Genomic DNA, 72,089 nt, shown 5'->3' on the forward strand with positions numbered 1-72,089 from the left:
TTGAGAGAAGATGAAAGCTCTTATTTGGACACATTTAATTTGAAATCAATTAAACACTTGAGTAGAAAAGCCTTGAGTTAAAGAAAGAGGTTTGAGTCAAAGGTAAAATCTGGAGTCATCAGCATAGGATTTAAACCTGCAGAATGGATGCCCTAGGGAATGAAACCCAGGAAACAAGATCAAGGGTGTTCCCCCACCAGACAGTCTAAATCAGGAGGCTGAGATGAATAGCAATCAATAGACAGGACTGAAAAGAATACCCAGCAAGTCATGAACAAATTAGGATAGTTTGGGGCACAAAGGGAGACACAGTTTAAAGAAGGAAAAAAATCAAATGTGCCATGCTTGTGCTGAAACAAAGAAGGGTCTTATTTTAAATCAACTAACATTAACCGAGGACCTAATGTGTGCTAACACATCCAAAATAGACACATGTCCTTGCTTTCATGGAATTTACACCTTAGTCAATGATGATATGGCCCCAGGAACCAGTATGAGGAGGCCACCTGTCATTGAGGGAGTCCCTTCTGTGCTTGTAGGGAAGCCTACAAGGAACGGGTCTAGACGTTAATAGAAGGGGACAATTAGGGACAATGAACAAAGGCACATCTGAGAAGTTCTGCTGGGATGGTTACTTTTATGTGTCAATTTGGTCAGATCACAGGTGTTTGGACAGACATTATTTTGGATACTTCCACAAGGGTGTTTTTGGATGACACAGTAGACTGAGCAAACAGACTTCCCTCCCTAAGTTCAAGGTCCAAACAGAACTAAAAAGCCAACCCTCTCCTGCATCAGAGAGAATTCTTTATGTCTGACTGCCTGCAGACAGATGCACAGGCTTTTCCCTGGCTTTGACATAAACTTAAACATGGGTTCTCCTAGTTCCCCAGCTTGCCAAACCAGCCTCTCCATCTGGGGACTCATCTCCTCCATAATCACACAAGCCAATCAATCCCTTATAATAAACACCTTCCTGTTCATCTATCTGCACCTGGATCTATACTTATATCCATATCTATCAGTTTGTCTATTTACCCAGTTAGCTACCTGTCTATATCATATTAGTCCTTTTCTCTCAAGGATGTTAACTAATACAGAGGAAAAAAGAGTATTGTATATTTGCTTTGTTTTAACATATGAAAATGACCACATCATGTGTTGCTGCATGTTTTCAGAGAAAGAAGTGAACTGGTGGTGCAGGAGGAAATGGGGGTGGTTGGAGTAAGGTCCTTGGAAAGGTGGGAAGAGATTGATTCTGATGCGCAAATACAGATACCGGCTGCATTGGGCTAAATTGTACTCCCCACTCTCCCCACTCAAAAAAAGGCATTTGTGTCCTAACTTTCAATACCTGTGAGTGAACTCACTTGATAGGTCCTATGCAGATGTCATTAAGAGGTGGTCCTATGGGGTCAAGGTGGACCAACTCCAATGGCTGATGTCCTTACAAAACTTCATTGTGATCACCCAAAGTGAGACACAAGGAAGATATACCATGTTGAGAAAAAGAGATGTGGAGACTAGAACAATATGTTCTCCAGCCAAGGAACACTGTAGATCCTCAGCAACTAAAAGAAGCTAGCTGTGGCAAGGAAGGACTCCTCTCTAGAGACTTCAGCGGGGTGTGGTTCTGTCATTAGCCTGATCTCAACCTTCTAGTGCACAGAGCTGTGAGAGAATGAATTGACACCCAGTTTAAGGTACTCTGTTTAGCAGCCTTGGAAACTAATACACTGGCCTGAGAAGCATTTAGAGCCCCTTCAGGAAAAGCAGCAGCAAAATTACGGGAATGCAACATCCATCAGGTGATTTAAAAACTGGCAAACTATTTTATGGACTGGATGTCAAAATGCGTCGATGAATATTTTCCAGGGGAGGTCCAGGCATTGGGGTACGAAGCCTTTGTCTTTCCTTCTTTTCAATTTACTGGCCTATAAAGCCCATGTGCATGGAAGTTAGCCAAAAGGGAAATAAGCATCCATTCTATAAATTTTTGCAAGTCCTCTGAGACTTCCAGTCCAGAGGTCTCTGGTGAACACTGCCATGAAGGCCAAAGTGAGTTTTTCTTGCCCTGGTAACCCAGAGTTTTGAGACCTGGACTTGGCTGCTCAGTTGTGCCTGTTGGGTCCACAGGGCTGTTGGGATGGGGAACCTGCTCAGCAGTCTGGACCTGTTTCTGTAAGGTCCTGGCTCTATTCAAGTGCACAACTCCTCGGAAGTGGTGTGAGGAAGAAAGTAAAAAGACAAAGCTCAGGAATGAACTCTCATGCCCATTTCCCTGGGGGATAATAATGGACACTGCTTTCTCTTTGAAAGCCTGGAGAAAAGAGTTAAGAGTTCTTGTCTAATAATGATGGCCCTTAAGTATCAGTCTAAGAGACTATATTTCAACTCACCAGCAAAGATGACTTCTAGCCAGAGAGATTTGAATTTCCATAATGCTGTGCAGCATTTAATAGTACCCAGTGGGCAGCAATAGTTATGGTGCTTCCTAGTCTAATTACAAAGGAGTCTAAGCCAAAAAGTTCTGTGTGAAAAAGTGTTTGACTTCTAGCCAACACAACATTTAATATAGCAAAATCCTTACAAAGCAAAGAATATAGACTTCTCATTCCCCCTTTTAAAAAGTTCTTTTATTCTTAAAAAAAAATAGTCCTGCTTTGGCTTTGGAATATCAGCCCTTAAATTCTGACTCTTGATGATCTTGAGCAAGACAGATCACCTTCTTAATTCAGTTTTGTCATTGACAGGGAGGTTTGATACTTGATCTAAATAGAGCACATGTTTAGCCTAATCATTTGTCAGGACAATCCGTGTATTTGTTGCTTCTGCTTAGACATTATGCCCTTTTATTCCCCAAAATGCACTGATATGTTCAATATAATTATATGATCATCAACTTCACATGTGACCATAGAAAAGTATCCTTGGACTACATCTACAAAAATACCCCAAACAATATGGATCATCAACCATAGAAATTCATTTCTCATGGTTCTGGAGCCCAGGAAGTCCAAAGTCAAGCCCCCAGCAGACATGATGTCTTGGAAGGGCTGTTCATTGGTCCTTGCTGTGTTCTTATGTGATAGCAGGAGCTGGCTAACTCTCTGACGCCTCTTTGATAACGGCACTAATCTCATTCATAAGGGCCCCACCCTGATGACCTAATGATCTCCCATGGGTCCCACCTCTTAATAGTAATACCTTGGGGTCAGGATCGTAAACGTAGATTTGGGGAGTATACAGATATTCAGACCAGAGTGGCAAGAAACTTGAGAGTTTAAAGTTGTATGTGAATGTAAGTGGCACTCGAGAGTAATAGCTAGCTCCGTGATAAAGGACACTATCTTTTTGTTGGCTTCTACAAAGCAGTCAGCCTAGGATCACGCAGCACAATTCTGTTAAGGCCTGAGTGTGAGTGTAGATGAACTTGTGTGTTGGAGGCTGGGGAAGCATTCTACAAAGCAAGTGAATCTTTTCATTTCCTTATCATGCCACAGATGGATGGTTTTCTGTAGAAAGAGTTAGGGGTCACCACAGGAGCAAGGGTGGCTAGAACCCCATGGATATGCCAGGCACCAGTACTTGAGAGCTGGATCACAGTACATAGACATTTAAATTTAAATGCAATTAAATTCCTACAACAATCTCGTGAAGTAGGCATCGGTGGAAATTTGGCAATCATGGAAATTGCCTCTGGGTTGGTAAAATAACTTATATAATCTTGCACTGGAACCAAGTTCTGGATCCAGATACAGTTCTTCTCACATCCTCCCTCTTTCTTCATGTCCATTCATCCTTGATATGGTTTATCATTTCATAGTCAGTAATATTTTTTTAGAAATTAGAATGGGAAATGTGTTGATAGTCAAGCCCCAGTCTCTTGCTCCAATCAAAGCCTTCTGGAACTTATGTCATTACCAGTGGGTGAACACAGAGCTTCTGAAGATGTCACAGGAGCAGCTTGATAAATGGGTGACCTAGGCACAGCACACTCGAAATCCAGTGAAGATACATACTCTCTAAAGTACCAAGAGCAATTTTCTCAGGGCTGGGCATTTCTCACGGAAGACAGTTTCTCAGAGCTGACAATGACTCCAACTGGGGCATGTGGCACTTGGGTTCCAGGGTGCTGAAGAAACAGCATGCATGTTTGTCTCTACTTTAACCCCAAGTCCAAGGACAAGAAACAGATTTTTGCTTATATCAAGTAATGATTTCCAGCATTTTCTTTGTGATTTCATCAGGATGGTAGCTGCCACAACCCTCCCATGCCCACCCCTATTGAGCTGGGTGTTGGCCCTGCCAACAAGGTTACAGAGAGAGAGAGGCACTGCACTTCAATATTTAACCTCTGTCTCCCCTACCAGACACCGCCTGAAGTCAATTTCTACAGAAAGAGCAAGTGGAGGGAGCAAACCCAAGCCAGAGGCCTCTCACAACACCTTTTTCTGTGAATGCACTGGGCATGCTCTGCTTACCGGCCTGCTTGTCAGTGTTCTGGTGGAAGCCCCCTGTCCTTGCTAGTTGACGAGCTGTGGAAGTCACCCTGGAAAGGTGGTGATTATCAAAGGGTCTGCTGTTCTTCTTAGAGGGATGAGGAGAGAGGAATTGCTATGCACGTGCTCATCCCAGTGTCCTTGAATATGGCTGCTGGCTTTCCTTTCCTGTGTTTGCTTACTTGTTTTCTGCTTAGTTTAATTTTATTTGTATGTAATTAAAGTATTAGTGTTATCAGTAAAATGCACAGATCTTAAAGAGGATGATCTGATGCACTTTGACACACATATCCATTCTGTGACCACAGTCTCAAAGTTTTCACTGCCCCAGAAACTTCAGTCATTAGTGTCTAGGAGGTGAATGGATGATAAATTTGGTGTGTATTTAACATTATAAAAGGTTCCCATACAGTTTTCCAAAGTGTGCCATCTTACACTCCCACCGGCGGGATAGCAGAGTTGATGTTGCCTTACAGTGTCTTCAAAATTTTACACTATCAATCTTTTATATTTTAAAAAGACAAGTATCTTTTCCGTGATTATTGAACATGTCTTTCACACATTCTCCTTCATGATGTATCTGCTCCAGTCTTTTGCTTATTATTTTCAAGAATATTTTTTCGTTTTTTATTGAGTTGTAAGTTCATAACATATTAAGAATACAAATTCATTGCTAAATATAGGATTGTAAATTATTCTTTTCAATTTGTGGCTTGTCTTTACACTTTTAAAATTGACTTTTGTTGAGCTGAAGTTTTCATTTTTTTTATTAAGTTCAGTTTTCCTACTGATGTTTCTTCTTTATGGCTGAATTCTAAGAAAAGTTTGTTCATACCAAAGGCACAAAGGTGTTTTTCTGTACATTCTAAAAATTTCAGAATTTTAGCCTTTGTTTTTAAAACTGTAATCTATCTTGAGCTATGTGTATGGTGTGAGGTATGGTTTGAGAATCTCTGCTATTTTCATGAATGTATGTATGTTTTCTAACATCATAACTTAAAACACTTTTCATCTCCCATCCAATTGCTTTAGCACCTTAATTAAAAATCTCTTGACAGTATATTTCAGGACTCTCTGTTATGTCCTATTGATTTATTCATCTATGTTTGTGTTGATAACACACTGTCTTAATTATTGTAACTTCATAGTATGTCTTTAAATCATTAAGTTCTCTTCAATTGCTCTTTTTAAAAATAAGTTTGTCAAATTGTCAATTTCTACAGAAGCTTCACTGGAATTTTTACTAAAATGCACAAACTGTATAGATGAATTGTGAGAAGATAGACATCGGCATTGAGTCTTCTAGCACAAGAACATAATGTTATACTCATTCATTTTGGTCTTCCCCCCAAAACAAGTTCCTGAATTTTTTCAGGTCAAAATACTAGCTTACCTGGTCTTAATTTTTTTGAAATTTCTTTTTAAAATATCTTTTAGTTATAGATGGATATAATGTCTTCATTTAATTTTATTTATTTTTATGTGGTGCTGAGGATCAAACCCAGTGTCTCACACACGCTAGGCAAGTGCTCTACCATTGAGCGACCCCAACTGCTGAAATTTCTTTTTCCTAAGTGTTTATTGCATAAATATATACATGCACTTGAGATTTACATATCATCTTGGTATTCTGAGAACTTCTTTAATTCACTGATAAGTAGGTATCAGAGTTTTTGTATTTTCCTTTGGATCTTGTAAGTACACAATCAGGTCATCAAAAGACAGTTTTGTTTCTTTGATGCCAATCCTTATGTCTTTCATCTTTATTTTTTTCTTGTCCTATTGTGCTGGTCAGTACTTCTATTACAAATGTCCTTTGACATTTCTTGTAGTGGAAGTTTCCTGTTGACAAATTCTCTTTTTTATTTATTCAAAAAAATTTAAAATTAAAAAATAACATTAAATATAATTAATTTTTAAAAATAATTAAATTTAAATTTAATTTTTAAAAAATTAAAAATAATTTTAAAAATTTAATTAATTTAAAGTTTAAAAAATTTAATTAATTTAAAGTTTAAAAAATTTAATTTTTTATTTATTCAAAAAATATCTATTTTCTGCTTTTTAAAGTAAATTTTTTCTTGATATGGAATTGTAATACTAAAGGGTTCTCAGTTTCTCCAGTAGTCACTTTAAGAATGCCATTTCACTGCTTTCTGCCTCACTTTGTTTCTGATGATTAATTCTCCTGTTTTTTGATGTGTCTTTATTTCCTTCTGGCTGATTTTAGGAATCCCTCTTTATCTTGATTTTTAGTTAGTTGACAATGACATGTCATGGTATTTCTTATTTGTATTGATTTTCTTGGGACTCACTGAGATGCTAGAATGTCTAGAAAGAATTTGTAGATTTCTGATCCTTACCACTTCAGACAAAGGCTGAAAATTAGGACAAGAAGAGACAGAAATAAGTGGTGATGGGATGGATGATATACCAAGTCAAGTTAACTACTGAGCAACTGAGTAAGAATCCAAGCACCCTGCTGCTGGTGTCTCTAAACCAAGCCCCTGGTCTGGAGAGCCATAGGTTGACACTAGACTCCAAGAATCCTATCTTACCAATGCATCTGTTCATAAATTTCTTCAAGAATGCTCTCTTTGAGCTATTTTGAGTAGTCTTAAAGCATGAAAAACAAAGAATTTTCAAGGAAGTAGGAGTTCAGTGAACCTTTATATACAACATCTGTTGCTAGAGGTACATAGCCTGATGTAAGCTGGCTCTTGATTCTCTACTACTAACTTGAACATTCCAATCCCTGTTTTACTCTAGGATCACACTAGTTTTCCAAAAGCACTGTCTTCCCCTTAGCCATGTTTACCTATCCTACCTGACATCCCCATGCATTCCAGATAGGCAGAAACATTTATTTTCCCATTCTATTATTTATGCCTCTAAAAGATACTGGTTTACGCCATTTGGTCCCCAGGCCAAGGGAAGCAGAGCTGTCATGTGCTGCCCATGTTCTCCTGGTCCTTAGCATTCCAAGCAATTTCTTGCCATTTCCAAGCATCAGCACTTGTGTTCTATGGCCAGAAGCTCTCCCTGGCTTCCAAAGCCAACTCTGTCTCTGCATACAGTGGTCTCAAAGGGCCATATTTATGCACCACCCTTTTATGGGAGAAAATCTTAACAAATGATGGATGAGAATGTGTGTGTAAACATGGAGCACCTTTCCTCAGGCCTTGAATGGTGTTAGGCAAGGTTTCTATTTCTGGTTCCCAGAGTTTTCCAGAGGGATTAAGCTCCAGTTGCCCTGTGTTCACTGGGTTGTTATCACTTCTTTGATATCAACTGTCTTTCTTCCCTTCTCCATCTCACCTTCCTACTCCTCTACCTAGGATCCACACCCAAAGCAATTAACACTTTAATCTCTGTCTTCGGGTCTGCTTCTGGGAGAACTCAAGTATCACCTTCACATGACAAGAGAGGACTTCAGGGTTTCAGTCCTACAGAGGGTCTTGCAGATGCCTCAGTTCTTTCCTGTATATTAGAACCCATGCGTGTGTTTATGTCCAAGAAGAAGAGTTCATATTTTCCTGGGCCATCATCTTGGGTCCAAGTGAGGGTAACATAATTCCCTGGAAGTGACTCCCCAGCTACTGTGGAGCTCAAAGCTCAATGTAAATGGATCCTAATGCTTCTCACCATCTGGGTGCAAGACCTTAAGAAAACACTCCTTGTGCCTTGGTCCTATGGTCATGCCCGCCTTTAATGCACAGCTGCACTGAAGTAAAGGGATCTGCTCCTCTGTTACCAACTGGCGTGGCCCCTCCACCATGCCACCTGGCCAGAGCCCTCTGGAGAAAAGCTGCCTCAATAATGGGAAGAGAAGTGAGACCCTGGAAGAGCTTCTCCCATCTCCTAGGCTAAATGTCCTGATTCTTTCCTTCCTCAAAGTCCTAAAACAAATTCTTTTCTAGGAGTGAACTGAAAAAGTCCTCCCAGAAGGACATACAATCAATCAACACGTACATGAAAAAATGCTCACCATCGCTAGCAGTCAGAGAAATGCAAATCAAAACTACCCTAAGATACCATCTCACTCCAGTAAGACTGGCAGCCATTAGGAAGTCAAACAACAATAAGTGCTGGAGAGGATGTGGGGAAAAGGGCACTCTTGTTCATTGCTGGTGGGACTGCAAATTGGTGCAGCCAATTTGGAAAGCAGTATGGAGATTTCTCGGAAAGCTGGGAATGGAACCACCATTTGACCCAGCTATTCCCCTTCTCGGTCTATTCCCTAAAGCCCTAACAAGAGCATGCTACAGGGACACTGCTACATCGATGTTCATAGCAGCTCAATTCACGATAGCAAGACTGTGGAACCAGCCTAGATGCCCTTCAATAGATGAATGGATAAAAAAAATGTGGCATTTATATACTATGGAGTATTATTCTGCATTAAAAAATGACAAAATCATAGAATTTGGAGGGAAATGGATGGCATTAGAGCAGATTATGCTAAGTGAAGCTAGTCAATCTTTAAAAAACAAATACCAAATGACTCCTTTGATATAAGGGGAGTAAACAAGGACAGGGTAGGGACGAAGAGCTTGAGAAGAATATTTACATTAAACAGGGATGAGAGGTGGGAGGGAAAGGGAGTGAGAAGGGAAATTGCATGGAAATGGAAGGCGATCCTCAGGGATATACAAAATGTCATACAAGAGGAAAGGAGGGGTAAGACAAGATAATACAAATGGAAGAAATGATTTACAGTAGAAGGGGTAGAGAGAGAAAAGGGGAGGGGAGGGGAGGGGAGGGGAGTGGAGGGGGGATAGTAGAGAATAGGACAGACATCAGAATACATCAGACACTAGAAAGGCAATATGTCAATCAATGGAAGGGAAACTGATGTGATACAGCAATTTGTATACGGGGTAAAAGGGGGAGTTCATAATCCACGTGAATCAAACCGTGTAATATGATGTATTAAGAACTATGTAATGTTATGAACGACCAATAAAAAAAAAAAAAAAAAAAAAAACAAATGCAAAAAAAAAAAAAAAAAAAGTCCTCCCAGAACAGAACATAAGCTGCTCCGCTGCAGAAAGTGCTTGGTGTGTCTTTGTGCTACCATTTAGTGCTCAAGTCCTAGAGGGAGAATTTTTCCCCTTCCTCTCTCTCTATGGAACCTATCCTCAAAGCCCTGCTGCCTCTGAGCGTTTTCTCTTTTTTTCCTCCCAGGGCCCTCTCCCTCTTGTAGATGAATTAGATCAATCAGTTTAAGTCTTGGGTCCCTTTTTGTTGATTTTGTTCTACAAAAATCAAAGAATTGTGGACATGTAGAGCAGTAGGAGGTTATAGAAGTCAACATCTTTGTTCTGTGTATACAGAGATCAACAGAATGCTGTCAGGTGGTTTGTCTGGAGTCAAGAAGGAAGTTAGCAACTACATGGGCATCAGAACCCAGGGTTCCTTGATACTTTGCAATGCTCTACATTCACAAAACATCAAATATAGGGCATAAGACTGGTTTTTAACCTATAAACTAGTAAAAACCCTGTTAGAGACTACGAGGAGAAGTTAGACATTCACTCACTAAATATTTTGACTGCTTATTATTTACTAGGCACGGTTCTAGGAACAACAGGGAACAAACCAAAAACATGTTTTCCACTTCACCAGGCTTCCATTTTAGTGGGGGAGGCAGATAGTAAATAAATCCAGAAATTAAAAAAAAGAACTTAGAGTATGAGATGTGCTCAATGCCGCAGTGTAAAAATATGCAGAGAAAGGAGTAGGGAATCAGGAGGAGGGAATGTAATGTGAATCCTGTTTTAGTTAAGAGCATTGTTCAGGGAAAGCCTCACTTACATGTAACATCTGCCCCACCCATGTGGAAGTGTCCCTGCTCAGTCCCCTGCAATTGTCACTCCTTATCAGAGCCTCTCAGAGGAAACATTTGGGACCTATTATAATCTGAATGAAGCCAATCATAAACTGTATTTTTTTTTTTTTTTTTTTTTATTGTTGGTCATTCAAAACATTACATAGTTCCTCATACATCATATTTCACAGTTTGATTCAAATGAGTTATGAACTCCCAATTTTATCCCGTATACAGATTGCTGTATCACATCAGTTACCCTTCCATTGATTGACATATTGCCTTTCTAGTGTCTGATGTATTCTGCTGTCTGTATTATTCTCTACTATCCCCCCTCCCCTCCCCTCCCCTCCCCTTTTCTCTCTCTACCCCTTCTACTGTAAATCACTTCTTCCATTTGAATTATCTTGTCTTACCCCTCCTTTCCTCTTATATGTCATTTTGTATAACCCTGAGGATCGCCTTCCATTTCCATGCGATTCCCCTTCGAAACAAGGACAGGGTAGGGACGAAGAGCATAAACTGTATTTTGATCACCTATACCCACCACAATTAGGAATTTTCTTCTATTTATTTGTTACTGTTTCTGTCTCTCTCACTAATTGTTATCAGGTTAAAGATTAGTTACTGTCTTTTCAGCATTGTTTCATTAGCACCGAGAATAGTGATGGGCCCATAGTAGCCTTTAAGTTCTTACTTAATGAACGGATGGGTAGATGGATGCATGGGTGTACAGAAGGATGGACAGATGAGTGGATGTGTGGATGGATGGATGGGTGGATGGGGTCATGTATGCATGGGTGGATGAGTAGGGGTGCAGAAACTGGAGGAATGATACAACAAATAGTTGTAGTTTATATTCCCCAAAATCAGTGCCACCAATTCCTTCCCTCTCTGTACATGTGTGCTGAAACTGTTGTGAAAGTGGAGTCTAAATCTCCTCTCCTCCACTGTGGGTGGGGCTTCACGATTCATTGAATTATCAGAGTATGGCACAGGTGATATTTGAGGTGTCAGAGGCTCTGGCCTAAGAAGTCCTAAAGCATCTTACTGCATCTCTTGGAACCCTTGACCTGGGAGAAGACTGCTTTCGTACTTCAACTAGGCATGGAGAGAGGCCACAAAGAGAGAGAGAAACCCGGCTAGCCCAGGGGTCTCAGTTCACATGTCAGACTCCAGTCCCGGCTGCCATCTGTTTGTAAAAACACGAAAGAATTCAGAAAAGAGCAGTTCAGCTGGACCCAGCCATCCACAGAACTGCAGATTGTTGTTTTAAACCACTGCATGGAGACAGGAATCCACTGGCACTTGAAACATAATTGCCATTAAAAATGGAGCAGGTAGGTGTGAAGAGACCATTGAACAGATGCAAACTGATGAAGATTCTAAGAGTTCATGGACAGCCAGTGAGTAGTAAAGCAGGATTAGAATCTGGGGCTAGACAACAGGCTAGCCAAGACACAGGAAGGGGCTGAGGAAAAAACTAAAGTATTCCAGATTTCAATGGGTATCATCTTTTGTCTACTTTTTTTTTTCCTTAATTTACTTAAATTGACTTCAACAGAAGCCAAGAATGTATGATCCAAGTGGACTTCACTGAGCTAAAGGATTTTTCCTCCTCTACCTACCTCCCAGGCTTATATATGGACTATAATTAAATATAAAATAAAACAAGCTCCTCTGTGCCTGGGATGGAAATAGCCTCCGTCTTCCCACTCCCCATAGCACCTGGGAAATATGTCCTGAAACTCCCGGGTCCTTCTTGCTGCCTTTGGACTTGATCCAGTCGTTTAGAAACTACCAAGAAGCCCAACAGAGCAAAGAGTTCAAAGCCACTTCCTGTTAATTAGCCCAGGCAGTTCCGAGGGTCCCAGCTGTGCAATTCATTTCATGTGCAGTCTCCCCAATTAGGCCAACTCTGTCTGAGACTTCTGGAGCCACAGCTCGGTGATCAGTGGAGGGATTCATCAAGCCAACAGAAGGTCAAGATAGATTTTCTTTAGTGGCTCCCCTAAGAGAGCACTTCAAAATCATTTACCAGAGAAAAAAATTATATTTTATATGCTTTATGAAAATAAACATACAGTCCTTGAAGGAGATAGATATATCAAAGATTAAATACCTGGCCATTTCTCTTTCTGCTGCAACCTAAAGGAAGAATTGCTAAGTTCTTTTCCCTGACTCTTTGGATGTCTCTTCCCTATCTATCTATTTATCTATTTTTTCAGTGCGGGGGATTGAACTCCTGGACTCACACATGCTAGGCATAGGCAAGTGCTCTACCACTGAACCACATCTCTAACCTTCCTTTCATATTTTGGAATAAGTTGCCCACCAGGGACTCCCTCTTTGTCAAAAGACCCACATTGGTTTGCTGACCAAGGAATCCATTCAATTCAGTCTGCCATGTTAGTGATTTTTTTTTTTAATAAGGAAAGTGGACTTGTTTCCTTATTAAAAAGTACATATATCACCCATAAAGTACATATATCACCCATTAGCCACCGTTCCTGCTGTGCCAACAGCCCTTTTGATGGGAAGTTTCTCATCCACAAGACCTAAAGAAGTGGACATGGCCGAGGGGCATGGAGGATTGACCAGGACAGCCAGTCCGAGGCCCAGCCTGTGCGCTGCCATCATGCATTCAAGTGGAAAATGGAGCTGAGCCCATCAAACCCTCTTTGTCTCAAGAATTCAAATAAAACATTGAGCCAAGGCAGCATTAGCCCTGGAAGCAGCTGCTCAAAGGCAGAGCAGAGGGAGAGGTTGGACAGAACATGCTGGCTCCTGAGTGAGCCAACGCCATGAGTTGCCTATGAAACACAGATATGAATAAAGAGCAAAGAAAAAGAAACAGCCAGATGGTGGCAGGAGGAAGTTGAAGAGGCCGTGAACTATGCAGTGAGTCACCCGAGAAGGTGAACGACACCACGCAGGCAGGACAAGACAGAGAGTAACTGCTCCTGGGTAACCTGGCTCCTCAAGGCTCCTCGGCCTTCCAGATGCCAGCCTGTGCTGGTCTCAGTGCATGCTCACAGCTCCATTTCATGTAAGGTGGCTGGAGAGGGCCTCATTTCTTTAGGCGCACGATGGCAATGTGCTCTGAGCCAAAGTCCCCACTGGGCCCTGCCTCAAGGTCAGGGGGAGGCAGCTGCACAATTTGGAGGGTGCCTCCCAAGGGCTGAGCATACAGAACCATGTCCCTCTGAGAGGCTCTGAAAGATTCTCCTCGTGGGGCCGTGTTGCTGGAGAGGTCAGAATCTGGCCCAACCCAATGTTCATGTTTGAAGTGTGTAAAAAATTAGTGGACAAAATTTAATTTGGACTATTGTCCCATGAAATGCTAAGACATCTTTTGGATCTCTATGAAACCTGATGCAGATTGCAGACAGAAGAACTCTCCTGATGGGGTGGCCTCTGTGTGGTTTCTGCCATATTCTTTCATCCCACTCCTGACTGTCTCTGTCTGACTGCTAATGAAGATCCTTGGAACTTATTGTTCCTCTTCTGTACTCCTCTACAGACCACAGGATGGGAACTTTTTTACTGCTTTTTAAAAAATTATCTGTCAGTTTCTTTTTTTATTTTAATTTTTTATTTATACATGACAGCGGAATGCATTACACTACTTATTACACATATAGAGCACAATGTTTTCATATCTCGGGTTGTATACATAGTATATTCACACCAATTTGTGTCTTCATACCTGTACTTTGGAATGATCATCACATTCCACCATCATTTCAAACCCCATGCCCCTACTCCCCTCCCACCCCTCTGCCCTATCTAGAGTTCCTCTATTCCTCCCATGCTCCCTCTCCCTATCCCACTATGAGTCAGCCTCCTTATATCAGAGAAAACATTTGGCATTTGGTTTTTTGAGATTGGCCAACTTCACTTAGCATCATCTTCTCTAACTCCATCCATTTACCTGAAAATGCCATGATTTTATTCTCTTTTATTGCTGAGTAATAATCCATTATGTATATATGCCACCATTTTTTTTTATCCATTCATCTAGTGAAGGGCATCTAGATTGGTTCCACAGTTTAGCTATTGTGAATTGTGATGCTATAAACATTGATGTGGCTACATTACTATAGTATACTGCTTTTAAGTCCTTTGGGTATAGATGGAGGAGAGGGATAGCTGGGTCAAATGGTGGTTCCATTCCAAGATTTCCCAGAAATCTCCATACTGCTTTCCATATTGGCTGGACCAATTTGCAGCCCCACCAGCAATGTATGAGTGTGTCTTTTCCCACATCCTCACTAACACTTATTGTTGTTTGTCTTCATAAGAGCTGCCATTCTCCTGGAGTGAGATGAAATCTTAGAGTAGTTTTGATTTGCATTTCTCTAATTGCTAGCGATGATGAACATTCTTTCCATATACCTGTTGATTGATTGTATATCATCTTTGGAGAAGTGTCTCTACCAGTTTCTAGGACCAATTTAAGTTTCTTAATCTTGTGTCCCAAATTAGTAGCACTCTTGGTTCTACTTTACCATAAAAGCAACATATGTCTTTTGTAGATGATCTAAAAATACAGAAGAATCAATATTTCTATCCCAGAAACAACCAATATTAACCTTTTAATGTACTTTTTCTGTTTTATTTTTCTATAGCTATATTATAATTATATAATCTGATACGTTTAAATTCAATATACTCTGATGTTTTCATTTAACATTATTTTGCAAATATTTGAAATTAATATCAAGAAATATCTTCAAAAACATTATTTGAAGTTGTTCTTGAATATTCTATAAGGTCAAAAAACAATGATTTACTCAACCATTTCTCTATTGTTGGACATTTAGCTTGATGTATCTAAAATCATTATTCCTCCAGAGCAGCTTGTATTGCAACCTGAGTCTCATTAGAGTAGGATCAGAAGTGCATGACATGGAGGGCCAGGAGTCAAGATTGACCTCTGTTACCATCCTACCTGCATTTAATCCTGAATGAACCACTCACTTGTGTATGGACTCCAGGAAGTTGTTTGACCTCCTGATCTTCAGGTCTTCATCTCTGAAATGAAAATAACAAAAGTTCTTATAGGTCATAGGAGACATAAATTAGTTACCTGCAAACTGCTTACGAAAGGCACAGTATAGTGCTGTGCTATGAGGAATCCTCATTCCTGATGTTGGCTTTCTAGCAGATGAACCTCTTTGGTCAACCTCTGGCTCCTTCATATCCACCCTTACACCTACTAATAAAGGAAAGAAGATTTACCCCCCCATAGGTATGTCCAGTGTGGTAGGTTGAATAGTGGCCACAAAAGAGATATATCCAAGGCCTAATACTTAGAAGTTATAAATGTGACCTATTTAGCAAAAGAGTTTTATGGATGCATTGAAGAATCTCAAGATAAGAACAGCCTGGATTTAAGGTGGATCCTATATTGAATGTCATGTATCCTTATAAGAGAAAAAGGAGAAAGAATTTTTAATGAGACAGAAGGATTTTTAATGAGAAGACCCTGTGAAGACCCATAGAAGGAGAGACAGGCAGAGCCCCTGGCCACGCAGCCACAAGCCTAGGGTCACCAGAAGCTGGGCAAGGTGGCAAATGACTCTCCCCAGAGCTCTGGAAGGACTTGATTTCTGACTTCTGACTCTGCAAGTGTAAGAGAATGCATTTCTGTTGTTCTGCAGTTTGTGGTCATTTGTTACAGCCACCCTGGGAAACTAATCCATGACACCTAGTTTCCTCAGTGGGGTGGCAGAAGTGCCCCAGGGGCAGGTGTCCTACCCTGCTTCTCTAGGAGGGCTCCAACCTGGGCAGGCCCCAGGATTTGGCATTGCCTGTGCAGGGGTGCATGAATCTGTCAAATGCTGAAGATCGATATCAGGAAGCCCACTCAGTGATAGATAGCTGACTCTTCTTTCATTTCAGCTTTACCAGTGTTAAAGAAACCTTTGGATCTCTGTGTTAGTCCTCCTTGTCTTACTGTTAGTTGTATAGAACTCAGGAGAGAAATCTCAGAGGCTACAATAAGCTTCATTGTTACTTTCATCCTTAAACTCATCTCTCACATCTCTCCTTAGGTTAGGTGGAATTCTCAGTGCAAAGGCCTGGGTGTATCCAGCTGCCTCCCACACACCCTCATTTTGTCCCTCTGTATGTTCCTCTGACTTGGGTTTGGGTGATTTCTGAAGGCTCCTGCACTGACCCAGGCTGCTCAGAGCCTGTGTTTGCCCTTGTCTCCACTTCATTTCTCCACGCAGCCCAGCCCTGGGTTGGATTTGCTCCTTCCCCTCTGGGCTAGATCTAATACCCTCGTCCTTCTCCCTCCCCATCTCCATCAGACCACTCTCAGAGCTCAGGGCTGGGTACTAGTGATAGTGCAGACGTGGCCTCTCATCCCAGGTGCTAACAAAGCCAGAATTTATTAGAATCTTATGCACCATAATTTTATGACATTTTCCCAATCCACTCACAACTATTCCATATGCGAAATTTCGTCTTTCCTGAGTGATCCATGCCTACAACTCCTCACAACTGGGAAAGCTATTGACCTTGTGTAACTCCTTAATCCAATAGGATGCCTTGTGAAGCCTCATAATGATTCCATATTCCTAATTTGTCTTTGTTCAGCTAGATTATAACAGCCTGGTGCTTAAAGCATATGTGTGCACACACAAACACACACGCATGCACACACACACACGTGGATGCACACATGTGCGCACACACACACCGCAGGTTAAAGGAACCAGGGATGCCTTTTTCCCTGTGGTGTGGTGCTTTATGCTGACACGAACACGGCCCTGCACCACAGACCTTCTCTCTTGTGATTCACAGTACTCACTACAGGGAACTACTCCCCAGATTTCTGGCCCTGTGCCCTTGAAGAAGAGATGCCCACATCTAAGTGTTAAGTCCCCTGACACCTCTGAACTTGGATGCCACGTGAGAGCCCAGGGAGGACTTGAGTGAGGAAGCACTGAGGTGTTTGGTTTGTCCCATCTTTCTTTTCAGGCAGCAAGAACGCCATGCATTATTGCAAAATGAGGAAGGGTTTTTTTAGTGATGATGCGTCCATGCTGTTCTAATTCATGGTGTTGAAGATGTGCAAGTAACATGTGGAAGTCCTGACAGGTTTAAATTGGCCATTCATTTATTGACAACATTTAGACGCTAAGCCACGGGGTATGTGAGCCTGTATTTGTTATCCTGCCCAAGGTCCCACGGAGGATAGGGACAGACTGCCTGGAAGGCAGTAAGCATCTGATGTTCCTGAACCACCGTCAAGGGTAGGCTCACGACATCCCTGCATTTGGGAACGTACGTGTTTGTGCATTTGTTAGATGAATAAAGTTAAGTGTCAGATGCCAAATGAATCTCCTTGTAGGATGACAGAGTGAGTTATTTGCAGATTCCCATCTAGTGAAAAATGATCAGGTTGACAAGGGGAGTCTCCTGGCAGAACCCACTTAGCTGATCTCCTGGGTGATCTTAGAGGAGCACCTCCACAGGCAGAGACAGGAAAGGGCAGCAGGAAAAGGGCTGTGAGAATAGAAGCCTGGAAAGTAGGGCTGACCTCAAAAGGTGTCCTTTTTATCTTCTGCATCCATGAATGCAAGGAAAATTTCTTGCATAGAAGAAGAAAGCAGGTCTGTGGGAGTTCATCAAAGGAGGAGGAGAGAGAAGGGGGACGAGGAACCACCTGCAAACGCCGCACGTGGATTTTCATAACCCACCGCAGAGACACCACTGGACAAAGACTACAAAGAAAGGCTGGAGTTTGAACTCATGCAGCTCTGCAGTCAGAGAATTCAACCTGTCTGCTAAGATGCTAAAGTAGCCTGTGTTCCTGAGGTTGGCACTCACACAGCATATCATCGAGGACCCAGGGAGCAGCAATTGGTGGTTGTACAGTTTTGTCAGATGGTAATTACAGTAGAAATGTATGAACAGCTCAACTCATCAGGAGTTGCATTAACACCAGGAGTTGCATTCCTGCATTAACACCTTATCTTTATGAAATCCCAACCTGAACTTTCTCAGCCTTACCCATGAAAGAGGCCATGCCATCAAGAAATTTAGTAAAAATTCTGGTGCCAGCTAGGGCAATATAGAAAAATATGCTTATTACTGAATGATAGAAAGGGGGGAAAATGAGAATAAAGCCAGTGCATAATGCAAATAATGTGCCCTATGATCACTTAAAAGATGGTGTCACACAGTCACAACAGTACCAGGAGACAGCCAGTGTGAGTGCCAAACTACAAATGAATAATTTAAGGTGCATAGAATGTAATGAATATGCCCACAGTCACAGGGCTAGTACATAACTCTGCCAAGATTCAAATTTGGGACATTTCATTTTAAAACCCCAATTCTTGGCACTTAGCACTGGAGTTCTGGCCTGAGAGCCAACACGTCCAGCTGACTTGGGACTGTGTGCAGATGAAATCATTAGTTGAACACATTAGTTCCCTGTTGCTGCTGTTGCAAATTACTATGGACTATGTGGATTCAACCAACACACTCCTACTGTCTCTCAGTCCCGGAGGTGAGAAGTCCAAAATGAGCCAGCAGGGCTGGGCTGCTTCTGGACCCGCCCAGGGGACTTCCCTTTCCGTGCCTCTCACAGTCCTCTAAGCCATTCGCATTCCTGGCACATGGGCCCTTTTTACCTCCATCTTCAAAGCCCATCACTCCCACCTTTGCTTCTGTTTTTAGAGCTTTCTTTTTCCTGACTTGGTTCTCCTTCCTCCCTCTTGTAAGACCCTTAGTTTCACTGCAAGCCCACCTGGATAATCTGGGATCATTTCCCAGCTCGAGATCCCAAATCACATTTGCAAATCTCCTTTCACCATGTAAAATAACATGTTCACAGGCTCCAGGGACTGGGACGTGGACACCTTTGGGAGGCTGTAATTCAGCCTACAATAGCTCCTTATTGATTAATGGTGCAGATACATTGTAGATGTTTGCTTTTATCTAATGCTGGCAGAGTTCAGAGACTCCCATAAACAATGAGGGGTCACAGTGTCTACCTGGCTCACTGCCCACTGGTATCAGAAACTGTACTCCAACGAGGGCAAAACAGAATGCTCTGGAGATAATGGGGAAGTCACTATAAATGACATCAGCAGAAAATGATCTTGATTGATCCTCTGCTACTTCCAAATGGTCAGAGGCTCTGTCCCCAAGGCCCTGGCTTGGCAGAATCTATACAGTGATCACAGGGCTTGCTGGAACAGGATGAGCCTGGAGAAAGGGCTTTATCAAAGAGGTAGAGACCCTACCCTAGGAGAGGGGGAAATTGCTCATTTTTAAAATTTGCATGCAGAACCTCCTAGATTGTAAAAATAAAAGGACCAAGGGAGTCACCCTGACTCCAAATGCCCTCTTCCTTTCTAACCCTCAGATACACATCCCTTCTCAGCAGTCAAAAGTTGTCTGGACCTCGGTTTCTTCATCTTAAAAGTGGAAATAACAAAACCTAGTGAAGATTGCCAGCAACATTGAATAGCATTCAATTTTCAAGAGGGCCCTTCCAGTACCCAGCACACAGTTGCAAACAAGGGTCTCTTCACTGTGGTTCAATGTCACATCCAGGGTGCTTCAGAGACTCGCAACTTCTGATTGTGCTCCAGGAGGTCCCCTTTCCCTCCCTGAAGGATGGAATAGAAATGTTTTCCTAATAGGATCACTAAACTGTGATAATTTATCAGAAGTCACAACTCAAGGGCTGGGCCCTACCACCTGAGGTTTAGGTGACCTCTAACAGACACTGTCCAAATCCCATGCACTGCTGTGCTAACATGAATCATTGCAGCAATGCATTCATCAGTGCAAGATTGACTGTGCCAGCAATGGTCCTCTGCTCTCAGGAAGTCTGGCTCTCTGATGCCTTCTCGTTTGTCCCCATGGGCTCTAGACACACTTCACATCTCTCCTCCCCATGAGCTACACCCAATGGCTTCTCTCCTACCGTCTCCTGTCTTCTGCCTTCCAGCCTGCGGGGGCCTTAGCTTCAATCTCAGTGCACAAGTGCTTGTTTCCCTGCAACGGAGTCACCTTCACTGGGACCTGCAGAGCTGAAGACACTGCTCGGCCTGTGCTCCCACCACAGCTCCCTCCGACGAGCTCTCACTCCACCCTGGGCTCCAGGACTCAGACGCTGGTCTTCCTGCAGTTGGTTTGGTTTTACCCAGTTGCAGTCTTGGTGGGAAGAATATGATGCAGGTAGAAAACACAAGCATCAAGCGGAGAAGTGGACGTGGAAATGACAGCAGGAAACAGAGGGCTTTCATCGCTGTGGCTCCTGGGGAATTCTAGAACAGAACAGAGCATGTGCTCATGCAGGTCCACCCGAGGGCCGAATGCACTGGGCATTTCTACACCAGCTGCTTAGTCTTCTTTAAGACTGTGGGCAAGGGGCAGAGGCATCAGGGAAGTGTGAACTGGAGCCTTGAGAGAAAAAACTGGGCCTGGCAGCTGAATATCTGCCAGAGCAGGAGGACCTGGGAGGAGCCTGACAGTCAGTGACCCAAAGGTTCAAAGCAAAAAACTGGAACCAATTAAATCTGGACTCCAAGCCCTGGTTTGACCATAGATTGTATGAAGTCAATTTACTCCCATTTTCTAAACCTGATTCCCCTCTGAAGAAAAGAGATTAAAATAATACCTAATAATACCTTTCAGAATTGCTGTAAAGAGTAAACAAAATAATAGAATTACTATAGTGCCTAGTCCATTTAAAATAATAGCCATCATTATTATTATTGCTGCTGTTGTTATTAAACCATTATTAAAAGAACACAATGGTCTACACACACAAGTAACTAATGAATGTTTACTGAATCTAAGTTCATATATAATAATATTCTACATAAAAACTCTGAAACAGCATTAACTTGAATTTTCCCTATTTGTATTTTTTTCACCTTACTACCCAGATTGACAGAAAGTTACCAGTATTATTGGAAGTAATATTTCAAACATCAGGGACACATTTTTATATATGTTAACAGAGTGCCTTTGCTTTCTAGCACCCCACAGAAAATAAACTAATTAGGAGGAAGGAAAGAACATGAAAAGAAATGCACTCTTCAAACAGGACATGAAAAGAGAGCTGTTCTTCAAATATTTATAGGGTTTTGGCCCCAGAGTTTCCCATGTTTTCATCTCAATTCGATCGCCTGGGGAAGGTGGGAGGGCACAGGCTGCCATGCAGCGAGACGTGGCACCCCTGCAGAGGGACAAGGAGCGGCAGTGGCATCTGGCTGGGAAGGACTGCTGGGTCACCTCTGCCTCCTCTCTCCCAGGATGAGAAGGTGAGTGAGGGGGTTGGAATGGGGGATTCTGGATTTGAAGACTTGAAGGTACAAAGAGTGGAGAAGGGGCCCTGGGTGTCGCACTCGCTCACCTGTGAGGGGAGGTACTGGAAGGTTGCAGAGAATGAGCTTAGATTCAAGGCTCATCAAGGGCTCTCTTGTCCCTGTCACGGGCATGCAGGTCTTCAGTCCAAGCAGGCTGGTGTCTTTCATGAGACTCGGCTCCAGTGTCTTTGTGATCTCATGTGACATTCCCAGGAGACAGGATGTGTGATCTAGATGGGAGCCACTGGCTCTGCTCTGGCAGTAGTGAGGGGCAGATGAGACCATGGGGCGAGGGCCAGCCAAGGCCATGGGACTCAGTGCTGGTGTGTGGCCTTCTGCACCGAGCTCTTCTCCTGCAGGAGGGCTGGGCTGGTGTGGTTTCATCCGAGAAGTGTCTTTGACTCGAGAGAGTTAAAAAGTGCAGGATGGAGCCTAAGAGAAGCAGCAGAGACTGGTGCCTATCAGGAAGTCTAGCACAGAATGAGGCATCAAATGCGTTCTCTAAGCTGTCCAGATGAACACCTAGATAGCGAAGCTGAGACTCATGCAGAAGTGGAAGAAAGGAGAGGTAAAATAAATAATTCAAATACATCAGAAGCACAGGAGACAACTCTCACCTGTGCTGTGTTCTTGAGCCCTAATTGTGAGTGCCCTGAAGAGAAGGGGTCGATAGTTCCATTCTAATCAGACTAGTTCTAAGCCAATTCTGACTGTCCTTGAGGCACTGGCCACTTGCTGTGCCCTTTGGTTGAAGTGGCCTTAGGGATGGCTTATACCATTCTCTTAATCTTTCCTATTTTAATTCTTTTAATCGATTTATAATTTACTTACAGTGTTAGCCAGTTTTCTGTTACTATAACAAATACCTGACGTGATAAACTTATAAGAAGGAAAGGTTAATTTAGACTCCACCTCTTAAAGTTTTTGCCACCTCCCGATAATGTAAACAAGGAACTAAGCTTTTAACATATAGGCCTTTGGGTTTCATTTGAGATTTAAAGTATAGCACATATGATTTCATGCACAGATCTTAATGGCAAAGTTCCATAAGTTTTGGCAAATATATTTCTCCAGAACATCAGTACTTCCCACTATGTTTAAGATTGTTCACCTCACTCCATGTGCCTTCCCATGCTCCTTCAGTGGCCCACCAGTAAACACTGTTCTGATTCCCATGCATTTCATAGTAACATATGCAAGCATTGTTTGCTCTTTGGAGCTGGCTTCATTTGCTTGATATAACACTTTTTAGATTCATCTATGTTGTTACATAAAACAACCATTTATTTTTTATGCATGAGTAGTAATTCATTGCATATTTTTAACTTTTACTAAATTTATTCATCTAATACATTATTGACATTTGTGTTTTTTCCAGTTTGGGTCCAATGAGAATAAAGGAACTGAATATTTGAATATTGAACATTTTGCAGACATACATTGTCATTACTCTAGGGTAAATATCTGCAAGTGGGATTTCTGGATCATAGGCTATATGTGTATTTAGCTTTATAAAAAAATGCTAACCTTTTTAATCTTAAAGCAGCTATAGTCCACATTCTCATCAGCGAAGCAATAGAGTTCCCTTTACAATCTCACCAATATTTGCCTTTACAAATTTTAGCTGCTTTAGTGAATGTGAAATCATTTATTGCTTCAGTTTTAAGTTGCATATTTTTATGACAAATAATATTGAGGCCATTTATATGACTTTTTACCATATTTATTAAAACTGGACTGCTATGTCCATTATTGGATTGTGTGAATTCTTTATATATCCCAGAAGGGAGTGTTTCAAGCATTGATTTGGCTTTTGACTTGCTTTTTTCACTTTCTTGAGTGGTATCTTTCCACCAGATCATTAAAACCCTGATTAAGCCCAATTATTTTTATTTTTTATTATGGTTAATGATTTTTGTATCATAAAAATTTCTCATTCCCCAAAAGTGATGACCATATTTTCTCATGATTTCTTCCCAAAGCTATGATTTTAGTTTTCCATGATGTGCTGTGATCTTTGTATCCACTGTCACTATTAGAATGAAATATGTGTTAGCGAGGTTCATTTTTGTTGTATACAGTTAGTTAGTTTTTCTAGCATTATTTCTTCAAAAATCATATTGTGGTCATTAATTTATATTGGTGCTTTTGTTGGAAATTAGTTTAATATCTAATAGAAACATTTCATGAGTGTCTACATTGTACCAAAAACATTTGGAATCAATACTTTTACCTAAGAAGTAATGTTGTCCGAAACTCTTCTAGGGAAATAAAAATATATATACACATATATTTAAGCATAACCCCCACACACACACACATTTAAAGGATTAATATCAGAAAGACATTAGACTTATAATCAGCAATGCTGACAACTAGAAGCCAATATAGAAATACCTTTGGAATGAAAGAGAAAATATTTTGGCCCTAAACTTCTATACCCAGCCCTAATGTCAAATTAATGTGTAGGTAGACTAAAGAAATTCTAAGACAAGCAAGATCTAAAGAACATTACTTCAGCTTAGTGGTAGAGTACTTGCTTACTCTGTGCAAAGCTCTGGGTTGGATCCCCAGCACTGAAAAATAAATGCACTAAAGAATGTGACCTCCCATCTCTCTCACAGGAAGCTACTGGAGGATGTGCTCACTAAAATGATGAACTAAAATAAAATGCAAAAAGACATTATGAAGCAATGCCTTTAGATATAAAAACACAGAGCTTGCAAATAAAAGGCAGTGAGGGAAAATCCTAGGGAAAGTGCTAAAAAGAATCCTAAGATTGATCGTGTAACAGAATCCCGAATAGTCAGTGCAGATGGGAGTGGGTCAGGCGTTTCTAGGTTGTGCAGTAACTCATGAATTTAAGTGTCTTGAAAATTGTCATTGTTTTGGGAGAATTGCAAGGAAAATGTAGTGGCATCTGTAAGTGCATAGATAATTGCAAACAAAAACCCAGAAAATGTTTCACAGGGAAAAAAAAAACTATCATAGTTTATTAAACAACCCAACCACAAATATATTTATTTGGTCTTGATAATTCTAATGTTAAATAATGAGCTAAAACAGTACTTTTTTTTTTTTTTGTAATAGGTAGGAAACCAGAAACTGATCTGGTGGTAGGTTTCAGGAAAATGGGCATAGAGGAAAGCCATATGCTCATTTTTCATACTGAAGACAGGTTACAGAATGCTTAAAACTGTGAAAACAACAATAAAATTGAATTTTGTTTTAGAGATATGGAGATAAACAAAGTTAGAAGTGGTTGTTCTTGGGAAGAATAAATGGATCTGAAGGTGCTCAGGGACCAGTCTTTTCTCTTATAGCAGTTTTTGTAGAATAATTTTACGTTATAGATAAATGCATGCATAGCTGATAAAAATTTTTGAAAGAAAATCTCTTATTTGGAAAGTAAATTTAAGAATCTAGATGACCTTGATTTTAAAGGAAGATATCTCCATGAACTAGCAGTGTAACTCAGGGCTCTATAGACCTCATTTCCTTTGTTTGTAAAATAAGGATCATTATACCCATTTGGATGAACTCTGAAGATCTCATCAGGAAGCTTCAAAAGCAAGAGCTGTGATAAAGCATTTCTCAGTGGTCATCTAAATGGAAGCAAGGTGTCTCTTCTCAAGATGGAGAAGATTTAAAGATAGTCTTTAAATCCTACTCTGGCCTTTATACTCAAGGATTTGCACACCCAATGAGGCTCAGGTGACTATGATGTCCGCCAGTTTGCTGGGCATAGGCTGGGACCTCAGACACATTTGATTTCAATCACTGTCTTTGGGGAGAAATTTCCCCCAAATCACTTGGCCTCTGTTTTCAAACTTTTTGAATAGAGGATGATGATGTCTCCTGCATACAAAACCTTCAGCTCCAGACCTCCATTTGGCAGGCATTCAATAAATGTGAGTTCCCTCTTCCTCCATGAATCAGCTTCATCTCTGATATAAAATTGTCTTGGCACATTACTGAATCAGACAGTTAAAATAAAAAAACTCCAGACACTGCATTGGATCCTGCTTCAATTGTACAAACTACCAACAGCTGGTTATTGAGCAACTGGTATGTGCCCAGCATTGCATTAGATGCTGTGAGGAAAATTAGCATTTTAGGAACAGAAGTTTATGCCCTAAGAGGTCATCTTGACAGACGGCACCCAGGCAGAGACATTTCAACATCAGAGACTGTTAAAGATGGAAGACGCCTTAAAGTTTTCTGTTTAAAGATACCCATTACATAGAGTAAGAAACTGGGGCCTGGGAGGATAAGATTTTCCCAAAAGTGTATAGACAATGAAGAACAGAGAGAAGCAGACTCACATGGAACAGTTCATAACACAGTTTCCTTCTGAATGGAACAATGATTTAGTGGATTTTTATCAGTTAAATCGTTTATATTAATCAAATATGATAGAGAAGGTCAATATATGAAATATGTATGAGCAAAGTTCTTCTGCTTGCAGCAGAATTCAAAGGTCCAAGTTCCAGCCACTCAGACAACTCCATAGAACCTGTGGAAAGCCAGCACTCCAAAAACCTGTCAATAAGACAAAGGTGAGTTCACTGCTTCCTGCGATCAGGAGAAAGGCGTCTCTGGGAGGGTTTGCAGTGTCTCAGGGTGGGGACTGTCAAGTCAGAGTTGGATTGGATGTGGAAGTTTGGTTTCAGGGGGATTTCAGTGTGAGACTTGATGAAGATTAGGTAAAAATCACAATAAGACATGAATGGCAAGCACAGCCAAGAAAGGGTTTCAGGGTGAAGGATTCAGGGATTCAGGATGGAACCTGCTGCTGCTTTTCCTTAAGATCCATGACTGCTTAAGGAAGTTCCTCTGATGAACAACCCAAGCAACTGCCCAGAGAAGTGAAGGGATCTAACTAAGTCAGCAGAATAGCAGGGTCAGGATGAAGCAGAGAACCAAGTGTGCCTTCTGTCCTCAGTGGTGGGGCTGAGTGTAGGGCGAGACAACTGTGGTTCTCAAACTCTTGGGGCTTCTGGAGCAGAGCCAGAAAACCACCCTCTCCCTGATTCCTGCCTCTCTTGTCAGTCCTCTGTGTGGCCAAGGCCCCAGGCCAGGGATTCAAGTTTTTTTTCTTTACAAAAATAGCCAGAACTTTTTGTTACCTGCCTGGGTATTTTACTTCCACGTCTTCTCCATACTTGGTCACCCCTCCACCCATGGCCAGTGACTGTTGAAAGCTCACTAGCCTGTTCCACTCTAAGGCCTCTTCTCTTGGATTGTGGGCAACAGTTCTCTGGATGTATGCTCACATGGTCTCTCCAGTGCATGCAGAGGGGCGGGGAGAGGGGGAAGGGAGCAAGGAAGGAAGGGGGAGGGGGAGAGAACAAGGAGGGAGAGGAGAGCAGGCAGGCAAGTCTCTGGCATCATAAGGGTACGGATCCCCTTGTAGCAGTTCTACCTCATGACTATGTCTAACCCTAATTATCTTCTGAAGGCCCCATCTCCAAACACCATTGCAGAGCAGCATATGAACTTGAAGAGGGACATAGACATTCAGTCCGTAACACAGTTCCAAAATATCAGTTCCCAGTTGAAGAATAATATCTTCTCTTCCACATCCTTTTTATTATTTTTCAACTTGCTGCCAGACATGGGAACCTGATGAGGTTGCCCTACCAAATGAATCACTGTATCTTGGGAATAAATTGAGATTAAATTTGTCACAAACATTCAATGACAATATGCAAAGTGAATTGTTCTGTTTGACTATGTCAAGCTTACATGAGAAAACTGGCTCTACCACTTGCTAACTTTAAAATCTTAATAAATTATTTAATCTCATTCATCCTCAGTGTCTTTGTTATTCTTATTTTTTCAGATGAGGGTGGAAATGCTTATCTGATGAAGTCATTGTCAGGATTAGAGTTACCATATGATGTACTAGATATTTGGCATGTGGTCCCTTTATTGTCTCACTATTTTCATTATTTTTTCCATCTGTCTTCTGAGTCTTCATATAAATACTTCCAAAGATAATTATCAAGGTAGTTGCAATATAAACAGAGAGAGGGAGAAAAGTGGAAGGGGGAGGGGTAGAAAGAGGAATAAGCGGAGGAAGCAGAAGGAACTCAAGTTCCCTGAGGTTTCACTGTGGTTCACCATAGCTCTTCTTACACCTTTAGCTCCCATGACATAGTTACTGTTATGGTTTTGATACGAGGTGTATCAAATGTTCAGAGAGGAAGGTTCAGAGATGAAATGATTTGATTATGAGAACCGTCAACTAATCAGAGAATCAATCCATTTGATGGATTAATGACTTGAAAGGACTGCTGTACTGGGTGACAGATGAGGAATAGCTAGAGGAAGTAGATCCCTGGGGATGGATGACAGCTTGTAACCCGGGCTCCTCCCTCTCTCTGCTTCCTGGCCACCTTAGTGGCAGGCAGCCTTCTATCTTGCTGCTCCACATCTTGGGCTCAGAGCAATGGAGTCAGCCGACCATGGACAGAACCTCTGAAACAGTGAGCTCAAAGTGAACTTTTCCTCTCTACATTGTTCTGGGCAGGTGCTTTGATCACAGTAATAAAATCTGACCAGCATAATTTATCATCCCTGTTTTATCGATAAGAAAGGTGAGGTCCAGAGACAAGGTCATCAGTTCCCTAATATCCCATAAGGTGTCCTGGATGCCTACATATGACATCTGTTAATTCTCACAGCTCTCCAGAGATGGGGCTTGTTGCCCCATCCTTGTGCTGAGCAAACAATGGGCAGATATTGGCACATTTAGCTCAAACTGTCAGATCCAGCCTGTGAATCCTGGGTGCAAGTCTAGGTCCATTCTGCTTCTAAATTTCACACTGGAAAAATGTCCATGTCCACTTGTAGGACTTTGTTTTCAGATTCACATTTTGTTGCTCTGCTTCATTGCATGAAACAAAAGCAAAATCTGTTGAAAAACAGGAAAATTAAATTTTGAGAAAAGTCTTGTTGACTTCATTTTATTTTAATAGTTCTTATTCCCAAGGGACAGAAAATTGTCACATTACAGAATGTCTTCTTTGAAGACTTGATCTGCCAAAATGTATTTCAACTCCTCTATGTGCTAAGAATGATATTAGGTTTGGGATGAGAGCTTTTGGATAACAATGGTGTTTTCTAAACCCAGTTAGGTGATGCTTGTGTTGAAAGGAGAGAAGGCAAGATGGCTGGGAACCATCTTAGTAATAATGCTACCATCTCATTTCAGGTGTCCTCTGACTCAGCACTGAATCATGTTCTCCACAAGGTTTGTCTCATTTTCATCACAAGTATCATGTGAGCACTGCTGCTATTATAATGGTGTCCCTCTTGGAGATAATAAAACTATTGTAGAGAATGGAGAAGCAATTTATCTAATATCTTACAGCTTGTAAGTGAAAGAGAAGTTGTTCAAAACCAACGATCTTCACCATGAACTTCCCCTATGACAACACATGGGATGACACTGCCAGGCAAACACTGACCATGGGCAAGTCTCATGTAAACTAGAGAGAGTTTGTAGATGAGCCGGTCACTCCTGCCCATTCTGTAAAGAAGCAAAGATGTCAACAAATGAGGAAGAAAATGGCCCTCTTGGTGGCAACCAAGACCCATCTATACAATAAAGCTTATACTTAAAATAAGGACTCATTCATTCACTAATTCATTTTCAATAAATGTATATGAGCATATGCTTTGGGTCAAGTTTGCCTAAACGTCTAAGACAGTGGGTGTGGAATAAAATGTAAGGATCATAAGATGCTTGTCCTCAGAAAGTAATGTCCCCCTTGGTATGAGGGAGACCCAAAATAAAATAAAAATGAACAAGTGTTTCTGATGCTGTCAAGGACTATGAAAGAAATAAGAATAAGCGCATGGTAAGTACTGACTGGAGAAGATACATGCTTTCCATAAGTGCTCAGACCAGGACTCTTGGGGAAGTTCACCCTGTGGCTTCTTGAGCTCAAGGGAACTTTCACAATTCAAAACACGGACTTGAAAACCGTTCACTTATTGGTGTTATTTAAAACCATGGTTCTAAATGAGATCATCTAGGGAAGAGTGTAAATAAATAGGAATGAAGTCAGAGACATGGCCCAGGCACTCAACAGCTGAGAACCACAAAGAGAAGGAGTCTCCCAACAGGTAAATCTTTGTTGAAGTTGAGAGAAAATGTTATCTTGAAAGGCAGTTCTGCTCCCACCCAGGAAAATGCTGACAGCTAAACTAAAGGAGAGAATAGAAAGTAAAAGAAAGGAAATATCCAGGGAAACTGTATCGAGTCCAGAGGAGATTCAGCCACTTTGGGGAAGTACCTCATTGTTGTTAACTCCCAGAATTTCTTTTAAAATATTATTTTAATTTTAAATCATTAGAAGACAGAAGGAGAAAGAAGAAAATCTCTCTCTATTCTTTTCTCCCCATCTCTTTCCAAATACCACCCCTCCAACACACACACACACACACACACACACACACACAGCCCAAAAGTCAATACCAGGGAGCAAGAGCTTTTGGATCTATCAAAGACCTTGCAGAAGCTTTAAGGTAGCTAGTAAAAAAGAATCAGAAGATCAAAGTGAAAACCAGTTATGACCAACAGGGACAATATCAGAGAGAGTGAGTTTGACTCCAGGGGCCAAACTTTTCTGTATTTTTGCTCATGATTAGTAAAGTGTGAGTTGAGAGCCAGAAATAGATAAACAATGCACCAAACAGCTTGAAAAAAGACCCGACCAGTGTGGACGAAGAATCAGTAGGTTCTGAGAATAAAGAACTAAGTTAAATCCAGCGCACCCCAAGGAATACATAGGCTCCTGAGGACAGATGAATTCAACATGGTGCTGTGAGTGCCAGGTGGAAGTGGTTGCAGTCCCAAGAGGCACTGCAGGCTATAAACTTCACCAGGCCGTAAACTTAAACTTAGTGCATAACAGCTCTCTGACATAGGAAAAATAGGTATTGATATTCACATGTAATATTAATATAAAATTCTTCACCTATATTTTTATTCCTTCATTAATTTTTCCTATTTAATCTATATATCTTCATAATTTTTGAAACATACACATTCTAAAATATGCTAGCTTTATCAGTGAGATCTGTATGTTATGACCAGAAAAATCTTGTCTCTGAGCTTGTTATGAGAAACAATATTTTAAAATCTTATACATATGGACATACACATGCACAAATTTAATGGAAAGACCAGAGCTCACCTTCAGCTCCAACCTCAGCTCACGATATTCTGCTCAACAAATGAGATTGTTGCAATGAGAAGAGTCAAGTGATCTGAGGGAAGTTTTTCAACACAACTTTGACATTAAGAACTGGAGGACATCCAGCCCACACACCATGGAGAAAACATGAATGCACCCTTATAGGTCTTCTCCAAAGCTGCAGTTGTTTCTTTCTCTAGATCTGCATGTTTGTGTCAAAATCTATCCTGTTTACTCTTCCCTCAGAGAATGAGATGCAAACTCCCTGGTTCTGTGCATTTAGGTAAGTTACATAAAGTACAAATCACATTTGTTCCACCATTTAACCAAGGGAGGTAATGAAGAGGAGAAGAGGAGGAGACAGAAGAGGGGAGGAGGAAGAAGAACAACAGCAATACCAGTGACAGTGACAACTTCTTGGAGTTATGGTGAGGATTGGAATAGTTGATATGTGCAAAATACTAAAAACAAGTGATTCCTCACAAGATGCTATTTTTATTATTCATTTGTGCATTTAATTATTGAGAACCCACTTCCTGCAAGCCAATCTCTTTAGGAGCTCCAGTGACGAGTAGAGTTGCTCCATCTAGAAGGGATTCAGACTAACCAGCCGTGCAAATCCCTATGTCCCATGAGTTCAAGCTCTGCTACTCCTTCACCTTCTTGTCATCCAACATCTGGGTCCCTTTCTCATATTTACTGATGTTTGCACACCCTATGGCCATCCAGGGCTGAGAACACCACTCACTCAAACCCTTAAACCCAGGATTTCTTACTTCATCAAGTTCAGTAATGTTTTCTCCACCAGCCACACACTACCACTGACAACCGCTTTCCCTGTAAAACAGTAAGCCCACCATTCTACTCTTCTATCCCAACTTCTCATTTTTCCACCTAATCATGTCATTTTTCTGCTTTATGACACCTGGATAAAACCTCATTCAGAGAATATGTGGATTTATTTGGTATTTGTGGACAGTCCCTATATTCTAATGAAACACTTTTCCACATCCATGTGTATATGAATCATCTAGTGATCTTAATATGATACAGATTCTGCTTTGGCAGGTCTAGAGTGATCCTGGAATTCTACAATCCTAATAAGCTCCCATGTGCTGCTGCTGCTGGCTTTAGGACTCACCTTGAAAGTTGAAGTCTAGGAGTCCTCACACGTTATCATTCTTCATTGCCATATTTAGGGAAGACCCCTGAGCCCTGGTGACCCAAAATGATGATTTACATCCACGTCAAAAATTTTAAAATCTCCTCTCTGAAGATGACTTACATTGACAAAATTCACACATGCAACGCATGCAGGCAGAAAAGCAAGAGAACAGTCTACAATGAGAAGGAAGGATCACAAGGACCAAGTTCTAAAAACTCATGTGGCCAGAGGCCAGCCATCATCATCCCTGGGCTGAGCTGGAGGCAAAGTCAAACCGTAATCAGGATGGATATTGGAGGCATGGAATCAGACAAGGATGAACTGAATAGCATATATTTCACAGTGACTTATATGTCAACCCCCCCAATTCAAATTTGTGGAAAGGCATTACCTCTGTGAATCACTGTTCCCTATGATTTATGGTTCACAAACCTCTAAGCCAAGAGAATATGCTTCATGTGTGTTAGAACAGTAGAGATTCCCCATCTAGAGCATCTGCCCCGAGACAGACACGTGACTGCCATTTAGGGAGGCTGGATATTTACACTGCAAACCACAAACACAAGGGGGGTTGACATGAAGGAGTGCTTGCTGTAGCTGTGACCAGTTGTTAAACTTCACACTTCTCATATTACTACCAGGTGAGCACTAGTATGTCCCATTCTGTGCATGAGAAAAGGATGGCAGGGAAAGATTTCGCAACTTCCAATGTCAAGATTCTCATGTAGTCAGCCCGGCTTTGGAGATGGAGCTGTTAACCAAGAGTTGAGAAGAAATTCATGGCCATGCTGTACAACAAATGAAAGCATAGTATGCAAATAAACTCCCTTAAAAGTATCTATTTATGTAAGATAAATAAACCATGGGATTTCATACAGTTGAAGTGTATGAACTGTAACTACATCAATATAGATGGATTATGAAAAAGATAATGAGTCTATATATAGCTTGAGAGTGTGTACGTTATGACTCTCCATCTTTAAAGTTAAGATGAAAATATCTAAAACTTGGAAATAAGATGAGCATATTACTAGTAGGAGAGATAGAAGCGCCTTCAACACCATCCTAGAGTCTTTCTGGTCAAGCCTCTAAAGAGTCATCTATTGCAATTTATTTTAACTTATTTACCATGGACCAGTGGCCTGAATCTCTAAAGCAGATGCTAATTTTTGAAGGTTGATAAGTTGCAGTTTATGTCTATACAATAGGAAACTATTTATATCCAATATGAAAAATAACTGCAAAGTTCACAGGTTCATTATCCTCTAGACCTATGAGATTTTATGTAACTTGTCAATCACGTTCCATTATATCTTCACTCATTAACTGAAGATAATTCATTCACTCATTCCAGGCTCCCCTACCCTCCTTTGCCTCAGTTCTAACATCTTGCTACTTTTCTCATTCTTCTACATTAAATACATTGTGAACATTTGTTCTCTAGGGAAAACTTTTTTTAACTTTCTGAAATTTAAACTTTAAGAAAACTCAGACACAGAAAAAACTAAGTGATATACTTTTTTGGTGTGTGTGTGTGCAGGGATTGAACTCAGAGGCACTTAACCACTGAGCCACATCCCCAGCACTATTTTGTATTTTATTTAGAGACAAGGACTAACTGAGTTGCTCAGCACCTCACTTTTGCTGAGGCTGGCTTTGAACTCATGATCCTCCTGTCTCAGCCTCTTGAGCTGATGAGATTACAGGTGTGTGCCACTGTGCTCAGCCTAAGTTATATACTTTGAAAGAATGTTTGCATTTTTAGAAAAATGGTAAATAAAACAAAGAAAGATAAAGTCTAAAAAGTGGCTACTTGTTACAAAAATACAGGAAAATGTGATCTAGGAGGGCAAAAGAATACTTAAACCTGCTCTGTTACTTAATCTTAGCTTTGGGTACATGCTTTTTCCTATTTATTGTATGATTAGTAAAATGTATGTACACATGATGGTTCCTTTCATAGGCATGACATTTTATATTAATATGTTTAATGTTTTAAACATTTTATTATGATAATATTCTATTAAAAAGATTTTAAAATATTAGGCATATATAATGTTGTGATTTTTAGTGTATCTGAGGTTTTTATTCTGAGCATATAACTGTAAACTTAAAATAATTATTATCAATGAAAATAGAGAAACAACCTTTGACAACCTATGGGCTCTGTCACCCTCAGGCCTTTGCTGTTGTAATCTGTCCACCCACCCACTGACCCATCCACCCATCAATCCATTCACTGACCCATCCATCATCCATCTATCCATCTTTCCATCCATCTCCATCCATCATTTCATCCATCCATGCATCTATCCATTCACTCTTTGAGCACTTACAGAGTATTCTTTTAAAATGTTTTTACAAGGAAGATTAGGTATTGGCCAGTAACTAAAAATGTGATTTGTGTTAAGAAGCAGAAATTAGGGCTGAGATTGTAGTTCAGTTGGTAGAGTATTTGCCTTACATGTGTGAGGCACTCAGTTTGATCCTTAGCACCACATAAAAACAAATAAATAAAATAAAGGTATTGTGTCTGTCTACGAAGGAGGAGGAGGAGAAGGAGGAGGGGGAGGAGGAGGAGGAGGGGGGGGAGGAGGAGGAGGAGGAGGAGGAGGAGGAGGAGGAGGAGGAGAAATGGAGCAGAAACCCATAGAATATACAATAGGAGTCATGATGTGATTTGAAGAGTCTGAGAAGGCAGGTTAACATCTAATTCTTAAGTCCATGGCTTAATATTTTGTTAGAATAATATCACTTTCTTTTAAAAAAAAAGTCCCCCTTTATTTTTACCTCCCACATCTAATAAGCTGCAACTTCCCTAAAGTTATGCAACTCAGAATGGAGCAGACTGTTGCTCAAGGTGAGTCTGAAACCCACCTGGACACTTTGGAAGACTGAGAGGCCTCTGTATGGCTAGAAATGTTCAGCTAGGTCTTATTGAAATCATTAAATAATAGTTCAAAGAGAAGGAGAAAGACAGAGACAGAAAGAGATATCTCAATATGATCAGAGTTCAATCCAGAACTATTCGCTGTGATCCCACTGTGTATAGGCTTCAGTGCTACAGTGTATGGTGCTTAAAATGTTTTAAAAGATGAAGTCGGTGCTGAAGGGTTCCTGTGTTTAAGCCACTGTGAATGAGTTTTCCGTATCTTGGGAAATCCCCTGCACCTGTGCCTGGACAATTTCCACAGAGTGAAGCTGAAGTCCAGACGCAGCAGGTCAGACCTTTATAGGACATCAGCAGACTCTGCAGATGTGCAGGAGTCTTCACCCTCCGAAGCTCAGGCAGGGCAGACAGGTATAAAGAAGTATTTGTCAACATTTTAAAATCATACTTAAGACATGGTGTTTTGACACAGATTGCCTCTTCTCTGTGCAAATAATGGAAAACCAAACTTGGTGTGTCTCGCACCTGATTACTGCTGGAATGCATTTGTGTGGGCACCCTGGAAAGACTCCCTCTCCCCAACTCCTCTGAAGGGATGTAATTATTGAGGAGGAAGTTAAGAGAGGGGAAAAGAAAAAAAACTCTGCAAAGGAACTAAATAAGTAAGAAAGACTTTTTAAAAAGAAACTCTTTCCTTGCATAAAAGGTGACAGACTCTACTAGAAGAGTCATTTACAAAATAAAACACCAGCAGAATTGAAGAAGCCTAAGCCTAAATTGTGTGTGTGTGGGGGGGGCGGCTTACAGGGAGTGGAGGTGTTCACACATTTGACCGAGCTCCAGGTGGGAGCCTGGCTCTGGAGAGCTGGACTCAGCTTGAGAGTGGACTTCAGAGCAAACCCCATCTGCAACAAGCTCTCTAACGATGGTCTTGATTCTCAGGTCTGTCCTGGTATAGTGGACTTACTACTAGATGTTCCTGGCTGTGTCTTTGGTAAAATGGGGACATCAATGCCCATCTCTGAGACCTTCTGAAAATAACATATAACAGTAAACTCAAAGGGGCTGGCGCCTAGCAGGACCTGAAGTGAAACTCCCTGCCCCCTGCCACAAATCAAAAATTAAATAGTGGCTTTCATATTGGAACATTCAGAGTGGACTCCTCAAGATTATGAATTCTATTAATATTTGTCTCTCAAATAAAAGAACAATTGGGGGTAAATTGCATGCAGCCAAATCTATTTTAAATGGATGAGAGTAGAGCAGTAAATAATGAAGAAGAATGAAGACAGATTCAAAAGGAGACTTGGACCATTTTGCTACTAATAGGTGCCACAGACAGTTCATTACTGATAAATGTAGAATAATGATGTCCTTAATGAGTCTTTTCACGCACAGATTCATCATAAAACAAGAGGATGAGGTAAAACAAAAAAGTCTTTGAATAGCATTCATGCAGTGGGGAAAAGTGAGGATAATTTCACATCCCCAAAAAGAGCTCCAGATTTAAAATAAAGCCTTCCGAGGGTTCCTTCATTGTACCCAACTTAATAGCTTTTCTTCTCATAGCTCAAAGGTGAATTTTAAGCTGCCACATAGTTGGAGACAGCAGAAGGAATTCAGAAGAGGGGGCTTTGTGTTCCTGCTTGGAAATCTCTGTGGCCTCTTCTTAGTAATTCGACCTTGAGTCATTATCTGCATCCTAACTCTCAGCAAGGATAGGAGGAGAGTAATGCCTATTGTAAGCCTCACACTGGTGTTGTGCCCTTGATTGTGTCCCCCCAAAATCCATCTTGAAGTCTTAATCCCCAGGGCTTCAAAAGGTGAAGAGACCAGGCCCATAAAGAGGTGGTTGTGTCAAAAGGAGGCTCATAAGGTGGGACCTCATCCCACCTGATCACTGTCTTTCTGGAAAAAGGAGATAGAGACCATGTGAGGACACAGGGAGAAGGTGCCACCTGCAAGGCCAGGAGACAGGCCTCAGAAAGCGGCAACCACTCCCAGCTCTGTGACAGTCCATGGGGTGAATTGCTTTATAAGCCCTGCAGTTATACAGCTGGGTGCTGGAAAATCAGGTGATGTTTCTATGTGCTGCCTCCTTATCTGGCACTTGGCTGAGCTTTGTGTCAGTGACCAACCAGGATGTCAGACACAGATGTGGGGAGGCCATGTGCCTTGAATTAACAGGTGCAAACCCAGTGACAGTTTAGACTATGGACACTTTCTCTTGCCTTCCATGTACATTGCGCAAAAGGCCTTTCCAGGCAGTGTTCCAAGTTGTGGACGCTGTGAAAGGGATGAGACCTAATCAAAGTGGCCTAATTCAGATAGATACAGCTTAATGCCTATGGAAGGCAAAATTCCAAGAAAGCCCTCCAGATTCCTGGATTGGCCTGCCTGATCCCCTCCACTGAGAGTGGGACATGCAGATATAATAAATGGGTGCCTTTCCAAACTGCTAAGTTAGTAGTGATTCCTTATGGCAGAAACAGGTCCAAGGGGCTGACCTCCCTCTTTATATACACAGGCACAGACACACTCACACACATGCATGTGAGCACACTATTTTTAGGAAATTGGACCTTAATTGATAGCCTGGCTTATCTCAACACAGGTTTTTTTCTTCTTTTTCAGAGCAACAGAAGAGCTAAAGAAAGAAAATTCTCTCTGCATTTCTCCGACCACAAAAGAAAGAGAATTTCCATGCCAGTATTCCAAGTCTGAGGATAGCTTCAATAACCAGACATGCTGAATTAGAGAATGTCCTCCAAAAAATGGACATTTATTGCTGTTTGTATCTCTTATCAAAGATCTAGTGTCCAATGGGCAGGCTGTTGGAAACTTGTTTTTCTAAGTAGAACTAAGAATTACATCCAAATTTTGTCACCTATAAAATGGGGACAATAATGCCTACCTATCTCATGAGACAGCTTCTATTTTTATTGAGATATAATCATAGACCTTAGGATTCACATTATAAAGCATAAAAGTCTGTGGATTTTGCTACAGTTACCAAATTGTGCTACAGTTACCATCTAATTCTGAAACATTTTCATCACCCCAGAAAGAATTCCATACACTTTATCAGTCACTCTCTAGCTCCTGTGCCCCATCTTTGGAAATCAATATATTTTTAATCTCTATAGATTTGCCTACTTTTGACATATTATATAAATAAAATCATACAATATGTGGCATTTTGTGTCTGGTTTGTTTAACTTAGAATGTTTCCAAGGTTCATCCATGTCATAACCTCATGGTATTTTTATGACAAAAAAAAAGCTTCAATTCAGAACTGTGGAGATCATTTCAACCCAACATTCCACACAGTGTAGACATCCATCTCCTGGTATTCTTGGTTGAGTATCCTTCAGTCTCAGTGCAATTCTCTAGGCTCTGAGAACTCATTATCAAAAAGGGCACACCTTCCCCAGGGCTGCAAGATTCTGGCTGTTGCAACCTGATCCTTGGGCTCAAACAAAATCTATCTCCCATCAACTCCCCAGGTTAATCCCTGTTATGAGTTGAATTCTGTACCCCCACTCAGAAAAATGTATTCCCAACCTCCAATACCTCATTGGGGAATAATCTGCATAAATGGAGTCAAGATGAAGTCATTAGGGCAGGCTCTGATCCAATATAGCTAGTTTTCTGTTACAAGGGGGACAAGGTGTTGAAACAGTTACATATAGAGAGAACACCAGGGAATCATGAAGAACTCGATGAAAATTCTATAAGTCCAGGAAGCCAAGGATGGTTAGCAAACCTCCAGAAGTCAGGGGGGGGGGCCTAGAGCATGCTCTCCCCCACCGGCTCAGATGGAGCCAACTCCGCCAACACCTTGACCTCAGGCTTTTCATCTCAACAACTGTGAGGCAATAAAAGTCCCTGTGGTTTAAAGCCACCTAATCAGTACTACTTTTAATAGTAGGCCAGGCATGCAATAGTGCTCCAGTGCCTCACAGATCCCTCCTGTATTCAGGTGTTGGATGTCAGTCCAGCTGTTCCATCCCGAGCGTGGCACAGTCACGCCCTCCAGCTGGCCTCATGGTCTGCCCTCTGGATCCCTTGCTCTTCTCGAGACACACCCAGACTTATGAATACAGACAAGTTTGCAGAGTGCTCATGCAGCCTTCAAAAGTAAATGTTCTTAAGTTACCAAATACTCCCCCTTGCCCTTTTGTTTGACTCCTTCGGACCTCCACTCGGCATAGAGAGGACTTACAGCTGAAATCCAACCAAATCAATATATAAGCCTGGTGCAGGCACAGTGGGGCTTCTTCCAAGATGCATCCCAAGCCCTTCTCCCCATCCTTACCACCCTCATCTGTCAGATTGTCATCACTCTGTGCATAGCCTCTGCAACAGCCTCCTCCTTCCGCTCTTCCTGGGTACACTCTTGCCCACCTTCCAGTCCTCCCTTCTCCACAGCCCCAGGGAGCTTCTGCAAAACAAAAGTGAAGTTATGAATGAAGATCTTTGAAGGCCCGTCCACTTCCATTAGACTAAAACCCTCACCTAGTTCTATGCAGTCTTGCATGATAGCACCCCACGGGCCTTCAGTCTCGTCCCCTGTCACTCTTCCCATTCCCTGACATGCCTCCTCTGTTCCTGAATGCACAGTCACTCTCAGCCCTGAGTCCTTATCAATCATTTTTCCTCTTCATGGACCATTCCTCCCCCTCCCTTTCTCTGTGTCTTTGCATGGCTGGCTTTCTCATTACTGAGGCTTCCACTCAATTGTCCCCTCCCCAGAGAGACCTCACTTGTCCTTCTAACCCAAGTGGAGAGCTCTCTCCCAAGTTCCTTTCTATCCTGAGCTCCTGAAAAGTATAAGCATGTGCACATCCACGTGCCTGTGTGTGCACACACACGTGCATGCCTGCCCACTCCCAACTTCCCATTTTCTAAGATGATCTGATGTACTTACGTGTTTATTATCTATATCACTCACTGTTCTGAATCCCTTTAGAACAGGGCCTGGCATACAAATGGTGCTCCATAATGACTGGGAACAGAAGAACACATGGAGAAGGCTGCACTTGGAAATGGGGCTCAATGAGGAGGACCTGCTGCCCATGTATATGATGTCCTGCTCTCTGTGCTCTCAAGGTATCGTGTAATGTCCAGAAGAAAAGATCCTGGTATAGGACAAGAAGTACAGAGGTCCAAATTCAGAAACTAAGAATTGGTGGGAGAGTTGTCCATTAGCTCTGCTCCTCCTTCCAGAATCCAGGTAGGGTCTTAAATATGTAACATCAAGCAGATTAGAAATCCCAGACTATTGTTTTCTAGAACTTCTCTGTCTACAGACTTTTCAGGAGTTCTTAAAGATTTGACAACTAACCACTGACAAAAATATTTGAGCTTCTTTGCAAGAAATCTGCTAGAGGAGGAGAGTTGGTTAAAATGGTCCCCAAACAGAGAGCCAGGCCTGACCCAGGGCAGTGCCTCCCCACACAAATCAGCAGTCAATGAGACCTGGCTGGGGGGAAATGACTCACGGCATGAACGCTTGTGCTCCGTACCATCTGGCTCTGCGCACACCCTTCCTTGCTGGAGTTTTGACTCTGAAGCAGACGCACAGCCACAATTACACTTCCCCTCATTTTATGCATTCTGCCCAGGGAAGGCGGAAGTTCCTGGTAATTAGACGTCTGCTTTGTGAACAGTGAGGCAGTTTCTGCACTTAACCCATTGCTTCATTTGCTGGCAATGCTGCAGGGATCCCAAGATGTTAGCGCCTGGGTAGATTCTTGGTCATCAGGGCACTGACCCGCAACCCAGGAACCAAATCCACAATGAAAGAAAAGGTGTGTCCAGGTGCGGTGAAGGCCCCGCCAAGCCTTGCGCATGCTGTGGGTCTGCAGTTCCCACTTGTGCCCCGTGAGCCACAGTTCTCCAGGCAGGGGTCAGTTGTAATGTGCTTCAGGGATGTTTCCCAAGTTCCACTCTTTGTGTCTTTAAGCACATGGATCTTCTGGCTCCAGGAAGATGAGTTCTACTGGGTACACATAATCTTAAAAAAAATTAAAACAGATATTTGAAAAATCAAAGGATTCCATGTATGAACCTTTTTCATTTCTAATTTCATTTGAAAAAGTGCTGGGCACTTTTTTACAGAGCAGCAATTGCCTTTACGGAGGATTCCAGACCAGTCATTCCTACACATGTCAAGTGTCCCTCAGTCTTCAGGAGCAACTTGTGTAATTGTTGATTTATATTCAAGTTATATTTATACTTATATGAGTAATAAATTGTTGACTAAATGGGAGGAGAGCCCCAGACTCCATATTTCTAACAATGCGGTGGACAGAGGCGGCAGCGGAGCCCACTCGGAGCAAAGGGGGTGGACTGCAGGTAGCCCCTTTCCTCCTGCCTGATGTCTGCCAACCCTGACACTAAACAGGTGCCATTCATCACACCACTCACTCTGCTGTCTACCTTTCTGTCTTCTACTGGAGAGAAATTGTTCTTTGCCTGTCCACTTGACCCATTTGTCACCTGCCAACCTAAGCATACACTTAAATATTTAACCCGGCTTCTCAGGGCATTTGGAAACCGTCTCCTGGTTCAATCAGTCACAACTCCACCAGGAAAGAATGGATCACCAGCTAGGTTTGGAGGACAGAATCTGGGGAGCCCAGGTCCTGGAGAAACCAAAGGTGAAGGAACCCAGAGATTAGAAAAAGCAGGCAGCCATCCAGTCCTCGTGTGAAGTGTGTCCAGTGGAGGAGGCAGTGTCACCAGACTCCAGGTTCTCCTGGCCGACACTGGGGCCCTGAGCAGCCTCTCAGGCAGCAGTTGGAGCCACAGAGAAAATCAGCTGCCATCGGGGAGGCTGCTCGAGGCAGACGGGAAGGCGAGGAGGGCCCTGGCTCCTCTCTTTCAATTAGTCTCCTCCACTAGGGCCTGCTATGGGATAAGCCCTGCTGGAGGTAGCCTGTAGGGGTCAGAGTCCCCTCCCCTAGGAAGCAGGAGAGGAGGGGTGAAACTGGATCTGGGGACAGAAAGACAGGAGTGGTGCCCTGTCTTTGGATAGGTCCTCACTGCTGTCAAGTGGAAGGAAGGACGTGAACTACGGGCCAAAATATTTGTCCACAATTTCTTAAAAATTAAGGGGAAATATCATACCACCCTTCAACATCTACAAAATAAATGTATTTCCCCCGCACAATGTTCTTGAAGGATTTGAAACAACTTCTGCTTAGACATGAAAAAAAAAATATGCTCTGACCCAAAACTATCATAGGATTTTACATGACCTTATAAATTGGCCTTGGTGGTTTGACTTCTAAACCCTGATATGTTAAATTGCATTAATGACTGATTATCTGCCTACTTCACAGTCAAACATTATGTATCCTATTTCTTATTTTCATGAGCAATCAATGAACCCCAATCATTATGATTTTTACTGGTCATGGGGGTTTCTACATCAAGATTCCTCAGAAACCCCATCATCTATGAGGTATTATGTTGAAGGTCCAATATGTACCTCCAGGGCCTCTGTGCTCCCCCATTATTATTAGGTTGGCCAGATCCTAATAAGTTCACAGAAACACACCAGTAATTGAACAAGAACAGTTTAGAATCCTGGATTAGCAACTGGAAGCAGGGGATCGAGTCAGTGTCCCCTGTGTTAACAGCTTTATGGCATTGATTCTTTGTCTCTTCATCAGACTGGTGGTGGGCGGGAGATTCAGAGCAGAAAGTAGATCTCTAAGTCATCCTTTCAACCTCAGAACCCCCGGACTTTCTAGACACAAGCACAATCTTCAACACTCAGTGGCAGCTAAATGACGTTACATGAATGAAGCATAAAGTCTCAGGGACCTAGGGGTTCAAAGCCTTATGATGTTTAGTTGGATGCTTTAGTGCAGTTGTGTATGAAGGCCAACCAGGAAAACTGGAGCTGTGGGGACTGCAGTTTCACAAAGGAGAGCATCTACCAGTACAAGAGGAACAACAGAGCAAGGCACCTTCTGGAAACGGCTGGGCATCACCTTTGCTAAAGCTTGAGTTTTGAGGGAGAGTCACAGACGCTGAAGTCCAAGAGGAAGGAGTTTGTATCTTATCTTGTAGAAAGGAATCACTGAAGAGTTTGGGCAGGGTACATGATAGGACCAGAGTCAGAGATGTATGGGTGATGGGACACCTTTCCCTCTGCCAGGGCTGCTTTGTTGGGCTGGAGAGTGCAGTCCATTTGAGGAGTAAAATTTTTGCATTTCATATGTGTGAATGCAAATCAGTCAATGAAAGAAAATCAATTTAAAAATAGAAAGGGAAAAGGAACTCTAGGTGCTTGCTATTGGTAAGCCTGCCTGGTTATTCCAAATGAGACACACAGACCTGAAAATATTTCAATATATTTTTAAAAAGCTTTGCAGACAAAATATATGGTGTTCGTGAATCAAACACTACAAATAGCACCTTTGAACCCATTCAAAGGAGCTACCATTAAGCAATGCCTGGCATTGAAATTGCACAAAAGATACTACATTTCAAGTACTTTCTGTCGGTGACATCTTTATTCACAGCCTTCAAATAATTTCACTGTATGCAAATTCCAACATGTCACATAAAAGGAAACTTTCTCCCAGCCTTTTATCCTTTCCCCACAAATGCACACTGAATACATTGAATGTAACAAAACCAACTATTATTTTAGCTAAAAGAATGTTCAGCCTTCAAATTTAGTAAATTGGCAATGTCTCTAACCCCATGGACCTTAGTTTTCTCATCTATAAAGAGGTAATGATTGCTATTTTAATAATTATATCATATCATTTTTAAGAAATGATAGGATTCTATTGAAAACTGTTTCTAAACAAGGATGTATTCTTACCTCATGTATATTTTAACTCACTCTCAGCAAATCATAATTTTAATGAAATCCTAGGGTATCAGCCTCAGTTACAGAGTAAAAAAGTGAATCAATAAATATAAGTTATTTATGTATAAAGATTTTCTCAAATACCAGTTAGCATACTTAAATTGTACGTGTGTGTGTGTATATATATATAGCATATGGAGATTGCCCATGTAGAGAAAAGCATGTCCTAGAAAAAAAATGAATTTGTTGTATATAACATACTTCAAAGAAGAAACCTTCTATTGAGGGAAACTAGTCACTTATTTAGCTCTACCTAATTAAAACCAAATTTCTAAGACAAGAATGCCTCATACATCTTACCATGTAATAAATATAGAGAATTATTTATTGTTTAAATTAGTTATAATTTGACATTTACATTCATATCAATCATCCTTTGAAGTATATCAGTGGTCCCCTGGATGTCCAACTGTCCTCTAAGTAGCATTTGTCCTATCAGTGACATAAGAAGAAAGTGGAGACGTCCAAGTCACAGCTGAGGGGAGCACCAACAGGCTGTGATTGCACATGCTCACAGGAGTCTTGCATGAGGCATTTGAGAAATGGCAGTAGCTGCTAATGTTATTTTTATTTTAATTATGGCTATTTCTATTACTTCTCCTAAAAAAGATATTAGACCATTGCCTAGCACACATAAGCAATTGATCAATAATTTTAACTTACCTCATCTTACTCCAAATGATGCATGAAAAATGAATTACGGATTGAGTGTGGGTAAAAGGCTATTAAGACTTATCAATCTACAATACGTACTGTGATATGCCCTTGCTTCATAAAAGTGGTTAAATTAATCTCCGTTAACCACCCTCTTAAAAAAAAAAATGAGTCACATGGATTACCAAATGATGCATGCTAAAGGAGAAGTTCAAAACACACCGGAGATTTCAAGTAGTCCTTCTCCTTCTCATGTAATTGTGTGGTTTTGTTGTTTTGGTTTGGTTTTTGTTCTTTTTTTGTTTCCTGATTTTTGTAAGACAGGCTTCCATTTAAAGGTAAAGACTACCAGTAGAAAGTCTGCTGTTGGTTAAAAATAAAAGACTGAAAGCTACATGGAGTTGAGGTACATGATGTTCAGTTAAGGAAGGACCTCAAATGTGGCTGTAGCCCTGTGGTGGAGCCCTTGCCTAACACAGGAGAGACCCTGGGTTCCACCCCCAGTACCTCAGAAAAAGCAAGAAAGCAAGCAAGCAAGAAAGAAAGAACCGACATCAGGATAACTCTTCAGGCCTGTGAATGAATAAAAGAAGGCATTATTCTCAATGAGAAATATTACAAATAGAACTTTTTTTATTTCCTGAAAAAGTGTCTTCTTAATAGCTTGTAGGTTACTAGAGAAGATTTAGAAATTATTCTTCTAGAGTTTGGAAGGCTCTTGATAGTAAGAGCAAAGAGAATATTTGCTCTACAGGGGTATTTCCAAATGATTTGTTGAATAAGCTGTTGAATAAACTAATGAATGAATCCCCACATCCCCACCTTCTCTCTCTCTCTCTCTCTCTCTCTCTCTCTCTCTCTCTCTCTCTCTCTCTCTCTCTCTCTCTTTCTCTCTCTCCACCAGGGATTAAACCCAAGGGCACTTGGGTTCAATAGAAAGGGAAAAGGAACCCTAGGTGCTTGCTATTGGTAAGCCACATTCCAACCCTTTTTTCTATTTTAAGACAGGTCTCACTGAATTGCTAAGTGTCTCACTAGGTTGCTGAAGTTGGCTTTGAACTCATGATCCCTCCTGAGTTGCTGGGATTACAGGTGTGAACCACTGCGCCTGGCTCCTACCTTTCTCTTTTTTAAGCTTCAACATTACTACTAATGGACATAGTTGCAAGGTTGGGGAAATAGTTACTGCAACATGTGGTTGGCAAAAGTGAACCTTGGTATAATGTTTCTGGAAAGCTAGTCTGAAGTATAGAGCAAAGGTTTAAGTGCCTTTACGCATTATGGTCAGGGTAGACTAGTTTTTGCAGATACCATTCCCTGTGAAACGCTGGAAAGATAGTTTTTAAAAGAAAATCATCTGAAAATATCAAAAAGTTATCAAGTAGCAAGCATCTGAAGTCCCAGAGTCCGTGGAAGTTACCATGATATTTGGCATAGCATCATGGGATTTCCCACTGTTCAAGACTAGCTGAGAGGTAACAAGAAGAGGAACTCTTCACCACTCTGCTGGGCTACAATGGGAGGGTCTTAGGATACCAAACCCAACCTCCTCATGGCTAAGAAACATGACAAGCAGATGCACTATGGTATCCCGGATGGGATACTGACACAGAATAGACAACAGGTAACAGCTAAGGAAATCTGAGTAAATTACCAATTTTGGTTTACAAAAATGTATTGGTATTTGTTTCAAAATCATAACAAATCATCCTACCAACATAAAATGTTAATATCATGGGAAACTGGATGTGAGGTGTATAATAGGAACACTATCAGATCAATTTTTCTGTTAATCAACATAGCTTTAAAAAATAAAATTTAAAAACATACAACATTATGCGTATGTTCATGAAATACTCTAGAAATAGAAACTGTCATTCTGCATTAAAAATAAGAACAAACAAAAACTTGTGCAGTTTAAAAGATATATACTTTAAATATAAGGATTTGGAGAACTGAGAACTTAAAATAGGCAAAGGGATATAACATGGAAAATTAAAGTAAATAAAGTAAGCAAAATCAGGCTGATAAATATCAGAATATCACACTAATATATGTTTTTCTCATTTTTAAGTATAAGAAAGCTTTAAATATTATTTTAAAATATCATAATTATGACATTTAAGAGGGAAGAGAGATGGAAGGGTACTTCATTATTTAATAATTCAGTATGGTAGGATTGTGCATTAGTTTTTCCTTTAACAAATTGACTCAAAAGGTAGAGAACAAGTACTGACAAATTTAAAAAAAAAAAAAAAAGAAAAAAAATGTTTAATCATCCAGAGATCCTGTCATGAACTTCTTAGTCACTGAGGGTATGAGACACGGATAAAAGCAAAGGAATATCTAAGGATGTTGAAGGTTAAAAGGTTTTTTTGTCTGTATGTTTTTTTATAGGTTGGTTTTAGACAGAAATTTTAAAAGCAAACCTACCTGACATTTGTAAAACACTATACTTCACAACTAACAGAACACTTTCAAAATGCACCCGGAACTGAAATTGTATGAAATATATTCCAATCTTATAAATTCCAGTTTGAAATTTATAACAAAATAATAACTATATTTTTTTTGTTTTAAAAATAGACAAAAATATTTCTGAATTAACAATGGGCCAATGAGAAATTTACAAGATATTTTTTGAAATTTTTTTTTAAATGTAATATAAAACAAAATGTCATGGAATGAGACTGTCCTGTGGTTAGATGATTTCTAGGTCTAAATATCTGATTTAAAAAAATAATAATTTTAAATACATGGTATAAGTATACTTTTTAACCTACTAGAGAATAACATCAAGCCAATCCAAAAAAAAGAAGAAAGAAAATAAGCAAAAATAAGTAAAAGACAAATGTTCAAAGCTAGAAGTCAATTTGTGAAAACAAATAATAAAATCAATAATTCCTTAGCAAGTAAAATCAATAAAAAGAGAAAATTTTAAAATGAACGCTATTAGAAGAAAGTTGGAGGAATTCCTACAGATCTAAGAGATATTAAAATAAGAATTTACCATGTACAACTGATGCCCTTATATGTAAATGCAGATATAATTGATTAATTCAATGAAAACCACAATACACTCAGTCTAACTTTAGAAGAAATAGAAAACCAGATTATGTGATTGTTCTCAGTAATTACAGTACAGATAATGAAATTGATGTCTAACATAACTTGTATATCTAATAGTAAGTCAAACAAAACAAAATGAAAACTTGAGCAGACTAGAAATAAAAGTAAACTTTCCCAGTCAAATAAAGGATATTAAAAAAATATAAAAACAAGCCAGGCACGGTGGCACATGCCTGTAACTCAGTGGCTCAGGAGGCTGAAGTAGGAGGATCAAAAGTTCAAAGCCAACCTCAGCAAAAGCAAGGTACTAAGCAACTCAGTGAGACCCTATCTCTAAATAAAATACAAAGTAGTGCTGGGGATGTTGCTCAGTGGTCAAGTGTCCCTGAGTTCAATCCCTAGTAACTCCCCCACCAAAAAAACCCACATGTACATATTTAGTGGTAAATATTGTGAAACTACCCCTGCCATCAAGACTCAGGCCATAGGAGACCACTTCTGTTTATCACTCTTCTGAAGGTGGGAGCAAGGAAATGAATAGAACTGGAAAACTGTAAATAAAACTATCATTTTTCACATTGTATTTGACTATATTTATTAAACACATAAAAATTTTTAGAAAGTTATAATGTATTAAAATTAACAAGTTAATTTTTAGGAAGTTCTAATGTATTAAATTTAACAGGTTAATTTAGCACATTTTCTGGATAAAATGTTAATGAAAGTCAATTACACTTTTATTTAACAGTAACAATTAATAAATGAAATGTAAGTATCCATTTATAATTTTACATATAATTACAGTTAGTGATATATATTATATGTACATAATTGTGTATATGCTCATGAGTATGTGTGTTTCCCGACATTTCCATAGAGAAATTCCAGATCTAAATAAATTGAGAACTATTAGATTAGATAGTTAGATGATAGATACATTCTCTTCAAATTGATCTAGAGTTTTGATATAATTTTTAGCCAAATATATGTTATAAATTGATAAGATCTTATTAACATATAAATACAAATGAAGTTATGGGGAAAAAGACAATTTCAGAAAAGTTTTTATAACAAACAGGCTTTTTTAAAAAATAGCTTTTACCATTTTTTTTTCAAAAATCTTCAGGAACTAAGAACAGCATCTACTAGAGAAAAGTCAGGTGCCCCCACACCCTTAGTTACTAACTCGTCTATTTTATGGGTTCATTTTCATACTTGAATAAAACTGAAGATACCTACCCATCCATTTGTCCAGCTACAGCTTTGGGATCTACAAGGTTCTTGTGTTCATTAGTAAATACACTTCAAATGTCTTATACATTTGAAAACCTTTTCAAGTTACACAGTTTGAAAAGAGTGGTGGGAGAAGAATGGTAAAGAAGTTCTAATACACTATTTGACGAGATTTTAATCTTTATGGTTGAAAACAAAAGACATCACACAGACAGACTAACTGCATCTAAAGAGAGATGCAGACACACATTTGAAAAGAATGTCACAGTGTTCACTAAGAAGTAAGCCACGGGTATGACTTAAGTGGAGTAGACACTGATGGTAGACAAGACAAAGGCTTAGACATCTTAGATGAGTGATTTTCCACTTCACATCAGTAGTCCTGGAGATTTTGTTTTTGTTGATGTTTCTGTTGCCACATAGATTTTCAAGGTTTATTTGTGGTTTGCATCCAGTCACTTGTGGGAACACAGAATAACTTTTTCTCCCGTCAGTGAAAGCTGCCCCAGTAGAACAAATATTTAGGGTTTTGTAGGATTTTAAGTGGTATCTGTTCTTTGCAAAAGAGGCAGGTTTCCTGCTTTGGTGATAATTTTGATGTGGCTGTGACTTGTTTGTAGTCTAGTAACTTGAAATAGGCGATGCTTATCCAGTAGGATCAACAAGGCAATCTAGAGCAGATCTGCCTGAGTGTGAAGTGATTCCTATAATTACTTTGCCTAGACCCAGAGCCCCAAAAGAACTGCTGTAGAGCCCAGTGTTGGCCTGAAAGCTCATGTACAGACTGAAAAGAAAAGTGGCATAAAAGTGTACCTGAGAATGGCAGCCTTCTGTGAAGGCAGATGCTCCAGAACAGCTGGGAAAGCTTCCAGCCATCACGGACTGAACCCACAGCCTCTGAACCTGTGTTCCACTCCTTCACTAGGAAGGATTCCTCAGGACATTTTTTTAAATGACATTATCTACTAATAGATACTTGATTTGGTTGCTATATTATGGTTGTTATATCAAATTTTATAATTTCGAAAGGAGAGCTTTTCCTTCTCCAGATTCAATTTCAGCACATTATCTGACTATTCTCTCCACTTAAAAAAGCTTCTACTCCCACCTGAGTTTTCATGTACTCAAAAATGTAAATGTCCTTCCTTTAATTTCTGACATTTAAATGTTATGGAAAGTAGCACAATGCTTAGAAAATGCACAAAATCATCTGCAATTGTATTAATGTTTCATGTGCCTTTATTTGAATGGGAGGGATCCCAATTTATAAGGATTTTTCTATTGATGTTTCCAATATAACTTAGCATCAGAAAAGAAACATCCCAGTTTCTGTATTTTTCACTGATATTAAATAAGCCAATAATACCAATACATTATGAATAACAAGGCCAAAGAGATTGCATTACCCCTCTATTCAGATTCATTTAGAAACCCTTTTTCCAACAGCTGTCTCTTGCAAATTATTGTGCATTTATGATTTTTCAGGTTTACTGTCCATGAATGCCTATCAGTATCTTACTGAGGTCCAAGAGTTTCAACTTGTAAGTAGAAGCTCCTCCCAGTATTGGACTTTCAAGTCTCTCCCACATGACCCCATTATTTGTGAAAACATAATCGATTTCTGACATAACAAAATTTTGCAGTCTCCCTTTTTCCGTTGTACTCCGGTCTCTGTGGCTACAGGTCAGAGCTGATCTATTGGGTTAGTTCAGGACTTTCTGCTGGTTCTCAGTCCAGGGCTGCTGGCATCCCAACATTTGCCAGAGATGAAATCACAGTGTGCAGACTGCTTCAACTGTGAAAACAATAGGAAGATGAACCTTCTCCACCTTGCGATGACCAGAAACAATGTCAGCTTTATCCTCAAAACTCTGCACAATACTTTACTTCATCACTATCCCTGCCTCAAAATGACTCAGTACTTAGTTTCTAAGTATGAGATTCTTATATTTTCTTCATGGTTGGAAAATCCAGTTCTGCCTCCTATGATTTAATTTTTGAAATAGCAAAGCATACACATTTCACATGTATAGCAACATTCTCTTGCCATTATAACACATCAACTTACATATTTACACATTGTTGCAGTGATAGTATCCAACTGATGGGATTGTGAATCAGTATAAGCCAAAGCTTGAAATTTTGCACTGAGGGATTATGAAGATGTCTAATACCTTACACCTGACTGACTAAGAAAAAAGAAAATAAATATAAATTCTTGGGAGTTTGGACTGAAAAAATCTCTTGCATTATTTGTATCCTCTCCATCATTAAGGATAAACCTAGCTTAAAAGCCAGATTTTCAGAGCGGTGTCATAATGCCACAGATATTCAAACCTCACAGAATCAGTCCAGCATGCAAACATATTATAAAAAGATATAAAATACAATTCAATTTTAAAATACCAGCTATTGAAAAGAGTATCAGATTTTACAACCTTAAATCATCATTATTAGTTCAAGTGGCAACTTCTGCAAATGCATATAATTTCAAGGTTGCCAGAGTCTTGCTTCTCCTAGGTTCATTTTAAAAGACATTAGTGTTTCTGATTATAACAGAGTTTAACTTCAAAAGTCCATTTCAATTGAACTCCCATAATTTAGATCACTTATAGACAACTTTAGCTATTTTAGTGCAGAAACCAAATTCTTAAATAAAATCAAATATCCCATTTACTAAAATTCCTTTTATTTTTGAGCTAATTACACTTAATACTAAGTGTAACACTCAAAAGATATTTTATTATCAAGAAAATTTGATAAATTGTATGATTTTACTTGTACAATTAAATGTATGCTTCTTGCCTTTCGTTGTGAAAACAAATTCCATTAAAAAATCCCCAAGTTTGGAACAAACATTTTTAAAAATCTGAGATTCAAAAAAGGACTCTTTTGTAAACAAACAGGAGGTGCTATCTTTGTTATTAGGCAAAAATGTAAGGATCTTGCCCTCAGAATTGAGTATCTTATGAATTCCTTGACCTGTGGTTTTGCTTTTTTTATATTGGCCCCCAATTAAAATTCCAGTAGGAAAAAAAAAGATTGTTTATCTTTAAAAGGTTTAATTCTTACACATTTTTATTTCAGATATTTGATGTCCTGTATTTTTGCTAAAAGCCATTATTAGTCATATATAATGAAATTCAGATATAAATTATTCATCACATTTTATTTAGTAGTTTTGGGTTTTTTTGGTGTGGGGGGGGTTCTTTACAAATACACATATACTTCAAAAGCAATTCCAGAATCTTGTTTTTATTTTTAAAAAATTATACTATATTTCTTATTTCCAAGCACTTTTAAGGTGACAAATTTCCTTATGTAAAAGTAAAGCAGTGAATTTAAAACATGGTCACAAAAATGGGGACACTTCTCCCTTTACACAGTTAGGTCTCTGTTCTGTCTTCCTAAATCAGCTCTGGGTTCTCCTAACCAGTAGGCAGAGTGATGCTGGGTCAGTATCCAGACACAGATCTTCAGAGCCTGGTAGCTTGCATTTCCTAGCTTTCCTCCTTCTCTTCAAACCCAGCTGCCATGCTGTGAGGAAGCTCAAGGCCCTCTTTAAAGAAGCCCACCTGGTAAGGAACTGACAGCCAGAGGCTTGTCAATCATGAGATGTACCTGTCGGGGAGGGATTCTTGCCACCCTGGTGAGCCATCACAGCTAATGCTGCATGAAACAGAGATGAGCAGTTCTCACTGCCCCGACTGCACAATCGTGAGGAAAAACAAATTAAGGTTGTTATTTCAGCCACTAAATTTTAGAATGGTTTATTGTGCATCGAAAGCTAGCCAGAACAATGTTGCTGCAATTATATAACAAATAACCAGCACAAGCTCCTAGAGTTATACCTAGTTATGTTAGTGTTTTCTAAATGCTTCCTGCTAAAATAAAACATTTAAAAAATCTAATACTTCTTCCACATTAAAACATTTTAATATGTTAAGCAAAGAAAAGCACACAAATTTGATCTATTTCTATTTGTAATTTTCTAAAATGTGCTTCACAATGAAGGAGGTTCCTTGTGAAAGTAGAACAGACCTGTATCCAGATTATGGTGATGGTTATCTGCATCTAGTCATGTAATAAAATTACACAGGCCTAAACAACAAAAATAAACCTTTTAAAATGTGCAAAGAAATCTTGTGAAGCACTGGAATAAGGTCTGGGCTTAAGGTAGTATTATTGTACCGTTGTTGGTTTCCTGATGGCAGTGACGTCCTTAGATTTGAAGGCTGCTACAGAGAATACCTTTCTGGATAATTTGTAAACAACAAAAATTTATTGTGCCCTGTTCTGGAGGCTTGGAAGTCCAGGATCAAGATGGCAGCAGATCTGGTGTCTGGTGAGGGTTTGTGCTCCATTGATGGTGCCTCCTCTGTGACCTCACTTGGTGGAAACAGCAGCCTGGCATCTCTCCTCAAAGCCTTTTATAAGGGTACTAATCACATTATGAAGTCAGAGCTCTCAAGACTCAATCATGTCCCCAAAGGCCTCACCTCTTAATACCGTCACATTGAGTTTTAGGCTCTACTGTATGAATTGGGTGGGATGGGGATGGTGGGACCAACGTGCAGAATGTAGCAACAGTGCATTATGGTTTTGCAGGATGGTAACTTGTGAGGTGAAACATACAGAGGAACTCTGTCCTGTTTTTGCAACTCTTGCGAGCCTTCAACATTTTCAAAATCAAAGGTTATCCTAAAAACTAAGGTCTGGCAATGCAGACATGAATTTCAGTGAAATAAACCATCCTGGCAGAAGTCTGAGGTCCACTCATTGCAGAGACAAGAGCAGTGCTGGTGTGGTGTACAGGTGGAGCACTCTTGAGGGCTCAGAGGCTCTAGGGGTGAAGCTTGAGAGGCTTATTCTTGTATTGATAGAGACAATTTCATAGAGAAAGTCTGTCAGACTCAGAGAAGGAAAGCACAGAGGGGTAGGCACTTGGCACGGGCTGTGTGTAAATACGCTAGCAGAATGTAGAAGTGCCTGGGTTTATCTGGACACTCATTTTTACAGAGCTGGGTAAAAGTTTCTATTTTCTCTGGGATATGAGGGTTTGTTTTTTGACTCAGGGATTTTAAAAAGGTTCTGCAGAAAATTTGTCCAGTTTCTTAATGAAGCTTAGAAACCACTCCAGGGCATGCCTGGAAAGAGACAAACAAAATTTTTCCGGTCCTTTGGTAAGCCTCCTCTCCCCGCACACACCTCGACCCCATTTCACATGTTTCAGTCTTTCTCTTTCATGATGCAGGAGCCGTGGAGGAAAACCTGCCATTCAGAGCCACCTATGGGGCGCTACCTTCATCTCCTAACTCATTTTATAGGCAAGGAACCACAAACGCTTAATAGAAACTAGGAGAACGGGCAAGACTTCTTAGTAAATCAGAGATTCGGAACAGCACAGGAATCAAAATGGAGCAAGACAAAGAAAAAGTATCCTTTTTAAACAGTCGGGAAAGAGGTCATGAAGAAGGTAGAAGTCAGTTGGTCAGACCTAGTCTGTGCCTGCATATAAAATAGCAAAAGCCTTATTAAACTGTACATCACTTAGAGACAGCTTTGCTTCAGAATCCTGGGGTGCCAAAGGTGAGGGGAGAAAAAGAATAAAAACCTCAGTCTTCAAAGCATCTTACCATGTGGGCACTAAATTTGAATTTTATAGCTCTTTTTTCATTCTTCTAGGAATCCACAACTAGACTCGTGTGTGTGTGTGTGTGTGTGTGTGAAAATAAGACTACTGCACAGGTTAAAATTGGTTTTCTCATTTACTGAAGTACTGAAAGGGGCATGAAGGGAGGAGAATACACCAGGAAGACGAGAGTTGTGACCTAGCCTCGATGCAGAATAAACCAGTCTGGGTTTATTCATGAAGACCACCAGAGATCCCTTGGCTGCCATACCCACTCCCCATGGCAAGCATACTCAGCTTCTGAAGGGGACCTTGAACTCCCCATATGCTCAACGTCAAAGGTCTGATGATAGGTGCTTGGAAAATGATTCAAACACAAATTCTGAAAGCAGAGAAAGAGCAATATGTAATGTAGGTTGAATAACAGAAAGTAGGTCTAAGTAATGAGTCTTTCAGACCAGAGCCATCACAGTAAGGAAGATCAGGAGCCCTTCTGAAATGGGGAGCTGCCACGCACCTTAGAGGGAGACCACAGAGGACCTGCGGGGAACCAGGAGGGGTGGCAGTGAGAGAGCACAGAGTAAGGGACAGCGTGTTTTGCTACTTGAGTTTTTAAATTTTAGAATATGTGACACGAAGAGTTCTGTTTGCTGCCTGCATTTGTTAATTGTTTTGTTTAGGCTGATCATGATTTCGGTAGGGCTTGTTCCCCTTGTGAAAAAAATAAAAGTTCCAGGATTTATCTAGTGGTTGTCCAGATTTATTGTACAGATAGAACAAATGGGAATGAGTAGAATACCACGGAGATGAACAGGTCAGAACAGAGACAGACAGACAGTTGTGGGCACTTGATTTTGGAACAACACAGAATGGTGGAATGGTGTGGGAAGGATATTCCTCCAGTGAATTATGTTAGGCCCAAAGAGAAAGAAAGCCAAACCTGATTCCTGCTCATACTACACACAAAATGAACTCCAGTAAGCAATTCTTCTTCTGGGAAAAAAATACAGTATAAGACTCCCATAAGCTCCAAGTTCCCAATCTACAAAATCCTTTATATAGGCATAAAACATATTAATCAAGAGGGAAATATGGGTAAACTGGATTACACTGAAAGTAGGGGCATCTGTTCATCAACTAACACTTTTAAAAGCCTGCACATGTTGGGGCTGGGATGGTAGCTCAGTGGCGGAGCGCTTGCCTAGCACATGTGAGGCCCTGGGTTCTATCCTCAGAACCACATAAAAATAAATAAATAAAACAAAGGCGTCATGTCCAACCAAAAAAAAAAAAAATTAAAAAAGAAAAAGCCTGCACATGTAGGTCGGAGAGAAGATATTTGCACTACATAAAATTAACAAAAGACGCAAAATACATGTGTGTATGTTGTGTGTACAAATATCTCTATATATTAATCTTTAAATATATAATATTTAAATTTATAAATTTATATTTATAAATTCTAATAATCGAAGAGGAAAAAAAATCAAATCCAATTTTTAAATGAGCAAGTTACAAGTAAATAATTCACAAATGAAGACGACACTACATTTTTCCCCTGCCCAACATCTTATTCCGTAATCCAGAAGTACTGCCTTCCATGAAGCACTAAGACACAGACACAAGTCAGCCAAGTTCTTTGCCACTTGATAACAAGAATGGCCTCTCCCCCAGTTTCCAACATCCTGTTCCTCAGGAGAACTTTCTGATGGTACCATTGAAGATGCCATCAATGCTTCCATCATCGTTCTATTCGCAGCCTCTTAGGTGATCTCCAAGAAGTTGAGTCTTCCTCTGAAGCTCTTCTTCTGAGCCTCACCAAATCCCACTTAATGCCTGTGAATGGCCACGCAGGCTCTTCTCCACATACACTTCAAAACCCTCCCAGCTTCCTGCATTACCCAGTTTCAAAGCAGCCTCCATGTTTTCAGGTTACAACAGCACCCCACTTCTTGGAACAAATTTCTGTCTGATTCTGTAGTTTGTTTGGGGCTATGATACCAAAAAATATATTACACTGAAATTTATAAGCAAAGCAATTTACTTCTCACTGTTTTAGAGCTAAGAAGTCCATGATCAAAATGTCAGTAGATTCAGTGTCTGATGAGGGCTCATTCCTAATAGATGGTAACTTTTCTGTCTTTGTATATCAGAAGGGAGCCTCTTCAATAAGGTCACTAATCCCATTAACAAAGGGAGGTCCTTCATGACCACCACGCAAAAGCCCTCCGCCTAATATCGTCACGATGGACATTGGATTTTAACTCATGGATTTGGAAGGACACAAGCTTCCAGACCATGGAAGCATCTTCATCTCTGAAATAAGGTAGCCTTAAAAGTGTCTGGGCATTCCCACACTCATCATGATGTCTCCTATTAAAAAAAATAATAATAATAAAAGAAAATGGCAACTGTCAATGATTCCAAGCAATTGGAACCCTTGTGGACCCCAAACAGACACAGGTGATGTAAATGTTAAAAATGATGCCTCCATTATGGAAAATTGAAGGGTGGTTCCTCAAAAAATTTTTTAAACAAATAGAATTACCATGCAATCTAAAATTCCACTTCTGAGTACATATGCTTAAAAAATGAAATGAGACTCTAACAACAAAGTGTATATTCATCTTCACAACACTGTTCCCAATAGCCAAAAGATGAAAGCAACCCAAGAGTCTGCCAAGTGATGACTGGTTAAGGAAAATATATGGTGCACTTTTATATAATGTGTATTAGTAAGCTTTGGATTACTATTACAAAATGCCTGAGAGAGGCTACTTGTACAGAAGAGGTGTTTTGTTGTTGTTGTTGTTGTTGATAGTTTGTTTGTTTGAGCTCAGTTTTCAATGGCATGGCACTGACATTGGTTCACCTCTCAGTTGCATCACATCGTGGCACATAGCAATGGTAGGAGAGCATTCAGGAACAAGTGAGTAATCACGTTTGAACCAGGATCAGAGAAGACTGGGTAGGGCCAAATTTAGGACTATTTAATAACCCTCTGTGGAGAATCACCTTTAAGAGCCTCAGTGAGCCAAGGACCTCCTGCAGGGCCCACCTCTAGAGATTCCACAGCACTTCCCAATACCGCAGCCCTGCAGATCATGTCTTCAATGGCAATGGATGCTAGGGAAATGCAAACTGCATTTTAACTGTATAAAAATGGAGTATAATTTGGTCTTAAAAAGGAAGGAAATTCTGACATATGCTACAGCATGAATGAACCTGGAAGACATTGTATGGAGTGAGATGAGCCAGTCACACACACACACAGAAATAATAAAACAAGAACAACAACAACAAATATTGTATTACTCCACCCATATGGGGTGTGCAGAGTAGTCAAGTTCATAACAATAGAAAGTGCTGTGGCTATTGACAGATACAGGAAGCCACGGTGAGGCTAGTAGCTACCATATTGATGCCAGTTGGGATTTTTACTTCCATCTTCGTCTACCACTAGATAAACTTTTCCTGTGATGATTCTGTTTTTTAGATTTTTTCCAGCTGGGTTACTGTTTTCCCAGGCATTGGAGCCATAGCCCTGAATGGCACGCCTTCACTGTTGTTCCCTTATAAAGAGTCTCCTCTGTGAGCTTCCTTTTCATCTGCTCGGCTGGCAAATATTTGTCATTGTGAAATAGCTGATAAGCACTTTGCTGAGTTTCTAGTTGTTATCAGATTACAAGGACTCCTAGGGGGTCCTTGAGAAAGCTCCAATCAAGACAGTTCAAGTAATCTGGGGGAACTGCAGCTACTCAGGTCCAATTAGCTGCTGCTGGGAGCCCTGCCTTTACCTGGGGAAGTCAGGACTCAGAGAGACAGCTGGCCAGAGGGTAGAACAGACTCCACCAAGAAAGCAAGACCGCCAGGAGGACTGTGAGCAATGGAGTCGGAAGTCTGTAGACTTGGTTCCACTTGTGCTGCACACTGTCCTCTGGAACAAGTCCCAAACCATCCTGATACCTCCATATTTTGGATCCAAGAGTAAGGATAATAGTGCACATCCAATGATTAAGGTCGAAATGTAATGATCCATCGATTTAAAAAAGCTAACTCTATCCCCTGCCTTTCCTTCAGTTACTTCATCTCTTCATTCACTGGATTGTTACAGAAACAAGATAGTTACAACCCCTCTCATCTTTTAAGGGAGGTATCCATGTATTCTTGTCCCTTCATTTTATTTGGCAAAATAATGTGTTACAGGTGTAAATCAGTAGATAACCTACTTTGCTATAAGAAGGGCACAGTTTCTATTTGCTATTTTGGTTCATAATTTGGGCCTGGACATTGGCTGGGTGTGGATGGGTGGATAGAGACACAAGTTGAGCTGGAAAAGACGGCTCTGCATGGGGCAATGGCAAAAGGGGAAAACACCACTCTGGTACAGCTAAGCACTGGCTCTGAAGACTGCAATTATCTTTATAGATTCTTAAATTGTTGACTGTCAAGCATGCGAGTCAAATCTCTCTTTCCCACACCCATAAATTCTTCAATAGAATAGAGTTTGCTTTGCTTACTAGAGCTTCATGCATGAATGCATGTCATTTAGGAAACTCAATGAGAAGCTCAATTGAGCATCTGTGTGAATGTGAAACCAAAGCAGAGAGAGAGAGAGAGAGAATGTGTGTTGGCACACATCTGGGTTGCCCATTCATGCACCCATTCATCTAGAGTTATAATCAGCCTGAGTCTATCTGGATTACTCCATGAGCACCTCATCACCGGATTGAGGGAAGGAGTTGTAGCCATTGCCCTCAGGATCTGGGGGTGTCAGAGGAGGGCAAATGCAGTAACAAGAGCCCTGGAAGGAATGCTAAAGAATTCCCAATATATCTACCTCTTTCTTTGACAAGGAAAAAGAAAGCTCAGGGGCATAGGAAGTCAAGTGATTGCCACTTAGTGTCAGAGCCAGGGCTCAGAGCTTTCATTTTGGACACAAAATAAGTCCTCCTATTACACTAAAGAAGCCAAATGCCACCTTCAAACAAGGTGAGCCCAATCTCTCCATAATCACCTCACCCCCGTGCAATAGCAAGGTGTTATCTGAGACGGGCTGTGGCAGAGACTGGGAGCTGATCTCCTCATCTCTTCTTCCTCTTCTTCTCACTATTAAACAAACAGGAGATCCAACATGGCGGCCGGCGAGGAAGCAGCGACTCCAACGTCTCCACTTTAACGGGATATGAAAGACTCATCGAAACAGCTGCAGCCTAGCTACGGAGGAACTTCTAGCATAACTTCCTTAAGAGGAGAGCTGCCGTGAACTGGTAGGTTTACTCGAAGTGACAGGTTGCCCCAGAGAAGTGGATCTTGGAAGACCACGCGGGCACAGAGGTCTAGTCCCCCAACCATCAGCCGCTCCGGCAGGCAGCTCCCCCTGGAGGCCTAGCTCTCGCCCTGGGAGAAGCGGCCCCACCCGCCCGCTTCCTAACCAGGCGGCCACAGCTACTCGGCGATAAAGGTGCCCACGTGGTGGGTGCAGAAGTTAAGTCCTGCAGACGCCAACCGCCTTTGCAACCCGCGGGATCCCTGAGCGGCTTGGCCCGCCCCGCCCGAACCGGCAGCGGGTGCAGAAGTTAAGTCCTGCAGACGCCAGCCACCTTTGCAACCCGTGGGATCCCGGAGCGGCTTGGCCGGCCCCGCCTGAACCGGCAGTCCTCCGCCATCCGGGCTCCCCCGGGAGGCCCAGCTCTCGCCCTGGGAGAAGCGGCCCCACCCGCCCGGTTCCCAACCACGCGACCGCAGCTACTGGGCGATAAAGGTGCCCCCGCAGCGGGTGCAGGAGTTAAGTCCTGCTGATACCAGCCGCGTTTGCAAGCCGCCGGCACCCAGTGCGGCTTGGCCCGCCCCGCCTGAACCGGCAGTCGGCCTCCACCATCCGGGCTCCCCAGGGAGGCCTAGCTCTCGCTCCGGGAGCAGCCCCCTGCAAGCTAGGCGTACCTTCGACCCATCGGGAGGTTAGGCCCAGCAACCTGCGGAGTGATAGAGGTGCCCCTCGTGCCTGCTGGGTAGGCGGACCTTTGACCGACCAGCAGAGCAGACCTAGGGCCTGCCAGCGTGCTAGACGGATCACACCAATTGGAGGAGGATCACAGCCACTACATGCCCTGCAAGGGTGATTATTCAACTATACAAGAGCAATATAAATAAATAGAGGGAAAATTTCAAAACACAACAGTTTCACCAAGCAGAAAGAAACGCCAGCAGTATGAAAAGACAAGGAAAGAAAGGACCACAAGCAATGCAGGTCAACTCAACTTTAGAAGAGGTAATAGGTGCAACAGATGGAATGTCAGATAGAGAGATCAGGATATACATGCTTCAGATGATCTGGAGTCTCAAGGAAGACATGAGACAGCAAAATCAGATAATGAAAGATCACATTGACAAACAAATCCAGGAAGTAAAAGATCAATTTCACAGGGAGATAGAGGAAATAAAAAACAAACAAATAGAAATACTAGAAATGCAGGAAAAAATAAACCAACTTAAAAACTCAATTGAGAATACTACCAGCAGAGTAGATCACTTAGAAGAGAGAACATCAGACAATGAAGACAAAGTATTTCAACTGGAAAAGAACATAGACAGCTCAGCAAGTCTGCTAAGAAACCATGAACAGAACATCCAAGAAATATGGGACAATATCAAAAGACCAAATTTAAGAGTCATGGGGATACAGGAAGGCACAGAGCTCCACACCAGAGGAATACACAGCCTATTCAATGAAATAATACGAGAAAACTTCCCAGACTTGAAGAATGAGACAGAATCCCAAATCCTAGAAGCCTACAGGACGCCAAATGTACAAAACCATAAGAGATCCACACCTAGACACATTATAGTGAAGATGTCCAACATACAGAAAAAGGAAAGAATTTTAAAAGCTACAAGGGAAAGGAAGCAGATTACATTTAGGGGTAAACCAATCAGGATAACAGCTGATCTCTCAACACAGACTCTGAAAGCTAGAAGATCCTGGAATAACATATTTCAAACACTGAAAGAAAATGGGTTCCAACCAAGAATTGTGTATCCGGCAAAATTAAGCTTCAGGTTAGAAGATGAAATTAAAACCTTCCATGATAAACAAAAGTTAAAAGAATTCGCAGCTAGAAAACCATCTCTTCAAAAAATCCTTGGCAAAACATTGCAGGAAGAGGAAATGGAAAATAACATTGAAAACCAACAATGGGAGGTAGGACAGTAAAGGGGGGAAAGTAGTCAAAGAGGATAACAAATCAGGTTTAGTAACATCAACAAACAAATATGGATAGAAGTACAAACCATATCTCAATAATAACCCTAAATGTCAATGGCTTAAACTCACCAATTAAGAGACACAGGCTAGTAGAATGGATCACAAAACAAGACCCAACAATATGCTGTCTACAGGAGACGCATCTGATAGAAAAAGATATCCATAGACTGAAGGTGAAAGGTTGGGAAAAATCATACCACTCATATGGACAGCGGAAACAAGCAGGCGTGTCCATACTCATATCTAATAAAATAGATTTCAAGCCAAAGCTAATCAAAAGGGATAAAGAAGGACACTTCATACTGCTCAAGGGAACCATAAACCAACAAGACATAACAATCATAAATATATATGCCCCAAATAATGGTGCAGCGGTGTTCATCAAGCAAACTCTTCTCAAGTTCAAGAGTCTGATAGACCACCATACAATCATCATGGGAGACTTCAACACACCTCTCTCACCACTGGACAGATCTTCCAAACAAAAGTTAAACAAGGAAACTATAGAACTCAACAACACAATTAATAACCTAGACTTAATTGACATATATAGACTTTACCACCCAACATCAAGTAGTTACACTTTTTTTTCAGCAGCACATGGAACCTTCTCAACAATAGACCATATATTATGTCACAGGGCAACTCTTAGACAATATAAAGGGGTAGAGATAATACCATGCATCTTATCTGATCATAATGGAATGAAACTGAAAATCAATGATAAAAGAAGAAAGGAAAAATCAAGCATCACTTGGAGAATGAACAACAGGTTGCTGAATGACATATGGGTTATTGAAGACATCAAGGAGGAAATTAAAAAATTCCTAGAGTTAAATGAAAACACTGACACAACATATCGGAATCTATGGGACACATTGAAAGCAGTCCTAAGAGGAAAATTCATTGCTTGGAGTTCATTCCTCAAAAAAAGAAAAAACCAACAAATAAATGATCTCATACTTCATCTCAAAATCCTAGAAAAAGAGGAGCAAAACAACAGCAAAAGAAGTAGAAGGCAAGAAATAATCAAAATCAGAGCTGAAATTAATGAAATTGAAACAAAAGAAACAATTGAAAAAATTGACAAAACTAAAAGCTGGTTCTTTGAAAAAATAAATAAAATTGACAGACCCTTAGCCATGCTAACGAAGAGAAGAGAGAGAACCCAGATTACTAGCATACGGGATGAAAAAGGCAATATCACAACAGACACTTCAGAAATACAGAAGATAATCAGAGACTATTTTGAAGCCTTATACTCCAATAAAATAGAAGATAGTGAAGGCATAGATAAATTCCTTAAGTCTTACGATCTGCCCAGATTGAACCAGGAGGATATAGACAACCTAAACAGACCAATAACAATAGAATAAATAGAAGAAACCATCAAAAGACTACCAACTAAGAAAAGCCCAGGACCGGATGGGTATACAGCAGAGTTTTACAAAACCTTTAAAGAGGAACTAACACCAATACTTTTCAAGCTATTTCAGGAAATAGAAAAAGAGGGAGAACTTCCAAATTCATTCTACGAGGCCAACATCACCCTGATTCCGAAACCAGGCAAAGACACTTCAAAGAAGGAAAACTACAGACCAATATCTCTAATGAACCTTGACGCAAAAATCCTCAATAAAATTCTGGCGAAAGGATTCAAATACATATCAAAAAAATTATACACCATGATCAAGTAGGATTCATCCATGGGATGCAAGGCTGGTTCAATATACGGAAATCAATAAATGTTATCCACCACATCAATAGACTTAAAAATAAGAACCATATGATAGTCTCGATAGACGCAGAAAAAGCATTAGACAAAGTACAGCATCCCTTTATGTTCAAAACTCTAGAAAAATTAGGGATAACAGGATCATACCTCAACATTGTAAAAGCAATCTATGATAAGCCACAGGCCAGCATCATTCTGAATGGAGAAAAATTGAAGGCATTCCCTCTAAGATCTGGTACAAGACAGGGATGCCCTCTCTCACCACTTCTGTTCAACATAGTCCTCGAAACACTGGCCAGAGCAATTAGACAGACGAAAGAAATTAAAGGGATAAAAATTGGAAAAGAAGAACTTAAATTATCACTATTTGCAGATGATATGATTCTATACCTAGCAGACCCAAAAGGGTCTACAGAGAAGCTATTAGAGCTAATAAATGAATTCAGCAAAGTGGCAGGATATAAGATCAACAAGCATAAATCAAAGGCATTCCTGTATATGAGCGACAAATCCTCTGAAACGGAAATGAGGACAACTACTCCATTCACAATATCCCCCCAAAAAATAAAATACTTGGGAATCAACCTAACAAAAGAGGTGAAAGATTTATACAATGAAAATTACAAAACCCTAAAGAAAGACATAGAAGAAGACCTTAGAAGATGGAAAAATATACCCTGCTCATGGATAGGCAGATCCAACATCATCAAAATGGCGATATTACCAAAAGTTCTCTATAAGTTCAATGCAATGCCAATCAAAATCCCAGCTGCATTTCTTGTAGAAATAGATAAAAGAATCATGAAATTCATATGGAATAATAAAAGACCCAGAATAGCAAAAACAATACTAAGCAGGAAGTGTGAATCAGGCGGTATAGCGATACCAGACTTCAAACTATACTACAGAGCAATAGTAACGAAAACAGCATGGTACTGGTACCAAAACAGGCGGGTGGACCAATGGTACAGAATAGAGGACACAGTAACCAATCCACAAAACTACAACTATCTTATATTTGATAAAGGGGCTAAAAGCATGCAATGGAGGAAGGATAGCATCTTCAACAAATGGTGCTGGGAAAACTGGAAATCCATTTGCATCAAAATGAATCTGAATCCCTATCTCTCGCCTTGCACAAAAGTTAACTCAAAATGGATCAAGGAGCTTGATATTAAATCAGAGACACGGCATCTGATAGAAGAAAAAGTTGGTTATGATCTACATACTGTGGGAGCAGGCTCCAAATTCCTCAATAGGACACCCATAGCGCAAGAGTTAACAACTAGAATCAACAAATGGGACTTACTCAAACTAAAAAGTTTTTTCTCAGCAAAAGAAACAATAAGAGAGATAAACAGGGAGCCTACATCCTGGGAACAAATCTTTACTCCACACACTTCAGATAGAGCCCTAATAACCAGAATATATAAAGAACTCAAAAAATTAGACAATAAGACAACAAGTAACCCAATCAATAAATGGGCAAAGGACCTGAACAGACACTTCTCAGAAGAGGACATACAATCAATCAATAAGTACATGAAAAAATGCTCACCATCGCTAGCAGTCAGAGAAATGCAAATCAAAACTACCCTAAGATACCATCTCACTCCAGTAAGATTGGCAGCCATTAGGAAGTCAAACAACAATAAGTGCTGGAGAGGATGTGGGGAAAAGGGCACTCTTGTTCATTGCTGGTGGGACTGCAAATTGGTGCAGCCAATTTGGAAAGCAGTATGGAGATTTCTTGGAAAGCTGGGAATGGAACCACCATTTGACCCAGCTATTCCCCTTCTCGGTCTATTCCCTAAAGACCTAATAAGAGCATGCTACAGGGACACTGCTACATCGATGTTCATAGCAGCACAATTCACGATAGCAAGATTGTGGAATCAGCCTAGATGCCCTTCAATAGATGAATGGATTAAAAAAATGTGGCATTTATACACAATGGAGTATTACTCTGCATTTAAAAATGACAAAATCATAGAATTTGGAGGGAAATGGATGGCATTAGAGCAGATTATGCTAAGTGAAGCTAGTCAATCTTTAAAAAACAAATACCAAATGACTCCTCTGATATAAGGGGAGAAAACAAGGACAGGGTAGGGACGAAGAGCTTGAGACGAAGATTTTCATTAACAGGGTTGAGAGGTGGGAGGGAAAGGAAACGAGAAGGGGAATCGCATGGAAATGGAAGGCGATCCTCAGGGTTATACAAAATGACATATAAGAGGAAAGGAGGGGTAAGACAAGATAATTCAAATGGAAGAAGTGATTTACAGTAGAAGGGGTAGAGAGAGAAAAGGGGAGGGGAGGGGAGGGGAGGGGGTATAGTAGAGAATAATACAGACAGCAGAATACATCAGACACTAGAAAGGCAATATGTCAATCAATGGAAGGGTAACTGATGTGATACAGCAATCTGTATACGGGATAAAATTGGGAGTTCATAACTCATTTGAATCAAACTGTGAAATATGATGTATGAGGAACTATGTAATGTTTTGAACGACCAACAATAAAAAAGTAGGATTATCCTACTTTATTAAGCAAAAAAAAAGTAGGATTATCCTACTTTATTAAGCAAAAAAAAAAAACAGAAATCTTGGTTCCTAGCTGAGACTCTGAACCGCAGTACTGAATGAAGTGCTGGCAACTGAGAGTGAGCTGTAAGTAATTGCTCTCTGCAGTTTCAGGGAGTCCCCCAGAGAGCCTTATAAAAGAGGCCTCAGAGTTTTCCTTGCCTCCTGCCACAAGGGGCACACAGAAGACGCTGTCTACAAGGAACTGTCCCTCCCTGAGCCCCAAATGCACAGGTGCCTTGATGTTGGACTTTCAGCCTCCAGAACTGTGAGTAGTAAATTTCCATTATTTGTAAATCAACCAACCTGAGGTATTTTGTTATAGCGACCCAAATAGACTAAGATGGCAGGCACCAACCTTTCATAACAGCTCCTCGGGATGAGCACCTAAAGCAATTGACACATGCATCACCTCTGTCAAGAGAAAAGCCTGAAGCCCATTCTCGTGGGTACTCCAGACCACACAGCTGCTTCTGAAGCCTCTCTGTAGAACATCATCCTGTACAGAGCAGTCTGTGCATGAGTGTGAGTGTATGAGGCAGACCGTGTGAGTGTGTATGAGTATATATGTATGTGTGTGAGAGAGAATGTGTGTATGCATTGTGAGATAAAAGAGAGTAAAAAGGGGAAATGTACATTGGTGTGAATAATATGGCTGACCAAAGAAATACTGTGAGGCCAGCCCAAGCCACCCATCCAAAGGAAAGCCCCTGCTCAGTGTTGAGGGTACAGAAGTGGAGAAGCGTGTGTGCCATGCACTTGAAGCTACTTCATGAAGAAACTAAATTACTTCAGGGAAATAAAATCACTGGGTACACATGCATAAAATGAACATATGCCAAAGACTTTCCTTAATTAATGAGTGAAGATGTCCCACCCTGTAGAAGTACAAATTTACATGAGGTAAAAGAACATTGACAAAAATTTGCAAAAACTGGTCTACCCATAGAGCAATATTCAATTCCATTGGACACAAATGGGCTTTTGTGTGAGCAAAACTATTTGCATAGCTATCAGTTTTCTTCAAAGCAACTTCTCTCTTCACAGAATTGTGAAACAGCATAATCAAAGACAAAAGCTCACCACCTGATACAGTCAGATAATCCTCAGGGACTCCACCCTCCATGGAAAGGATAGACACTAATATTTCAGCTTATTTCAAAATCTTAAACTTTCTAATTTCTCTACTTATTTTTTCAACTTACCTCAACCTTCTCTTACTCCTTTCTAGCCATAATTTTTTTTCTGACATATCTTAGAGCAGTTAATTCTTAACTTAGGTATATTAATCGAGCCCACACTGCCACGGCCCACTCTCCTCCAGTGCCTTTCCCCACACCCCTAGTCTCCTTGTGAATAGGGCCATGCCTATAATCCCAGCATCTAGGGAGGCTAAGGCAGGAGAATGGTGAGTTCATAGACAGTCTCAGCAAAAGCGAGGCACTAAGCAACTCAGTGAGATCCTATCTCTAATAAAACACAAAATAGGGCTGTGGATGTGGCTCAGTGGTCAAGTGTTCCTGAGTTCAATTCCTGGTACTCAAAGAAAAAAAAAAAAAAACACAAAAAACCTCCTTGTGAATGTATTTCTGAGAAGCCATCCATGACCCCTAAATAAGAAAGGTCTCCTTTTTCTGTTGTTTTGTTTCTGCACACATTTCTAGTGCCCAGATGCTTACTCGTGTGGCTCATAAGCTCCATGGGGACACAGAGGAGGTGGTAGTTTAATGCCTGGTGTGTGTGTGTGTATGAAAATGAATGGACTCAACTGCAACATCCTGCTGTAAAGCGAAGCATATGATTCCTGTTCTGCCAGCTCTCAAATTAGGGTATCAAATGAGACCTGCAGTCAATGAAAAATGGGTCTTACAAATAAACTAGATTCATTTTCAATTTAAAAAATTCTTGGCAATTTCCATCTCTGGCACCTTCTCTGCCTGTGAAATAAGGTCCCAGTCAATGAGGAAGATCACGACAAAAAGAATACTTAGAAATTGATTTAAAATGATGTTAATCCATAGGGAAAAGCAGACATTTTAAGCAGTATTGAAAAAAAAAAGTTAAAATAATACGGACAAACATGAGGTTGGCATATATTCATGAGAAAAGGCTGTCAGTTAATTCGGTAAATATTTATTTCCTTTTGACACATTCACTGTGTTCTTTTGGGGTATTTATGGAGGGGCTTGGTAATGAGCTGTTTGTTATGATCCAAAACAAGCCAATGCACATGAGAAATGCAGCCACCTAATTAAGGAAGAATAAATAATTTCCCATTGTCAAAGCCTCCCACCCACCTGAACTCCAATCTCATGTCAAGCTCTGCCAAAGACACTTGAAAGCTATCAATTTACTGGGTGCCGTATGGCGCTCACATGGAAGACAGATCCACCGACTCGTTAAAGTGCACTAATTATTCCAAATTTTGAAAGTGAGAACATATGGGGACTGTTTTCCCTGTGAATGTTTCTGCTTCAAAAACAAAGTACATACAACTGAGCAAGTATTTTCCATAATCTATGCTGCTTGTAAATGGCATTCAAAGTTCACCAAATTCACTGAAATTAAAAATGCTTGATTTCACTCTGGTCAAAGGCTGATGCTCTTTTCTGCTTCTTTTTTTTTTTTTTAATTTCTACTGTCCCTTCTCCCCCTGAGCTTTAGCTACCTCTACCAGGATAAGCACAGCTAAATTAGAAGTGATATATTCTGACCATTCAATTCATTGTTGGGTCAAAAAACTGTGAGCAGCTGGTGGGTGGGCTGCTCTTTTTTTGCTCTGCCTCATCCAACAGATGCCTTGGTGCTATCAAGAGGCTGTGAAGATGCTACCTCTAAGGACACACTGCCCATCTGCATGGACATAGCAGTGGGGATCGCAGCCTGGGAAGAGAGGACCTTGAAGGATGAGGACAGATTGCCTCAGACAGAAAAACTCTTGTGTCTTTATTCCGGTGGCAGAAAGCAACCTCTGACTTCTGGATGGATCCCAGGCCCAAAGGCAGCCATGCTGAAAGATCCTGTCATCACCAGAAGCACCCGTTCCCGGCTACTTGAAAAATGAGCCAGACCACAGAGCAGTGTCGAGCTGACATCATTCTGTCTGGCGATAACTATCTAGATATTAACCATTTCATTATTAACGGGATTTTTATTCTTCTGCCTTTCTATGTAGATGCATTTTGTCCTTCCTAGCTTGCATTTGTCTGGGACAAAAATGAGAAGTTGTTACAAACAGAATGCGTAGAGAAGGAAGAAGTTGATATATTTAGCTTTTGGCAAGTAAACATAAGGTGGTAAAGACATCAGCCCTACAAGTCAGGGGTTATGGTCTCCAGAACATTTTGTTTACATCTTTATTTGTTCTTCTTTAGTCTAGAAACCACTACCATCAAGGGATCTGTTTTCATAGTCTTCTCCAGAAATCTAAAAGGGAGATCCTACCTAAGCAACAGGGATGGGAAGCCAGCCATCAGGTGATAGAAGAAGATGGTGTGAGTACTATTGATGAGTGGATTATGCCCCCAAAGTTAGGTGAAATCCTCACCTCCAGAACCTGTGAAGTAGGTCTCTGGAGACGGCATTGGTAGATGAGGTCATTAGCATGGGTCCTAATCCAGCATGACTCGTTGTTCTATGAGACAGGCATGAAAGACAGACACAGAGAGAGAACACCCTAGGACAGGGGGCAGAGCCAGAGTGACATAGCTATCAGCCAAGGAGCAGCAGAACTTCCTCACAAACCACAGAAGCTGGAAGAGCCAAGAAGGAATCTCCACTGCAGGTTTCAGAGGAAGCACAGCCCTACTGGTACCCTCATTTGGGACTTTTGGCTTCTAGAACTGTGAGAGAATACATTTCTGTATGACTCAATTCATGGCCCTTTGTTGAAGCAGCTGTAGGAAACTTTGGTTCCTCTGTGTCACCCAAGGAAAGCAGTAGTGCTATATAGCAGAATCAGAATTCCACATTTTTCTTGGAGTTCCAATTACTGCTCTTGTTTTTTTTTTTTTGATGTTGTTGTTTGTTTGTTTGTTTGTTTTTTGCTTCTCTGTCATGTATTTGTGTTTAAAAAGGTGAGAATTTAACTCCTGATTTTCCAGTAAAGTAACCATTGTTCAAGTTAGTGAAGTAATAATCATTTTCCCTGACATCCCATAATTTCTGTTTATGACAGGACTGTTCATGGAGACACTCAGGCATGGATGCCACATGGCCCGCCTCTCCCTCTCAATGGGACATCCTCTTCAGCATTCCTCAATTTGGTAAACACTGCACCAGACATTCCAAGATCAGCCTCCTATCTGTTTTACTCATCCAAGGAACAGACAAAATTCATGCTTACTAAACAAGGGTCACCTTTACAGCTATTTGAAATTTCATAATGAGTAAAAGAAGCAGGGCCCTTCCTTCACAGAGCTTCCAGAGTCTATAACAAGGGTAGATAGAAACTCACTGGTTATGCAGCCACACAGCTCGTTGAAAGTGTCAGAAATTCTGTGTAGTGCATGTGCAGGGGGTGTCTAAGGGATTTTATCAGGGAAACTCATCTAGTCTGAGAGTGGTAAGGAAAGATTTCCCTGAGAAGTGACATTCGATGCAAGATCCTAGCAGTGCGTAGGAGTTACCTGAGTGGAGGTGGATAGAGAGGTGGGAGCTGGCGGCAGAAACCTGACATGAGGCCTGAGGAGGAAGTGAGCATTGAAGGAGCCTGAAGCAGGAGAGTGGGATGGCGGGGGACAGCCCAGGGAAAGCTGTGGAGAGCAGGCATGGAAACAAGGCAAGGGCCAAGTCACGCAGCAAACCGCTGCCATCTGAAGGATTTCATAGTTTAAAAAGAAGGGAAGCAGAAAACCATTGCAGAGCTTCAACTGGGCTGTGGCTCACTGAGGGCCACGACCCTAAGTCATGTGAAGAGATGGGAAGTGTTGGCATGGGTGACTCTGCCTCAGTGGCCCTCAGCTTGGCTGCACATGGGCACCACCAGGGAACCACCAAGCCTCCAGGAGCCCGATTCACCCCCAGAGTGCCATGCAGTTCGTGAGGGTACACTCTAGGCATCCGAGTTTTTAAAACTTCTCCAGGTGATCCTCATATTCGCCCAAGGTTGAGACCCATCATGAAGCCTGGTTGGGTAGCTCAGTGAGGGCAGGTGTTCGTTTTATTTTCTAGTTTTCTATCTTTTCACTACCTTAGTCTGCCCTGGCTGCCATAACCAAATAGCTAGACCAGGTGGTAAATGAAGGAAAACTGCTTCTCACAGTTGCAGACTTTGGAAGTCAAGGCAGATCCAGAGTCTGGTGAGGGCCCATTGTTGGTTCATCGATGGTGTCTTCTTACTGTGTCTTCTCATGGCTGAAGGGATGAAAGAGCTCTCTGGGGCGTCATTAATAAGAACACTAATCCCAAGCTACGGCTTAAGTGTCTCCCAAGGCCAAGGTGTTGAGTGCTCTGTCCCCGTCCAAGGAGATTTTGGGAGGTGGTGGAACCTTTAGGAGACAGAGCCCACTGGGAGGAAGTTAGGTCCTCAGGGCTATCCCCTTGAGGGGACTTTAGGATCCAGACCCATTTCCTCTCTTTGCTTCTCAGCTGCCATGAGGTGAACAGGTCTCCTTAGCTGCATGCTCCTACCGTGATGTACTATGATGCCACAGCCCCCAAAGCAGCAGGGTCAAGCAATCACAAACTGGAACCTCTAAAACAAGAACAAAAATAAGCTTTTCTTCATTTTAAATTGCTTATCTCAGGTATTTTGTCACAGTAACTTAAAGTGCACACACATCTGTTTATGAGGGCTCCATCCTTATAACCTGTCACCTATCAAAGATTCTACCTCCTAAGGCCATCACTTTGTGAGGTGGGATTTTTAACTTATAAATTTGGAGAAAACACAAACATTCACACTACATCAGTAACCCCATATTCAGAAAAAACATCTGGTGTAATGTTTAGAAGTGAGGGAGAGGAACAGGGAAGGAGAAAAGGAAGGAGGAGGGAAGGAAGGAAGAAAGGAGTGAAAGAAGACCCCATATGTATTCCACTATCCCCATTTGTGATGCTATCTCTAAGTGAAA

The sequence above is a fragment of the Urocitellus parryii genome, chromosome 10 (assembly GCF_045843805.1).
Source record: "Urocitellus parryii isolate mUroPar1 chromosome 10, mUroPar1.hap1, whole genome shotgun sequence".
Lineage (NCBI taxonomy): Eukaryota > Metazoa > Chordata > Mammalia > Rodentia > Sciuridae > Urocitellus > Urocitellus parryii.